The sequence below is a fragment of the Schistocerca piceifrons genome, chromosome 4 (genome assembly GCF_021461385.2).
Source record: "Schistocerca piceifrons isolate TAMUIC-IGC-003096 chromosome 4, iqSchPice1.1, whole genome shotgun sequence".
NCBI classification, from domain to species: Eukaryota; Metazoa; Arthropoda; class Insecta; order Orthoptera; family Acrididae; genus Schistocerca; species Schistocerca piceifrons.
Genome location: NC_060141.1, coordinates 839297120 through 839369208, shown reverse-complemented (window position 1 = coordinate 839369208; position 72089 = coordinate 839297120).

Genomic DNA, 72089 nt, shown 5'->3' with positions numbered 1-72089 from the left:
CCGATGCTTTACTTCAGGTGTACTGTATACCTTGGACCTTCTTATTGTCGATGAAACACAGAGTTTGCATCCGAATTTATTACACAAGGCACAATGCCGACTTAAGTAAAAGAAGACTGACACTCTCACTTTCTATGATTTGAACCTCTCCTGTGAGTCCAGTTTTAGATTCCGATGCTTCACTTAAGGTTTACTGTATCCTTTGGACTTTCGTATTGACGATGAAACACAGAAATTGCATCCGAATTTAATACAAAAGCACAATGCCGACTTAAGTACAAGAGGACTGACACTCTAACTTTCTAAGATTTCAACCTCTCTTGTGAGTCCGGTTTAAGATTCCGATGCTTCACTTCAGGTTTGCTGTATACCTTGGACCTTCTTATTGACGATGAAACACAGAAATTGCATCGGAATTAAATTCAAAAGCCACAATGCCGACTTAAGTACAAGAGGACTGACACTCTAACTTTCTATGATTTGAACCTCTCCTGTGAGTCCAGTTTTAGATTCCGATGCTTCTCGTCAGGTTTACTGTGTACCTTGGACCTTCTTGTTGACGATGAAGCACTGAAATTGCCTCGGAATTAAATTCAAAAGGCACAATGCCGAGTTAAGTACAACAGGACTGACACTCTAACCTTCTATGAATTGAACCTCTCCTGTGAGTCCAGTTTTAGATTCCGATGCTTCACTTCAGGTTTACTGTATCCCTTAGACCTTCTTAATAGACGGTGAAACACAGAGTTTGCATCCGAATTTATTCCACAAGGCACAATGCCGACTTATGTAAAAGAAGACTGACACTCTCACTTTCTATGATTTGAACCTCTCCTGTGAGTCCAGTTTAAGATTCCGATGCTTCACTTCAGGTTTACCGTATCCTTTGGACTTTCGTATTGACCATGAAACACAGTAATTTCATCCGAATTCAATACAAAAGGCACAATGCCGACTTAAGTACAAGAGGACTGGCACTCCCACTTTCTATGATTTGAACCTCTCCTATGAGTCCAGTTTTAGATTCCGATGCTTCACTTCAGGTTTACTATATCCCTTGGACCTTCTTATTGACGTTGAAGCACAGAAATTGCATCCGAATTTAATAGAAAAGGCACAATGCCGACTCAAGTACAAAAGGACTGACACTCTCACTTTTTATGATTTGAACCACTCCTGTGAGTTGAGTGTTAGATTCCGATGCTTCACTTCAGGTTTACTGTATCACTTTGACCTTCTTATTGACGATGAAACACAGAAATTGCATCCGAATTTGATACAAAAGGCACAATGCCGACTTAAGTACAAGAGGACTGACACTCTTACTTTCTATGATTTAAACCTCTCCTGTGAGTTGAGTGTTAGATTCCGATGCTTCATTTCTGGTTTACTGTATACCTTGCACCTTCTTATTGACTTGAAACACAGAAATTGCATCAGAAATTAGTACAAATGGCACAATGCCGACTTGAGTATAATAGGACTAACATTTTTACTTTCTATGATTTGAACCTCTCCTGTGAGTCCAGTTTTAGATTCTGATTCATCACTTCAGGTTTACAGTATCCCTTGGACCTTCTTATTGACGTTGAGACACAGAAATTGCATCCGAATTTAATACATAAGCACAATGCCGACTTAAGTACAAGAGGACTGACACTCTAACTTTCTAAGATTTCAACCTCTCTTGTGAGTCCGGTTTAAGATTCCGATGCTTCACTTCAGGTTTGCTGTATACCTTGGACCTTCTTATTGACGATGAAACACAGAAATTGCATCGGAATTAAATTCAAAAGCCACAATGCCGACTTGAGTACAAGAGGACTGACACTCTAACTTTCTATGATTTGAACCTCTCCTGTGAGTCCAGTTTTAGATTCCGATGCATCTCGTCAGGTTTACTGTGTACCTTGGACCTTCTTGTTGACGATGAAGCACAGAAATTGCATCGGAATTAAATTCAAAAGGCACAATGCCGAGATAAGTACAACAGGACTGACACTCTAACCTTCTATGAATTGAACCTCTCCTGAGAGTCCAGTTTTAGATTCCGATGCTTCACTTCAGGTTTACTGTATCCCTTAGACCTTCTTAATAGACGGTGAAACACAGAGTTTGCATCCGAGTTTATTCCACAAGGCACAATGCCGACTTATGTAAAAGAAGATTGACACTCTCTTTTTCTATGATTTGAACCTCTCCTGTGAGTCCAGTTTAAGATTCCGATGCTTCACTTCAGGTTTACTGTATCCTTTGGACTTTCGTATTGACGATGAAACACAGTAATTGCATCCGAATTCAATACAAAAGGCACAATGCCGACTTAAGTACAAGACGACTGACACTCCCACTTTCTATGATTTGAACCTCTCCTATGAGTCCAGTTTTAGATTCCGTTGCTTCACTTCAGATTTACTGTATGCCTTGGACCTTCTTATTGACGATGAAACAGAGAAATTGCATCCGAATTTAATACAATAGGCGCAATGCCGACAGAAGTATAAATAGACTGACACTCTCACTTTCTATGATTTGAACCTCTCCTGTGAGTCCAGTTTAAGATTGCGATGCTTCACTCCAGGTTTACTGTATACCTTGCACCTTCTTATTGACGACGAAACACAGAAATTGCATCAGAAATTAATACAAATGGCACAATGCCGACTTGAGTATAATAGGACTGACATTTTAACTTTCTATGATTTGAACCTCTCCTGTGAGTCCAGTTTTAGATTCCGATTCTTCACTTCAGGTTTACAGTATCCCTTGGACCTTCTTATTGACGTTGAGACACAGAAATAGCATCCGAAAATAATACAAATGGCTCAATGCCGACTTAATTACAAGAGGACTGACACTCTCACTTTCTATGATTTGTACCTCTCCTGTAAGCCCATTTTTAAATTCCGATGCTTCACTTCAGGATTACTGTATTACTTGCACCTTCTTATTGACGATGAAACAGAAATTGTATCCGAATATAATACAAAAATCACAATGGCCTCTTAAGTACAAGAGGACTGACACTCTCACTTTCTATGATGTGAACCTTTCCTGTGAGTCCAGTTTTAGATTCCGATGCTTCACTTCAGGTTTACTGTTTACCTTGGACCTTCTTATTGACGATGAAACACAGAGTTTGCATCCGAATTTATTACACAAGGCACAATGCCGACTTAAGTAAAAGAAGACTGACACTCTCACTTTCTATGATTTGAACCTCTCCTGTGACTCCAGTTTTAGATTCCGATGCTTCACTTCAGGTTTACTGTATCCCTTGGACCTTCTTATTGACGATGAAACACAGAAATTGCATCCGAATTTAATACAAAAATCACAATGGCGACTTAAGTACAATAGGACTGACACTCTCACTTTCTATGATTTGAACCTCTCCTGTGAGTCCAGTTTTAGATTCCGATGCTTCACTTCAGGTTTACCGTATACCTTGCACCTTCTCATTGACGATGAAGCACAGATATTGCATCGGAATTAAATTGAAAAGCCACTATGCTGACTTTAGTAAAAGAAGACTGACACTCTCACTTTCTATGATTTGAACCTCTTCTGTGAGTCCAGTTTTAGGTTCCGATGCTTCACTTCAGGTTTACTGCATCCCTTGGACCTTCTTATTGACGATGAAACGCAGAAATTGCATCTGAATTCAATAGAACAGGCACAATGCCGACTTAAGTACAAGAGGATTGATACTCTAACTTTCTATGATTTAAACCTCTCCTGTGAGTCCAGTTTCTGATTCCGATGCTTCTCTTCAGGATTACTGTGTACCTTGGACCTTCGTATTGACGATGAAGCACTGAAATTGCATCGGAAATAAATTCAAAAGGCACAATGACGAGTTAAGTTCAACAGGACTGAGACTCAAACCTTCAATGAATTGAACCTCTCCTGTGAGTCCAGTTTTAGATTCCGATGCTTCACTTCAGGTTTACTGTATCCCTTGGACCTTCTTAATAGACGGTGAAACCCAGAGTTTGCATCCGAATTTATTACACAAGGCACAATGCCGTCTTATGTAAAAGAAGACTGACACTCTCACTTCCTATGATTTGAACCTCTCCTGTGAGTCCAGTTTAAGATTCCGATGCTTCACTTCAGGTTTACCGTATCCTTTGGACTTTCGTATTGACGATGAAACACAGTAATTGCATCCGAATTTATACAAAAGGCACTATGCCGACTTAAGTACAAGAGGACTGACACTCCCACTTTCTATGATTTGAACCTCTCCTATGAGTCCAGTTTTAGATTCCGATGCTTCACTTCAGGTTTACTATATCCCATGGACCTTCTTATTGACGATGAAACACAGAAATTGCATCAGAAATTAATACAAATGGCACAATGCCGACTTGAGTATAATAGGACTGACATTCAAACTTTCTATGACTTGAACCTCTCCTGTGAGTCCAGTTTTAGATTCCGATTCTTCACTTCAGGTTTTCAGTATCCCTTGGACCTTCTTATTGACGTTGAGACGTTGCATCCGAATATAATACAAATGGCTCAATGCCGACTTAATTACAAGAGGACTGACACTCTCACTTTCTATGATTTGTACCTCTCCTGTGAGTCCAGTTTTAGATTCCGATGCTTCACTTCAGGATTACTGTATACCTTGCACCTTCTTATTGACGATGAAACAGAAATTGTATCCGAATATAATACAAAAATCACAATGGCCTCTTAAGTACAAGAGGACTGACACTCTCACTTTCTATGATTTGAACCTCTCCTGTGAGTCCAGTTTAAAATTCCGATGCTTCACTTCAGGTTTACCGTATCCTTTGGACTTTCGTATTGACGATGAAACACAGTAATTGCATCCGAATTTAATACAAAAGGCACTATGCCGACTTAAGTACAAGAGGACTGACACTCCCACTTTCTATGATTTGAACCTCTCCTATGAGTCCAGTTTTAGATTCCGATGCTTCACTTCAGGTTTACTATATCCCTTGGACCTTCTTAATAGACGGTGAAACCCAGAGTTTGCATCCGAATTTATTACACAAGGCACAATGCCGTCTTATGTAAAAGAAGACTGACACTCTCACTTCCTATGATTTGAACCTCTCCTGTGAGTCCAGTTTAAGATTCCGATGCTTCACTTCAGGTTTACCGTATTCTTTGGACTTTCGTATTGACGATGAAACACAGTAATTGCATCCGAATTTAATACAAAAGGCACTATGCCGACTTAAGTACAAGAGGACTGACACTCCCACTTTCTATGATTTGAACCTCTCCTATGAGTCCAGTTTTAGATTCCGATGCTTCACTTCAGGTTTACTATATCCCTTGGACCTTCTTATTGACGATGAAGCACAGAAATTGCATCGGAATTAAATTGAAAAGGCACAATGCCGAGTTAAGTACAAGTGGATTGACACTCTAACCTTGTATGATTTGAACCTCTGCTGTAAATCCAGTTTTAGATTCCGATGCTTCACTTCAGGTGTACTGTATACCTTGGACCTTCTTATTGACGATGAAACACAGAGTTTGCATCCGAATTTATTACACAAGGCACAATGCCGACTTAAGTAAAAGAAGACTGACACTCTCACTTTCTATGATTTGTACCTCTCCTGTAAGCCCATTTTTAGATTCCGATGCTTCACTTCAGGATTACTGTATTACTTGCACCTTCTTATTGACGATGAAACAGAAATTGTATCCGAATATAATACAAAAATCACAATGGCCTCTTAAGTACAAGAGGACTGACACTCTCACTTTCTATGATGTGAACCTTTCCTGTGAGTCCAGTTTTACATTCCGATGCTTCACTTCAGGTTTACTGTTTACCTTGGACCTTCTTATTGACGATGAAACACAGAGTTTGCATCCGAATTTATTACACAAGGCACAATGCCGACTTAAGTAAAAGAAGACTGACACTCTCACTTTCTATAATTTGAACCTCTCCTGTGACTCCAGTTTTAGATTCCGATGCTTCACTTCAGGTTTACTGTATCCCTTGGACCTTCTTATTGACGATGAAACACAGAAATTGCATCCGAATTTGATACAAAACTCACAATGGCGACTTAAGTACAATAGGACTGACACTCTCACTTTCTATGATTTGAACCTCTCCTGTGAGTCCAGTTTTAGATTCCGATGCTTCACTTCAGGTTTACCGTATACCTTGCACCTTCTCATTGACGATGAAGCACAGATACTGCATCGGAATTAAATTGAAAAGCCACTATGCTGACTTTAGTAAAAGAAGACTGACACTCTCACTTTCTATGATTTGAACCTCTCCTGTGAGTCCAGATTTAGATTCCGATGCTTCACTTAAGGTTTACTGCATCCTTTGGACTTTCGTATTGACGATGAAACACAGAAATTGCATCCGAATTTAATACAAAAGGTACAATGCCGACTTGAGTACAAGAGGACTGACACTCTCACTTTCTATGATTTGAACCTCTTCTGTGAGTCAAGTTTTAGGTTCCGATGCTTCACTTCAGGTTTACTGCATCCCTTGGACCTTTTTATTGACGATGAAACGCAGAAATTGCATCTGAATTCAATAGAACAGGCACAATGCCGGCTTAAGTACAAGAGGATTGATACTCTAACTTTCTATGATTTAAACCTCTCCTGTGAGTCCAGTTTCTGATTCCGATGCTTCTCTTCAGGATTACTGTGTACCTTGGACCTTCGTATTGACGATGAAGCACTGAAATTGCATCGGAAATAAATTCAAAAGGCACAATGCCGAGTTAAGTTCAACAGGACTGAGACTCAAACCTTCAATGAATTGAACCTCTCCTGTGAGTCCAGTTTTAGATTCCGATGCTTCACTTCAAGTTTACTGTATCCCTTGGACCTTCTTAATAGACGGTGAAACCCAGAGTTTGCATCCGAATTTATTACACAAGGCACAATGCCGTCTTATGTAAAAGAAGACTGACACTCTCACTTCCTATGATTTGAACCTCTCCTGTGAGTCCAGTTTAAGATTCCGATGCTTCACTTCAGGTTTACCGTATCCTTTGGACTTTCGTATTGACGATGAAACACAGTAATTGCATCCGAATTTAATACAAAAGGCACTATGCCGACTTAAGTACAAGAGGACTGACACTCCCACTTTCTATGATTTGAACCTCTCCTATGAGTCCAGTTTTAGATTCCGATGCTTCACTTCAGGTTTACTATATCCCATGGACCTTCTTATTGACGATGAAACACAGAAATTGCATCAGAAATTAATACAAATGGCACAATGCCGACTTGAGTATAATAGGACTGACATTCAAACTTTCTATGACTTGAACCTCTCCTGTGAGTCCAGTTTTAGATTCCGATTCTTCACTTCAGGTTTTCAGTATCCCTTGGACCTTCTTATTGACGTTGAGACGTTGCATCCGAATATAATACAAATGGCTCAATGCCGACTTAATTACAAGAGGACTGACACTCTCACTTTCTATGATTTGTACCTCTCCTGTGAGTCCAGTTTTAGATTCCGATGCTTCACTTCAGGATTACTGTATACCTTGCACCTTCTTATTGACGATGAAACAGAAATTGTATCCGAATATAATACAAAAATCACAATGGCCTCTTAAGTACAAGAGGACTGACACTCTCACTTTCTATGATTTGAACCTCTCCTGTGAGTCCAGTTTAAAATTCCGATGCTTCACTTCAGGTTTACCGTATCCTTTGGACTTTCGTATTGACGATGAAACACAGTAATTGCATCCGAATTTAATACAAAAGGCACTATGCCGACTTAAGTACAAGAGGACTGACACTCCCACTTTCTATGATTTGAACCTCTCCTATGAGTCCAGTTTTAGATTCCGATGCTTCACTTCAGGTTTACTATATCCCTTGGACCTTCTTAATAGACGGTGAAACCCAGAGTTTGCATCCGAATTTATTACACAAGGCACAATGCCGTCTTATGTAAAAGAAGACTGACACTCTCACTTCCTATGATTTGAACCTCTCCTGTGAGTCCAGTTTAAGATTCCGATGCTTCACTTCAGGTTTACCGTATTCTTTGGACTTTCGTATTGACGATGAAACACAGTAATTGCATCCGAATTTAATACAAAAGGCACTATGCCGACTTAAGTACAAGAGGACTGACACTCCCACTTTCTATGATTTGAACCTCTCCTATGAGTCCAGTTTTAGATTCCGATGCTTCACTTCAGGTTTACTATATCCCTTGGACCTTCTTATTGACGATGAAGCACAGAAATTGCATCGGAATTAAATTGAAAAGGCACAATGCCGAGTTAAGTACAAGTGGATTGACACTCTAACCTTGTATGATTTGAACCTCTGCTGTAAATCCAGTTTTAGATTCCGATGCTTCACTTCAGGTGTACTGTATACCTTGGACCTTCTTATTGACGATGAAACACAGAGTTTGCATCCGAATTTATTACACAAGGCACAATGCCGACTTAAGTAAAAGAAGACTGACACTCTCACTTTCTATGATTTGTACCTCTCCTGTAAGCCCATTTTTAGATTCCGATGCTTCACTTCAGGATTACTGTATTACTTGCACCTTCTTATTGACGATGAAACAGAAATTGTATCCGAATATAATACAAAAATCACAATGGCCTCTTAAGTACAAGAGGACTGACACTCTCACTTTCTATGATGTGAACCTTTCCTGTGAGTCCAGTTTTACATTCCGATGCTTCACTTCAGGTTTACTGTTTACCTTGGACCTTCTTATTGACGATGAAACACAGAGTTTGCATCCGAATTTATTACACAAGGCACAATGCCGACTTAAGTAAAAGAAGACTGACACTCTCACTTTCTATAATTTGAACCTCTCCTGTGACTCCAGTTTTAGATTCCGATGCTTCACTTCAGGTTTACTGTATCCCTTGGACCTTCTTATTGACGATGAAACACAGAAATTGCATCCGAATTTGATACAAAACTCACAATGGCGACTTAAGTACAATAGGACTGACACTCTCACTTTCTATGATTTGAACCTCTCCTGTGAGTCCAGTTTTAGATTCCGATGCTTCACTTCAGGTTTACCGTATACCTTGCACCTTCTCATTGACGATGAAGCACAGATACTGCATCGGAATTAAATTGAAAAGCCACTATGCTGACTTTAGTAAAAGAAGACTGACACTCTCACTTTCTATGATTTGAACCTCTCCTGTGAGTCCAGATTTAGATTCCGATGCTTCACTTAAGGTTTACTGCATCCTTTGGACTTTCGTATTGACGATGAAACACAGAAATTGCATCCGAATTTAATACAAAAGGTACAATGCCGACTTGAGTACAAGAGGACTGACACTCTCACTTTCTATGATTTGAACCTCTTCTGTGAGTCAAGTTTTAGGTTCCGATGCTTCACTTCAGGTTTACTGCATCCCTTGGACCTTTTTATTGACGATGAAACGCAGAAATTGCATCTGAATTCAATAGAACAGGCACAATGCCGGCTTAAGTACAAGAGGATTGATACTCTAACTTTCTATGATTTAAACCTCTCCTGTGAGTCCAGTTTCTGATTCCGATGCTTCTCTTCAGGATTACTGTGTACCTTGGACCTTCGTATTGACGATGAAGCACTGAAATTGCATCGGAAATAAATTCAAAAGGCACAATGCCGAGTTAAGTTCAACAGGACTGAGACTCAAACCTTCAATGAATTGAACCTCTCCTGTGAGTCCAGTTTTAGATTCCGATGCTTCACTTCAAGTTTACTGTATCCCTTGGACCTTCTTAATAGACGGTGAAACCCAGAGTTTGCATCCGAATTTATTACACAAGGCACAATGCCGTCTTATGTAAAAGAAGACTGACACTCTCACTTCCTATGATTTGAACCTCTCCTGTGAGTCCAGTTTAAGATTCCGATGCTTCACTTCAGGTTTACCGTATCCTTTGGACTTTCGTATTGACGATGAAACACAGTAATTGCATCCGAATTTAATACAAAAGGCACTATGCCGACTTAAGTACAAGAGGACTGACACTCCCACTTTCTATGATTTGAACCTCTCCTATGAGTCCAGTTTTAGATTCCGATGCTTCACTTCAGGTTTACTATATCCCTTGGACCTTCTTATTGACGATGAAACACAGAAATTGCATCAGAAATTAATACAAATGGCACAATGCCGACTTGAGTATAATAGGACTGACATTCAAACTTTCTATGACTTGAACCTCTCCTGTGAGTCCAGTTTTAGATTCCGATTCTTCACTTCAGGTTTTCAGTATCCCTTGGACCTTCTTATTGACGTTGAGACGTTGCATCCGAATATAATACAAATGGCTCAATGCCGACTTAATTACAAGAGGACTGACACTCTCACTTTCTATGATTTGTACCTCTCCTGTGAGTCCAGTTTTAGATTCCGATGCTTCACTTCAGGATTACTGTATACCTTGCACCTTCTTATTGACGATGAAACAGAAATTGTATCCGAATATAATACAAAAATCACAATGGCCTCTTAAGTACAAGAGGACTGACACTCTCACTTTCTATGATTTGAACCTCTCCTGTGAGTCCAGTTTAAAATTCCGATGCTTCACTTCAGGTTTACCGTATCCTTTGGACTTTCGTATTGACGATGAAACACAGTAATTGCATCCGAATTTAATACAAAAGGCACTATGCCGACTTAAGTACAAGAGGACTGACACTCTAACTTTCTATGATTTGAACCTCTCCTATGAGTCCAGTTTCAGATTCCGATGCTTCACTTCAGGTTTACTATATCCCTTGGACCTTCTTAATAGACGGTGAAACCCAGAGTTTGCATCCGAATTTATTACACAAGGCACAATGCCGTCTTATGTAAAAGAAGACTGACACTCTCACTTCCTATGATTTGAACCTCTCCTGTGAGTCCAGTTTAAGATTCCGATTCTTCACTTCAGGTTTACCGTATTCTTTGGACTTTCGTATTGACGATGAAACACAGTAATTGCATCCGAATTTAATACAAAAGGCGCTATGCCGACTTAAGTACAAGATGACTGACACTCCCACTTTCTATGATTTGAACCTCTCCTATGAGTCCAGTTTTAGATTCCGATGCTTCACTTCAGGTTTACTATATCCCTTGGACCTTCTTATTGACGATGAAGCACAGAAATTGCATCGGAATTAAATTGAAAAGGCACAATGCCGAGTTAAGTACAAGTGGACTGACACTCTAACCTTGTATGATTTGAACCTCTGCTGTAAATCCAGTTTTAGATTCCGATGCTTCACTTCAGGTGTACTGTATACCTTGGACCTTCTTATTGACGATGAAACACAGAGTTTGCATCCGAATTTATTACACAAGGCACAATGCCGACTTAAGTAAAAGAAGACTGACACTCTCACTTTCTATGATTTGAACCTCTCCTGTGAGTCCAATTTTAGATTCCGATGCTTCACTTAAGGTTTACTGTATCCTTTGGACTTTCGTATTGACGATGAAACACAGAAATTGCATCCGAATTTAATACAAAAGCACAATGCCGACTTAAGTACAAGAGGACTGACACTCTAACTTTCTATGATTTGAACCTCTCCTGTGAGTCCAGTTTTAGATTCCGATGCTTCTCGTCAGGTTTACTGTATCCCTTAGACCTTCTTAATAGACGGTGAAACACAGAGTTTGCATCCGAATTTATTCCACAAGGCACAATGCCGACTTATGTAAAAGAAGACTGACACTCTCACTTTCCATGATTTGAACCTCTCCTGTGAGTCCAGTTTAAGATTCCGATGCTTCACTTCAGGTTTACCGTATCCTTTGGACTTTCGTATTGACGATGAAACACAGTAATTGCATCCGAATTTAATACAAAAGGCACAATGCCGACTTAAGTACAAGAGGACTGACACTCCAACTTTCTATGATTTGAACCTCTCCTATGAGTCCAGTTTTAGATTCCGATGCTTCACTTCAGGTTCACTATATCCCTTGGACCTTCTTATTGACGTTGAAGCACAGAAATTACATCCGAATTTAATAGAAAAGGCACAATGTCGACTCAAGTACAAGAGGACTGACACTCTCACTTTTTATGATTTGAACCACTCCTATGAGTTGAGTGTTAGATACCGATGCTTCACTTCAGGTTGACTGTATCACTTTGGCCTTCTTATTGACGATGAAACACAGAAATTGCATCCGAATTTAATACAAAGATCACAATGGTGACTTAGGTACAAGAGGACTGACACTCTCACTTTCTATGATTTGAACCTCTCCTGTGAGTCCAGTTTTAGATTCCGATGCTTCACTTCCGGTTTACTGTATACCTTGCACCTACTTATTGACGATGAATCACAGAAATTGCATCGGAATTAAATTGAAAAGGCACAATGCCGAGTTAAGTACAAATGGACTGACACTCTAACCTTGTATGATTTGAACCTCTGCTGTAAATCCAGTTTTAGATTCCGATGCTTCACTTCAGGTGTACTGTATACCTTCGACCTTCTTATTGACGATGAATCACAGAAATTGCATCGGAATTAAATTGAAAAGGCACAATGCCGAGTTAAGTACAAGTGGACTGACACTCTGACCTTGTATGGTTTGAACCTCTGCTGTAAATCCAGTTTTAGATTCCGATGCTTCACTTCAGGGGTACTGTATACCTTGGACCTTCTTATTGACGATGAAACACAGAGTTTACATCCGAATTTATTACACAAGGCACAATGCCGACTTAAGTAAAAGAAGACTGACACTCTCACTTTCTATGATTTGAACCTCTCCTGTGAGTCCAGTTTTAGATTCCGATGCTTCACTTAAGGTTTACTGTATCCTTTGGACTTTCGTATTGACGATGAAACACAGAAATTGCATCCAAATTTTATACAAAAGGCACAATGCCGACTTAAGTACAAGAGGACTGACACTCTAACTTTCTAAGATTTCAACCTCTCCTGTGAGTCCAGTTTAAGGTTCCGATGCTTCACTTCAGGTTTACTGTATACCTTGGACCTTCTTATTGACGATGAAACACAGTTATTGCATCGGAATGAAATTCAATAGCCACAATGCCGACTAAAGTACAAGACGACTGACACTCTCACTTGCTATGATTTGAACCTCTCCTGTGAGTCCAGTTTTTGATTCCGATGCTTCACTTCAGGTTTGCAGAATCGCTTGGACCTTCTTATTGACGATGAAACACAGAAATTGCATCGGAACTAAATTCAAAAGCCACAATGCCGACTTAAGTACAAGAGGACTGACACTCTAACTTTCTATGATTTGAACCTCTCCTGTGAGTCCAGTTTTAGATTCCGATGCTTCTCTTCAGGTTTACTGTGTACCTTGGACCTTCTTGTTGACGATGAAGCACTGAAATTGCATCGGAATTAAATTCAAAAGGCACAATGCCGAGTTAAGTACAACAGGACTGACAATCTAACGTTCTATGAATTGAACCTCTCCTGTGAGTCCAGTTTTAGATTCCGATGCATCACTTCAGGTTTACTGTATCCCTTAGACCTTCTTAATAGACGGTGAAACACAGAGTTTGCATCCGAATTTATTACACTAGGCAGAATGCCGACTTATGTAAAGGAAGACTGACAGTCTCACTTTCTATGAGTTGAACCTCTCCTGTGAGTCCAATTTTAGATTCCGATGCTACACTTCAGGTTTACTGTATCCCTTGGACCTTCTCATTGACGATGAAACACAGAATTTTCATCCGAATTAAATACAAAAGGCACAATGGCGACTTAAGTACAATAGGACTGACACTCTAACCTTCTATGATTTGAACCTCTCCTGTGAGTCCAGTTTTAGATTCCGATGCTTCACTTCAGATTTACTGTATGCCTTGGACCTCCTTATTGGCGATGAAACACAGAAATTGCGTCCGAATTTAATACAAAAATCACAATGGCGACTTAAGTACAATAGGACTGGCACACTCACTTTCTATGATTTGAACCTCTCCTGTGAGTCTAGTTTTAGGTTCCGATGCTTCACTTCAGGTTTACTGCATCCCGTGGACCTTCTTATTGACGATGAAACACAGAAATTGCATCTGAATTCATTAGAACAGGCACAATGCCGACTTAAGTACAAGAGGATTGATACTCTAACTTTCTATGATTTGAACCTCTCCTGTGAGTTGAGTGTTAGATTCCAATGCTTCACCTCTGGTTTACTGCATTCGTTGCACCTTCTTGTTGACGATGAAACAGAAATTGCATCGGAATTTATTACAAATGGCACAATGCCGACTTAAGTACAAGAGGACTGACACTCTCACTTTCTATGACTTGAACCTCTCCTGTGAGTCCAGTTTTAGATTCCGATGCTTCACTTCAGGTTTGCTGTATCCCTTGGACCTTCTTATTGACGATGAAACACAGAATTTGCATCCGAATTTAATACAAAAGGCACAATGCCGACTTAAGTACAAGAGGACTGACACTCTCACTTTCTATGATTTGAACCTCTCCTGTGAGTCCAGTTTAAGATTCCGATGCTTCACTTCAGGTTTACCGTATCCTTTGGACTTTCGTATTGACGATGAAACACAGAAATTGCATCCGAATTTAATACAAAAGGCACAATGCCGACTTAAGTACAAGAGGACTGACAACATCACTTTCTATGATTTAAACCTCTCCTGTGAGTTGAGTGTTAGATTCCAATGCTTCACTTCTGGTTTACTGTATACCTTGCACGTTCTTATTGACGATGAAACACAGAAATTGCATCGGGATTTAATACAAAAGGCACAATGCCGACTTAAGTACAAGAGGACTGACACTCTCACTTTCTATGATTTGAACCTCTCCTGTGAGTCCAGTTTTCGATTCCGATGCTTCACTTCAGGTTTACTGTATCCCTTGGACCTTCTTATTGACGATGAAACACAGAAATTGCATCCGAATTGAATACAAAAGGCACACTGCCGACTTCAGTACAAGAGGACTGACATTCTAATATTCTATGATTTGAACCTCTCCTGTGAGTCCGGTTTAAGATTCCGATGCTTCACTTCAGGTTTACTGTATACCTTGGACCTTCTAATTGCCGATGAAACACAGAAATTGCATCGGAAATAAATTCAAAAGCCACAATGCCGACTTAAGTACAAGAGGACTGACACTCTAACTTCCTATGATTTGAACCTCTCCTGTGAGTCCAGTTTTAGATTCCGATGCTTCTCTTCAGGTTTACTGTGTACCTTGGACCTTCTTGTTTACGATGAAGCACTGAAATTGCATCGGAATTAAATTCATAATGCACAATGCCGAGTTAAGTACAACAGGACTGACACTCTAACCTTCTATGAATTGAACCTCTCCTGTGAGTCCAGTTTTAGATACCGATGCTTCACTTCAGGTTTACTGTATCCCTTAGACCTTCTTAATAGACGGTGAAACACAGAGTTTGCATCCGAATTAATTACACTAGGCAGAATGCCGACTTATGTAAAGGAAGACTGACACTCTCACTTTCTATGAGTTGAACCTCTCCTGTGAGTCCAATTTTAGATTCCGATGCTACACTTCAGGTTTACTGTATACCTTGGACCTTCTCATTGACGATGAAACACAGAATTTGCATCCGAATTTAATACAAAAGGCACAATGCCGACTTAAGTACAAGAGGACTGACACTCTCACTTTCTATGATTTGAACCACTCCTGTGAGTCCAGTTTTAGATTCCGAAGTTTCACTTCAGATTTACTGTATGCCTTGGACCTTCTTCTTGACGATGATACAGAGAAATTGCATCCGAATTTAATACAATAGGCGCAATGCCGACTGAAGTAAAAAAGGACTGAAACTCTCACTTTCTATGATTTGAACCTCTCCTGTGAGTCCAGTTTAAGTTTGCGATGCTTCACTCCAGGTTTACTGTATACCTTGCACCTTCTTATTGACGATGAAACACAGAAATTGCATCAGAAATTAATACAAATGGCACAATGCCGACTTGAGTATAATAGGACTGACATTTTAACTTTCTATAATTTGAACCTCTCCTGTGAGTCCAGTTTTAGATTCCGATTCTTCACTTCAGGTTTGCAGTATCCCTTGGACCTTCCAATTGACGTTGAGACTCAGAAATTGCATCCGAATTTAATACAAATGGCTCAATGCCGACTTAATTACAAGAGGACTGACACTCTCACTTTCTATGATTTGTACCTCTCCTGTAAGTCCAGTTTTAGATTACGATGCTTCACTTCAGGGTTACTGTATAACTTGCACCTTCTTATTGACGATGAAACAGAAATTGTATCCGAATATAATACAAAAATCACAATGGCCTCTTAAGTACAAGAGGACTGACACTCTCACTTTCTATGATTTGAACCTCTCCTGTGAGTCCAGTTTTAGATTCCGATGCTTCACTTCAGGTTTACTGTTTACCTTGGACCTTCTTATTGACGATGAAACACAGAGTTTGCATCCGAATTTATTACACAAGGCACAATGCCGACTTAAGTAAAAGAAAACTGACACTCACACTTTCTATGATTTGAACCTCTCCTGTGAGTCCAGTTTTAGATTCCGATGCTTCACTTCAGGTTTACTGTATCCCTTGGACCTTCTTATTGACGATGAAACACAGAAATTGCATCCGAATTTAATACAAATATCACAATGGCGACTTAAGTACAATAGGACTGACACTCTCACTTTCTATGATTTGAACCTCTCCTATGAGTCCAGTTTTAGATTCCGATGCTTCACTTCAGGTTTACTGTATACCTTGCACCTTCTTATTGACGATGAAGCACAGAAATTGCATCGGAATTAAATTGAAAAGGCACTATGCCGACTTAAGTAAAAGAAGATGACACTCTCACTTTCTATGATTTGAACCTCTCCTGTGAGTCCAGTTTTAGATTCCGATGCTTCACTTAAGGTTTACTGTATCCTTTGGACTTTCGTATTGACGATGAAACACAGAAATTGCATCCGAATTTAATACAAAAGACACAATGCCGACTTGAGTACAAGAGGACTGACACTCTCACTTTCTATGATTTGAACCTCTCCTGTGAGTCCAGTTTTAGGGTCCGATGCTTCACTTCAAGTTTACTATATCCCTTGGACCTTCTTATTGACGATGAAACACAGAAATTGCATCTGAATTCAATAGAACAGGCACAATGCCGACTTAAGTACAAGAGGACTGACACTCTAACTTTGTAAGATTTCAACCTCTCCTGTGAGTCCGGTTTAAGATTCCGATGCTTCACTTCAGGTTTATTGTATACCTTGGACCTTCTTATTGACGATGAAACAGAGAAATTGCATCGGAATTAAATTCAATAGCCACAATGCCGACTTAACTACAAGATGACTGACACTCTAACTTTTTATGATTTGAACCTCTCCTGTGAGTCCAGTTTTAGATTCCGATGCTTCACTTCAGATTTACTGTATGCCTTGGACCATCTTATTGACGATGAAACTGAGAAATTGCATCCGAATTTAATACAATAGGCGCAATGCCGACTGAAGTAAAAAAGGACTGACACTCTCACTTTCTATGATTTGAACCACTCCTGTGAGTCCAGTTTAAGATTGCAATGCTTCACTCCAGGTTCACTGTATATCTTGCACCTTCTTATTGACGATGAAACACAGAAATTGCATCAGAAATTAATACAAATGGCACAATGCCGACTTGAGTATAATAGGACTGACATTTTAACTTTCTATGATTTGAACCTCTCCTGTGAGTCCAGTTTTAGATTCCGATTCTTCACTTCAGGTTTACAGTATCCCTTGGACCTTCTTATTGACGTTGAGACACAGAAATTGCATCCGAATATAATACAAATGGCTCAATGCCGACTTAATTACAAGAGGAATGACACTCTCACTTTCTATGACTTGTACCTCTCCTGTAAGTCCAGTTTTAGATTCCGATGCTTCACTTCAGGATTACTGTATAACTTGCACCTTCTTATTGACGATGAAACAGAAATAGTATCCGAATATAATACAAAAATCACAATGGCGACTTAAGTACAATAGGACTGACACTCTCACTTTCTATGATTTGAACCTCTCCTGTGAGTCCAGTTTTAGATTCCGATGCTTCACTTCAGGTTTACTGTATACCTTGCACCTTCTTTTGACGATGAAGCACAGAAATTGCATCGGAATTAAATTGAAAAGGCACTATGCCGACTTAAGTAAAAGAAGACTGACACTCTCACTTTCTATGATTTGACCTCTCCTGTGAGTCCAGTTTTAGATTCCGATGCTTCACTTAAGGTTTACTGTATCCTTTGGACATTCGTATTGACGATGAAACACAGAAATTGCATCCGAATTTAATACAAATGGCACAATGCCGACTTGAGTACAAGAGGACTGACACTCTCACTTTCTATGATTTGAACCTCTCCTGTGAGTCCAGTTTTAGGTTCCGATGCCTCACTTCAGGTTTACTGCATCCCTTGGACCTTCTTACTGACGATGAAACACAGAAATTGCATCTGAATTCAATAGAACAGGCACAATGCCGACTTAAGTACAAGAGGACTGACACTCTAACTTTCTAAGATTTCAACCTCTCCTGTGAGTCCGGTTTAAGATTCCGATGCTTCACTTCAGGTTTACTGTATACCTAGGACCTTCTTATTGACGATGAAACACAGAAATTGCATCGGAATCAAATTCAATAGCCACAATGCCGACTTATGTACAAGAGGACTGACACTCTAACTTTCTATGATTTGAACCTCTCCTGTGAGTCCAGTTTTAGATTCTGATGCTTCACTTCAGGTTTCCTGTATCCCATGGACCTTCTTATTGACGATGAAACACAGAATTTGCATCCGAATTTAATACAAAAGGCACAATGCCGACTTAATTACAAGAGGACTGACACTCTCACTTTCTCTGATTTGAACCTCTCCTGTGAGTCCAGTTTAAGATTCCGATGCTTCACTTCAGGTTTACTGTATCCCTTGGACCGTCTTATTGACGATGAAACACAGAAATTGCATCCGAATTTAATACAAAAGCACAATGCCGACTTAAGTACAAGAGGACTGACACTCTCACTTTCTATGATTTGAACCTCTCCTGTGAGTCCAGTTTTCGATTCCGATGCTTCACTTCAGGTTTACAGAATCCCTTGGACCTTCTTATTGACGATGAAACACAGAAATTGCATCAGAATTGAATACAAAAGGCACACTGCCGACTTCAGTACAAGAGGACGGACATTCTAATTTTCTATGATTTGAACCTCTCCTGTGAGTCCGGTTTAAGATTCCGATGCTTCACTTCAGGATTACTGTATACCTTGGACCTTCTTATTAACGATGAAACACAGAAATTGCATCGGCATTAAATTCAAAAGCCACAATGCCGACTTAAGTACAAGAGGACTGACACACTAACTTTCTATGATTTGAACCTCTCCTGTGAGTCCAGTTTTAGATTCCGATGCATCTCTTTAGGTTTACTGTGTACCTTGGACCTTCTTGTTGACTATGAAGCACTGAAATTGCATCGGAATTAAATTAAAAATGCACAATGCCGAGTTAAGTACAACAGGACTGACACTCTAACCTTCTATGAATTGAACCTCTCCTGTGAGTCCAGTTTTAGATTCCGATGCTTCACTTCAGGTTTACTGTATCCCCTAGACCTTCTTAATAGACGGTGAAACACAGAGTTTGCATCCGAATTTATTACACTAGGCAGAATGCCGACTTATGTAAAGGAAGACTGGCACTCCCACTTTCTATGAGTTGAACCTCTCCTGTGAGTCCAATTTTAGATTCCGATGCTACACTTCAGGTTTACTGTATCCCTTGGACATTCTCATTGACGATGAAACACAGAATTTGCATCCGAATTTAATACAAAAGGCACAATGCCGACTTAAGTAAAAGAGGACTGACACTCTCACTTTCTATGATTTGAACCTCTCCTGTGAGTCCAGTTTTAGATTCCGATGCTTCACTTCAGATTTACTGTATGCCTTGGACCTTCTTATTGACGATGAAACAGAGAAATTGCATCCGAATTTAATACAATAGGCGCAATGCCGACTGAAGTAAAAAAGGACTGACACTCTCACTTTCTATGATTTGAACCTCTCCTGTGAGTCCAGTTTAAGTTTGCGATGCTTCACTCCAGGTTTACTGTATACCTTGCACCTTCTTATTGACGAAGAAACACAGAAATTGCATTAGAAATTAATACAAATGGCACAATGCCGACTTGAGTATCATAGGACTGACATTTTAACTTTCTATGTAATGAACCTCTCCTGTGAGTCCAGTTTTAGATTCCGATTCTTCACTTCAGGTTTACAGTATCCCTTGGACCTTCTTATTGACGTTGAGACACAGAAATTGCATCCGAATATAATACAAATGGCTCAATGCCGACTTAATTACAAGAGGACTGACACTCTCACTTTCTATGATTTGTACCTCTCCTGTAAGCCCAGTTGTAGATTCCGATGCTTCACTTCAGGTTTACTGTATACCTTGCACCTTCTTATTGACGATGAAGCACAGAAACTGCATCGGAATTAAATTGAAAAGGCACTATGCCGACTTAAGTAAAAGAAGACTGACACTCTCACTTTCTATGATTTGAACCTCCCCTGTGAGTCCAGTTTTAGATTCCGAAGCTTCACTTAAGGTTTACTGTATCCTTTGGACTTTCGTATCGACGATGAAACACAGAAATTGCATACGAATTTAATACAAAAGGCACAATGCCGCCTTGAGTACAAGAGGACTGACACTCTCACTTTCTATGATTTGAACCTCTCCTGTGAGTCCAGTTTTAGGTTCCGATGCTTCACTTCAGGTTTACTGCATCCCTTGGACCTTCTTATTGACGATGAAACACAGAAATTGCATCTGAATTCAATGGAACAGGCACAATGCCGACTTAAGTACAAGAGGACTGACACTCTAACTTTCTAAGATTTCAACCTCTACTGTGAGTCCGGTTTAAGATTCCGATGCTTCACTTCAGGTTTACTGTATACCTTGGACCTTCTTATTGACGACGAAACACAGAAATTGCATCGGAATTAAATTCAATAGCCACAATGCCGACTTAAGTACAAGAGGACTGACACTCTAACTTTCTATGATTTGAACCTCTCCTGTGAGTCCAGTTTTTAATTCCGATGTTTCTCTTCAGGATTACTGTGTACCTTGGACCTTCTTATTGACGATGAAGCACTGAAATTGCATCGGAATTAAATTCAAAAGGCACAATGCCGAGTTAAGTTCAACAGGACTGACACTCTCACTTTCTATGATTTGTACCTCTCCTGTGAGTCCAGTTTAAGATTCCGATGCTTCACTTCAGGTTTACTGTATCCCTTGGACCTTCTTATTGACGATGAAACACAGAATTTGCATCCGAATTTAATACAAAAGGCACAATGCCGACTTAAGTACAAGAGGACTGACACTGTCACTTTCTATGATTTGAACCTCTCCTGTGAGTCCAGTTTAAGATTCCGATGCTTCACTTCAGGTTTACCGTATCCTTTGGACTTTCGTATTGACGATGAAACACAGAAATTGCATCCGAATTTAATACAAAAGGCACAATGCCGACTTAAGTACAAGACGACTGACACTCTCACTTTCTATGATTTATACCCCTCCTGTGAGTTGAGTGTTAGATTCCGATGCTTCACTTCTGGTTTACTGTATACCTTGTACGTTCTTATTGACGATGAAACACAGAAATTGCATCGGACTTTATAACAAATGGCACAATGCCGACTTAAGTACAAGAGGACTGACACTCTCACTTTCGATGATTTGAACCTCTCCTGAGAGTCCAGTTTTAGATTCCGATGCTTCACTTCAGATTTCCTGTATCCCATGGACCTTCTTATTGACGATGAAACACAGAATTTGCATCCGAATTTAATACAAAAGGCACAATGCCGACTTAAGTACAAGAGGACTGACACTCTCACTTTCTATGATTTGAACCTCTCCTGTGAGTCCAGTTTAAGATTTCGATGCTTTACATCAGGATTACCGTATCCTTTGGACTTTCGTATTTACGATGAAACACAGAAATTGCATCCAAATTTAATACAAAGATCACAATAGCGACTTAAGTACAAGAGGACTGACACTCTCACTTTCTATGATTTGAACCTCTCCTGTGAGTCCAGTTTTAGATTCCAGTGCTTCACTTGAGGTTTACTGTATACCTTGCACCTTCTTATTGACGATGAAGCACAGAAATTGCATCGGAATTAAATTGAAAAGGCACAATGCCGAGTTAAGTACAAGTGGACTGACACTCTAACCTATGATTTGAACCTCTCCTGTAAATCCAGTTTTAGATTCCGATGCTTCACTTCAGGTGTACTGTATACCTTGGACCTTCTTATTGACGATGAAACACAGTAATTGCATCTGAATTCAATAGAACAGGCACAATGCCGACTTAAGTACAAGAGGACTCACACTTTCACTTTCTATGATTTGAACCTCTCCTGTGAGTCAGTTTTAGATTCCGATGCTTCTCTTCAGGTTTACTGTGTACCTTGGACCTTCTTATTGACGATGAAACACAGAAATTGCTTCCGAATTAAATTCAAAAGGCACAATACTGAGTTAAGTACAAGAGTACTGACACTAACTTTCAATGATTTCATCCTCTCCTGTGAGTCCAGTTTTAGATTCCGATGCTTCACTTCAGGTTTACAGTATCCCTTGGACCTTCTTATTGACGTTGAGACACAGAAATTGCATCCGAATATAATACAAATGGCTCAATGCCGACTTAATTACAAGAGGAATGACACTCTCACTTTCTATGACTTGTACCTCTCCTGTCAGTCCAGTTTTAGATTCCGATGCTTCACTTCAGGATTACTGTATAACTTGCACCTTCTTATTGACGATGAAACAGAAATAGTATCCGAATATAATACAAAAATCACAATGGCGACTTAAGTACAATAGGACTGACACTCTCACTTTCTATGATTTGAACCTCTCCTGTGAGTCCAGTTTTAGATTCCGATGCTTCACTTCAGGTTTACTGTATACCTTGCACCTTCTTTTGACGATGAAGCACAGAAATTGCATCGGAATTAAATTGAATAGGCACTATGCCGACTTAAGTAAAAGAAGACTGACACTCTCACTTTCTATGATTTGACCTCTCCTGTGAGTCCAGTTTTAGATTCCGATGCTTCACTTAAGGTTTACTGTATCCTTTGGACATTCGTATTGACGATGAAACACAGAAATTGCATCCGAATTTAATACAAATGGCACAATGCCGACTTGAGTACAAGAGGACTGACACTCTCACTTTCTATGATTTGAACCTCTCCTGTGAGTCCCGTTTTAGGTTCCGATGCTTCACTTCAGGTTTACTGCATCCCTTGGACCTTCTTACTGACGATGAAACACAGAAATTGCATCTGAATTCAATAGAACAGGCACAATGCCGACTTAAGTACAAGAGGACTGACACTCTAACTTTCTAAGATTTCAACCTCTCCTGTGAGTCCGGTTTAAGATTCCGATGCTTCACTTCAGGTTTACTGTATACCTAGGACCTTCTTATTGACGATGAAACACAGAAATTGCATCGGAATCAAATTCAATAGACACAATGCCGACTTAAGTACAAGAGGACTGACACTCTAACTTTCTATGATTTGAACCTCTCCTGTGAGTCCAGTTTTAGATTCTGATGCTTCACTTCAGGTTTCCTGTATCCCATGGACCTTCTTATTGACGATGAAACACAGAATTTGCATCCGAATTTAATACAAAAGGCACAATGCCGACTTAATTACAAGAGGACTGACACTCTCACTTTCTGTGATTTGAGCCTCTCCTGTGAGTCCAGTTTAAGATTCCGATGCTTCACTTCAGGTTTACTGTATCCCTTGGACCGTCTTATTGACGATGAAACACAGAAATTGCATCCGAATTTAATACAAAAGCACAATGCCGACTTAAGTACAAGAGGACTGACACTCTCACTTTCTATGATTTGAACCTCTCCTGTGAGTCCAGTTTTCGATTCCGATGCTTCACTTCAGGTTTACAGAATCCCTTGGACCTTCTTATTGACGATGAAACACAGAAATTGCATCAGAATTGAATACAAAAGGCACACTGCCGACTTCAGTACAAGAGGACTGACATTCTAATTTTCTATGATTTGAACCTCTCCTGTGAGTCCGGTTTAAGATTCCGATGCTTCACTTCAGGATTACTGTATACCTTGGACCTTCTTATTAACGATGAAACACAGAAATTGCATCGGCATTAAATTCAAAAGCCACAATGCCGACTTAAGTACAAGAGGACTGACACACTAACTTTCTATGATTTGAACCTCTCCTGTGAGTCCAGTTTTAGATACCGATGCATCTCTTTAGGTTTACTGTGTACCTTGGACCTTCTTGTTGACTATGAAGCACTGAAATTGCATCGGAATTAAATTAAAAATGCACAATGCCGAGTTAAGTACAACAGGACTGACACTCTAACCTTCTATGAATTGAACCTCTCCTGTGAGTCCAGTTTTAGATTCCGATGCTTCACTTCAGGTTTACTGTATCCCCTAGACCTTCTTAATAGACGGTGAAACACAGAGTTTGCATCCGAATTTATTACACAAGGCAGAATGCCGACTTATGTAAAGGAAGACTGGCACTCTCACTTTCTATGAGTTGAACCTCTCCTGTGAGTCCAATTTTAGATTCCGATGCTACACTTCAGGTTTACTGTATCCCTTGGACATTCTCATTGACGATGAAACACAGAATTTGCATCCGAATTTAATACAAAAGGCACAATGCCGACTTAAGTAAAAGAGGACTGACACTCTCAATTTCTATGATTTGAACCTCTCCTGTGAGTCCAGTTTTAGATTCCGATGCTTCACTTCAGATTTACTGTATGCCTTGGACCTTCTTATTGACGATGAAACAGAGAAATTGCATCCGAATTTAATACAATAGGCGCAATGCCGACTGAAGTAAAAAAGGACTGACACTCTCACTTTCTATGATTTGAACCTCTCCTGTGAGTCCAGTTTAAGTTTGCGATGCTTCGCTCCAGGTTTACTGTATACCTTGCACCTTCTTATTGACGAAGAAACACAGAAATTGCATTAGAAATTAATACAAATGGCACAATGCCGACTTGAGTATCATAGGACTGACATTTTAACTTTCTATGATTTGAACCTCTCCTGTGAGTCCAGTTTTAGATTCCGATTCTTCACTTCAGGTTTACAGTATCCCTTGGACCTTCTTATTGACGTTGAGACACAGAAATTGCATCCGAATATAATACAAATGGCTCAATGCCGACTTAATTACAAGAGGACTGACACTCTCACTTTCTATGATTTGTACCTCTCCTGTACGCCCAGTTGTAGATTCCGATGCTTCACTTCAGGTTTTATGTATACCTTGCACCTTCTTATTGACGATGAAGCACAGAAACTGCATCGGAATTAAATTGAAAAGGCACTATGCCGACTTAAGTAAAAGAAGACTGACACTCTCACTTTCTATGATTTGAACCTCCCCTGTGAGTCCAGTTTTAGATTCCGATGCTTCACTTAAGGTTTACTGTATCCTTTGGACTTTCGTATCGACGATGAAACACAGAAATTGCATACGAATTTAATACAAAAGGCACAATGCCGCCTTGAGTACAAGAGGACTGACACTCTCACTTTCTATGATTTGAACCTCTCCTGTGAGTCCAGTTTTAGGTTCCGATGCTTCACTTCAGGTTTACTGCATCCCTTATACCTTCTTATTGACGATGAAACACAGAAATTGCATCTGAATTCAATAGAACAGGCACAATGCCGACTTAAGTACAAGAGGACTGACACTCTAACTTTCTAAGATTTCAACCTCTACTGTGAGTCCGGTTTAAGATTCCGATGCTTCACTTCAGGTTTACTGTATACCTTGGACCTTCTTATTGACGACGAAACACAGAAATTGCATCGGAATTAAATTCAATAGCCACAATGCCGACTTAAGTACAAGAGGACTGACACTCTAACTTTCTATGATTTGAACCTCTCCTGTGAGTCCAGTTTTTAATTCCGATGTTTCTCTTCAGGATTACTGTGTACCTTGGACCTTCTTATTGACGATGAAGCACTGAAATTGCATCGGAATTAAATTCAAAAGGCACAATGCCGAGTTAAGTTCAACAGGACTGACACTCTCACTTTCTATGATTTGTACCTCTCCTGTGAGTCCAGTTTAAGATTCCGATGCTTCACTTCAGGTTTACTGTATCCCTTGGACCTTCTTATTGACGATGAAACACAGAATTTGCATCCGAATTTAATACAAAAGGCACAATGCCGACTTAAGTACAAGAGGACTGACACTGTCACTTTCTATGATTTGAACCTCTCCTGTGAGTCCAGTTTAAGATTCCGATGCTTCACTTCAGGTTTACCGTATCCTTTGGACTTTCGTATTGACGATGAAACACAGAAATTGCATCCGAATTTAATACAAAAGGCACAATGCCGACTTAAGTACAAGACGACTGACACTCTCACTTTCTATGATTTATACCCCTCCTGTGAGTTGAGTGTTAGATTCCGATGCTTCACTTCTGGTTTACTGTATACCTTGTACGTTCTTATTGACGATGAAACACAGAAATTGCATCGGACTTTATAACAAATGGCACAATGCCGACTTAAGTACAAGAGGACTGACACTCTCACTTTCTATGATTTGAACCTCTCCTGAGAGTCCAGTTTTAGATTCCGATGCTTCACTTCAGATTTCCTGTATCCCATGGACCTTCTTATTGACGATGAAACACAGAATTTGCATCCGAATTTAATACAAAAGGCACAATGCCGACTTAAGTACAAGAGGACTGACACTCTCACTTTCTATGATTTGAACCTCTCCTGTGAGTCCAGTTTAAGATTTCGATGCTTTACATCAGGATTACCGTATCCTTTGGACTTTCGTATTTACGATGAAACACAGAAATTGCATCCAAATTTAATACAAAAATCACAATGGCGACTTAAGTACAGGAGGACAGACACTCTCACTTTCTATGATTTGAACCTCTCCTGTGAGTCCAGTTTTAGATTCCGGTGCTTCACTTGAGGTTTACTGTATACCTTGCACCTTCTTATTGACGATGAAGCACAGAAATTGCATCGGAATTAAATTGAAAAGGCACAATGCCGAGTTAAGTACAAGTGGACTGACACTCTAACCTATGATTTGAACCTCTCCTGTAAATCCAGTTTTAGATTCCGATGCTTCACTTCAGGTGTACTGTATACCTTGGACCTTCTTATTGACGATGAAACACAGTAATTGCATCTGAATTCAATAGAACAGGCACAATGCCGACTTAAGTACAAGAGGACTCACACTTTCACTTTCTATGATTTGAACCTCTCCTGTGAGTCCAGTTTTAGATTCCGATGCTTCTCTTCAGGTTTACTGTGTACCTTGGACCTTCTTATTGACGATGAAACACAGAAATTGCTTCCGAATTAAATTCAAAAGGCACAATACTGAGTTAAGCACAAGAGTACTGACACTAACTTTCAATGATTTCATCCTCTCCTGTGAGTCCAGTTTTAGATTCCGATGCTTCACGTCAGGTTTACAGTATCCCTTGGACCTTCTTATTGACGATGAAACACAGAAATTGCATCTGAATTCAATAGAACAGGCCCCATGCCTACTTAAGTACAAGAGGACTGACACTCTAACTTTCTAAGATTTCAACCTCTCCTGTGAGTCCAGTTTAAGATTCCGATGCTTCACTTCAGGTTTACTGTATACCTTGGACCTTCTTATTGACGATGAAACACAGTAATTGCATCGGAATTAAATTCAATAGCCACAATGCCGACTTAAGTACAAGAGGACTGACACTCTCACCTTCTATGATTTGAACCTCTCCTGTGAGTTAAGTTTTAGATTCCGATGCTTCTCTTCAGGTTTACTGTGTACCTTGGACCTTCTTGTTGACGATAAAGCACTGAAATTGCATCGGAATTAAATTCAAAATGCGCAATGCCGAGTTAAGTACAAGAGGACTGACACTCTAACCTTCTATGAATTGAACCTCTCCTGTGAGTCCAGTTTTAGATTCCGATACTTCACTTCAGGTTTACTGTATCCCTTAGACCTTCTTAATAGACAATGAAACACAGAAATTGCATCCGAATTTAATACAAAAGCACAATGCCGACTTAAGTACAAGATGACTGACACTCTCACTTTCTATGATTTGAACCTCTCCTGTGAGTCCAGTTTTCGATTCCGATGCTTCACTTCAGGTTTACAGAATCCCTTGGACCTTCTTATTGACGATGAAACACAGAAATTGCATCCGAATTGAATACAAAAGGCACACTGCCGACTTCAGTACAAGAGGACTGACATTCTAATTTTCTATGATTTGAACCTCTCCTGTGAGTCCGGTTTAAGATTCCGATGCTTCACTTCAGGTTTATTGTATACCTTGGACCTTCTTATTAACGATGAAACACAGAAATTGCATCGGCATTAAATTCAAAAGCCACAATGCCGACTTACGTACAAGAGGACTGACACTCTAACTTTCTATGATTTGAACCTCTCCTGTGAGTCCAGTTTTAGATTCCGATGCATCTCTTCAGGTTTACTGTGTACCTTGGACCTTCTTGTTGACGATGAAGCACTGAAATTGCATCGGAATTAAATTCAAAAGGCACAATGCCGAGTTAAGTACAACAGGACTGACACTCTAACCTTCTATGAATTGAACCTCTCCTGTGAGTCCAGTTTTAGATTCCGATGCTTCACTTCAGATTTACTGTATCCCCTAGACCTTCTTAATAGACGGTGAAACACAGAGTTTGCATCCGAATTTATTACACTAGGCAGAATGCCGACTTATGTAAAGGAAGACTGGCACTCTCACTTTCTATGAGTTGAACCTCTCCTGTGAGTCCAATTTTAGATTCCGATGCTACACTTCAGGTTTACTGTATCCCTTGGACCTTCTCATTGACGATGAAACACAGAATTTGCATCCGAATTTAATACAAAAGGCACAATGACGACTTAAGTACAAGTGGACTGACACTCTCACTTTCTATGATTTGAACCTCTCCTGTGAGTCCAGTTTTAGATTCCGATGCTTCAATTCAGATTTACTGTATGCCTTGGACCTTCTTATTGACGATGAAACAGAGAAATTGCATCCGAATTTAATACAATAGGCGCAATGCCGACTGAAGTAAAAAAGGACTGACACTCTCACTTTCTATGATTTGAACCTCTCCTGTGAGTCCAGTTTAAGTTTGCGATGCTTCACTCCAGGTTTACTGTATACCTTGCACCTTCTTATTGACGAAGAAACACAGAAATTGCATTAGAAATTAATACAAATGGCACAATGCCGACTTGAGTATCATAGGACTGACATTTTAACTTTTTATGATTTGAACCTCTCCTGTGAGTCCAGTTTTAGATTCCGATTCTTCACTTCAGGTTTACAGTATCCCTTGGACCTTCTTATTGACGTTGAGACACAGAAATTGCATCCGAATATAATACAAATGGCTCAATGCCGACTTAATTACAAGAGGACTGACACTCTCACTTTCTATGATTTGTACCTCTCCTGTAAGCCCAGTTATAGATTCCGATGCTTCACTTCAGGATTTCTGTATAACTTGCACCTTCTAATTGACGATGAAACAGAAATTGTATCCGAATATAATACAAAAATCACAATGGCCTCTTAAGTACAAGAGGACTGACACTCTCACTTTCTATGATTTGAACCTCTCCTGTGAGTCCAGTTTTAGATTCCGATGTTTCACTTCAGGTTTACTGTATCCCTTGGACCTTCTTATTGACGATGAAACACAGAAATTGCATCCGAATTTAATACAAAAATCACAATGGCGACTTAAGTACGATAGGACTGACACTTTCACTTTCTATGATTTGAACCTCTCCTGTAAGTCCAGTTTTAGATTCCGATGCTTCACTTCAGGTTTACTGTATACCTTGCACCTTCTTATTGACGATGAAGCACAGAAACTGCATCGGAATTAAATTGAAAAGGCACTATGCCGACTTAAGTAAAAGAAGACTGACACTCTCACATTCAATGATTTGAACCTCCCCTGTGAGTCCAGTTTTAGATTCCGATGCTTCACTTAAGGCTTACTGTATCCTTTGAACTTTCGTATCGACGATGAAACACAGAAATTGCATACGAATTTAATACAAATGGCACAATGCCGCCTTGAGTACAAGAGGACTGACACTCTCACTTTCTATGATTTGAACCTCTCCTGTGAGTCCAGTTTTAGGTTCCGATGCTTCACTTCAGGTTTACTGCATCCCTTGGACCTTCTTATTGACGATGAAACACAGAAATTGCATCTGAATTCAATAGAACAGGCACAATGCCAACTTAAGTACAAGAGGACTGACACTCTAACTTTCTATGATTTCAACCTCTACTGTGAGTCCGGTTTAAGATTCCGATGCTTCACTTCAGGTTTACTGTATACCTTGGACCTTCTTATTGACGACGAAACACAGAAATTGCATCGGAATTAAATTCAATAGCCACAATGCCGACATACGTACAAGAGGACTGACACTCTAACTTTCTATGTTTTGAACCTCTCCTGTGAGTCCAGTTTTTAATTCCGATGTTTCTCTTCAGGATTACTGTGTACCTTGGACCTTCTTATTGACGATGAAGCACTGAAATTGCATCGGAATTAAATTCAAAAGGCACAATGCCGAGTTAAGTTCAACAGGACTGACACTCTCACTTTCTATGATTTGTACCTCTCCTGTGAGTCCAGTTTAAGATTCCGATGCTTCACTTCAGGTTTACTGTATCCCTTGGACCTTCTTATTGACGATGAAACACAGAATTTGCATCCGAATTTAATACAAATGGCACAATGTCGACTTAAGTACAAGAGGACTGACACTGTCACTTTCTATGATTTGAACCTCTCCTGTGAGTCCAGTTTAAGATTCCGATGCTTCACTTCAGGTTTACCGTATCCTTTGGACTTTCGTATTGACGATGAAACACAGAAATTGCATCCGAATTTAATACAAAAGGCACAATGCCGACTTAAGTACAAGACGACTGACACTCTCACTTTCTCTGATTTATACCCCTCCTGTGAGTTGAGTGTTAGATTCCGATGCTTCACTTCTGGTTTACTGTATACCTTGTACGTTCTTATTGACGATGAAACACAGAAATTGCATCGGACTTTATAACAAATGGCACAATGCCGACTTAAGTACAAGAGGACTGACACTCTCACTTTCGATGATTTGAACCTCTCCTGAGAGTCCAGTTTTAGATTCCGATGCTTCACTTCAGATTTCCTGTATCCCATGGACCTTCTTATTGACGATGAAACACAGAATTTGCATCCGAATTTAATACAAAAGGCACAATGCCGACTTAAGTACAAGAGGACTGACACTCTCACTTTCTATGATTTTAACCTCTCCTGTGAGTCCAGTTTAAGATTTCGATGCTTTACTTCAGGTTTACCGTATCCTTTGGACTTTCGTATTTACGATGAAACACAGAAATTGCATCCAAATTTAATACAAAAATCACAATGGCGACTTACGTACAAGAGGACTGACACTCTCACTTTCTATGATTTGAACCTCTCCTGTGAGTCCAGTTTTAGATTCCGGTGCCTCACTTGAGGTTTACTGTATACCTTGCACCTTCTTATTGACGATGAAGCACAGAAATTGCATCGGAATTAAATTGAAAAGGCACAATGCCGAGTTAAGTACAAGTGGACTGACACTCTAACCTATGATTTGAACCTCTCCTGTAAATCCAGTTTTAGATTCCGATTCTTCACTTCAGGTGTACTGTATACCTTGGACCATCTTATTGACGATGAAAGACAGTAATTGCACCTGAATTCAATAGAACAGGCACAATGCCGACTTAAGTACAAGAGGACTCACACTTTCACTTTCTATGATTTGAACCTCTCCTGTGAGTCCAGTTTTAGATTCCGATGCTTCACTTAAGGTTTACTGTATCCTTTGGACTTTCGTATTTACGATGAAACACAGAAATTGCATCCAAATTTAATACAAAAGGCACAATGCAGACTTAAGTACAAGAAGACTGACACTCTCACTTTCTATGATTTGAACCTCTCCTGTGAGTCCAGTTTTAGATTCCGATGCTTCACTTCAGGTTTACTGTATCCCTTGGACCTTCTTATTGACGATGAACCACAGAAATTGCATCTGAATTCAATAGAACAGGCACAATGACGACTTAAGTACAAGAGGACTCACACTTTCACTTTCTATGATTTGAACCTCTCCTGTGAGTCCAGTTTTAGATTCCGATGCTTCTCTTCAGGTTTACTGTGTACCTTGGACCTTCTTATTGACGATGAAACACAGAAATTGCATCCGAATTAAATTCAAAAGGCACAATACTGAGTTAAGTACAAGAGTACTGACACTAACTTTCAATGATTTCATCCTCTCCTGTGAGTCCAGTTTTAGATTCCGATGCTTCACGTCAGGTTTACAGTATCCCTTGGACCTTCTTATTGACGATGAAACACAGAAATTGCATCTGAATTCAATAGAACAGGCCCCATGCCTACTTAAGTACAAGAGGACTGACACTCTAACTTTCTAAGATTTCAACCTCTCCTGTGAGTCCAGTTTAAGATTCCGATGCTTCACTTCAGGTTTACTGTATACCTTGGACCTTCTTATTGACGATGAAACACAGTAATTGCATCGGAATTAAATTCAAAATGCACAATGCCGAGTTAAGTACAAGAGGACTGACACTCTAACCTTCTATGAATTGAACCTCTCCTGTGAGTCCAGTTTTAGATTCCGATACTTCATTTCAGGTTTACTGTATCCCTTAGACCTTCTTAATAGACAATGAAACACAGAAATTGCATCCGAATTTAATACAAAAGCACAATGCCGACTTAAGTACAAGAGGACTGACACTCTCACTTTCTATGATTTGAACCTCTCCTGTGAGTCCAGTTTTCGATTCCGATGCTTCACTTCAGGTTTACAGAATCCCTTGGACCTTCTTATTGACGATGAAACACAGAAATTGCATCCGAATTGAATACAAAAGGCACACTGCCGACTTCAGTACAAGAGGACTGACATTCTAATTTTCTATGATTTGAACCTCTCCTGTGAGTCCGGTTTAAGATTCCGATGCTTCACTTCAGGTTTACTGTATACCTTGGACCTTCTTATTAACGATGAAACACAGAAATTGCATCGGCATTAAATTCAAAAGCCACAATGCCGACTTACGTACAAGAGGACTGACACTCTAACTTTCTATGATGTGAACCTCTCCTGTGAGTCCAGTTTTAGATTCCGATGCATCTCTTCAGGTTTACTGTGTACCTTGGACCTTCTTGTTGACGATGAAGCACTGAAATTGCATCGGAATTAAATTCAAAAGGCACAATGCCGAGTTAAGTACAACAGGACTGACACTCTAACCCTCTATGAATTGAACCTCTCCTGTGAGTCCAGTTTTAGATTCCGATGCTTCACTTCAGGTTTACTGTATCCCCTAGACCTTCTTAATAGACGGTGAAACACAGAGTTTGCATCCGAATTTATTACACTAGGCAGAATGCCGACTTATGTAAAGGAAGACTGGCACTCTCACTTTCTATGAGTTGAACCTCTCCTGTGAGTCCAATTTTAGATTCCGATGCTACACTTCAGGTTTACTGTATCCCTTGGACCTTCTCATTGACGATGAAACACAGAATTTGCATCCGAATTTAATACAAAAGGCACAATGACGACTTAAGTACAAGTGGACTGACACTCTCACTTTCTATGATTTGAACCTCTCCTGTGAGTCCAGTTTTAGATTCCGATGCTTCAATTCAGATTTACTGTAGGCCTTGGACCTTCTTATTGACGATGAAACAGAGAAATTGCATCCGAATTTAATACAATAGGCGCAATGCCGACTGAAGTAAAAAAGGACTGACACTCTCACTTTCTATGATTTGAACCTCTCCTGTGAGTCCAGTTTAAGTTTGCGATGCTTCACTCCAGGTTTACTGTATACCTTGCACCTTCTTATTGACGAAGAAACACAGAAATTGCATTAGAAATTAATACAAATGGCACAATGCCGACTTGAGTATCATAGGACTGACATTTTAACTTTTTATGATTTGAACCTCTCCTGTGAGTCCAGTTTTAGATTCCGATTCTTCACTTCAGGTTTACAGTATCCCTTGGACCTTCTTATTGACGTTGAGACACAGAAATTGCATCCGAATATAATACAAATGGCTCAATGCCGACTTAATTACAAGAGGACTGACACTCTCACTTTCTATGATTTGTACCTCTCCTGTAAGCCCAGTTATAGATTCCGATGCTTCACTTCAGGATTTCTGTATAACTTGCACCTTCTAATTGACGATGAAACAGAAATTGTATCCGAATATAATACAAAAATCACAATGGCCTCTTAAGTACAAGAGGACTGACACTCTCACTTTCTATGATTTGAACCTCTCCTGTGAGTCCAGTTTTAGATTCCGATGTTTCACTTCAGGTTTACTGTATCCCTTGGACCTTCTTATTGACGATGAAACACAGAAATTGCATCCGAATTTAATACAAAAATCACAATGGCGACTTAAGTACGATAGGACTGACACTCTCACTTTCTATGATTTGAACCTCTCCTGTAAGTCCAGTTTTAGATTCCGATGCTTCACTTCAGGTTTACTGTATACCTTGCACCTTCTTATTGACGATGAAGCACAGAAACTGCATCGGAATTAAATTGAAAAGGCACTATGCCGACTTAAGTAAAAGAAGACTGACACTCTCACTTTCAATGATTTGAACCTCCCCTGTGAGTCCAGTTTTAGATTCCGATGCTTCACTTAAGGTTTACTGTATCCTTTGGACTTTCGTATCGACGATGAAACGCAGAAATTGCATACGAATTTAATACAAAAGGCACAATGCCGCCTTGAGTACAAGAGGACTGACACTCTCACTTTCTATGATTTGAACCTCTCCCGTGAGTCCAGTTTTAGGTTCCGATGCTTCACTTCAGGTTTACTGCTTCCCTTGGACCTTCTTATTGACGATGAAACACAGAAATTGCATCTGAATTCAATACAACAGGCACAATGCCGACTTAAGTACAAGAGGACTGACACTCTAACTTTCTATGATTTGAACCTCTCCTGTGAGTCCAGTTTTTAATTCCGATGTTTCTCTTCAGGATTACTGTGTACCTTGGACCTTCTTATTGACGATGAAGCACTGAAATTGCATCGGAATTAAATTCAAAAGGCACAATGCCGAGTTAAGTTCAACAGGACTGACACTTTCACTTTCTATGATTTGTACCTCTCCTGTGAGTCCAGTTTAAGATTCCGATGCTTCACTTCAGGTTTACTGTATCCCTTGGACCTTCTTATTGACGATGAAACACAGAATTTGCATCCGAATTTAATACAAAAGGCACAATGCCGACTTAAGTACAAGAGGACTGACACTGTCACTTTCTATGATTTGAACCTCTCCTGTGAGTCCAGTTTAAGATTCCGATGCTTCACTTCAGGTTTACCGTATCCTTTGGACTTTCGTATTGACGATGAAACACAGAAATTGCATCCGAATTTAATACAAAAGGCACAATGCCGACTTAAGTACAAGACGACTGACACTCTCACTTTCTATGATTTATACCCCTCCTGTGAGTTGAGTGTTAGATTCCGATGCTTCACTTCTGGTTTACTGTATACCTTGTACGTTCTTATTGACGATGAAACACAGAAATTGCGTCGGACTTTATAACAAATGGCACAATGCCGACTTAAGTACAAGAGGACTGACACTCTCACTTTCGATGATTTGAACCTCTCCTGAGAGTCCAGTTTTAGATTCCGATGCTTCACTTCAGATTTCCTGTATCCCATGGACCTTCTTATTGACGATGAAACACAGAATTTGCATCCGAATATAATACAAAAGGCACAATGCCGACTTAAGTACAAGAGGACTGACACTCTCACTTTCTATGATTTGAACCTCTCCTGTGAGTCCAGTTTAAGATTTCGATGCTTTACTTCAGGTTTACCGTATCCTTTGGACTTTCGTATTTACGATGAAACACAGAAATTGCATCCAAATTTAATACAAAAATCACAATGGCGACTTAAGTACAAGAGGACTGACACTCTCACTTTCTATGATTTGAACCTCTCCTGTTAGTCCAGTTTTAGATTCCGGTGCTTCACTTGAGGTTTACTGTATACCTTGCACCTTCTTATTGACGATGAAGCACAGAAATTGCATCGGAATTAAATTGAAAAGGCACAATGCCGAGTTAAGTACAAGTGGACTGACACTCTAACCTATGATTTGAACCTCTCCTGTAAATCCAGTTTTAGATTCCGATGCTTCACTTCAGGTGTACTGTATACCTTGGACCTTCTTATTGACGATGAAACACAGTAATTGCATCTGAATTCAATAGAACAGGCACAATGCCGACTTAAGTACAAGTACTACTTTCACTTTCTATGATTTGAACCTCTCCTGTGAGTCCAGTTTTAGATTCCGATGCTTCACTTAAGGTTTACTGTATCCTTTGGACTTTCGTATTTACGATGAAACACAGAAATTGCATCCAAATTTAATACAAAAGGCACAATGCAGACTTAAGTACAAGAAGACTGACACTCTCACTTTCTATGATTTGAACCTCTCCTGTGAGTCCAGTTTTAGATTCCGATGCTTCTCTTCAGGTTTACTGTGTACCTTGGACCTTCTTATTGACGATGAAACACAGAAATTGCAACCGAATTAAATTCAAAAGGCACAATACTGAGTTAAGTACAAGAGTACTGACACTAACTTTCAATGATTTCATCCTCTCCTGTGAGTCCAGTTTTAGATTCCGATGCTTCACGTCAGGTTTACAGTATCCCTTGGACCTTCTTATTGACGATGAAACACAGAAATTGCATCTGAATTCAATAGAACAGGCCCCATGCCTACTTAAGTACAAGAGGACTGACACTCTAACTTTCTAAGATTTCAACCTCTCCTGTGAGTCCAGTTTAAGATTCCGATGCTTCACTTCAGGTTTACTGTATACCTTGGACCTTCTTATTGACGATGAAACACAGTAATTGCATCGGAATAAAATTCAATAGCCACAATGCCGACTTAAGTACAAGAGGACTGACACTCTCACCTTCTATGATTTGAACCTCTCCTGTGAGTCCAGTTTCCGATTCCGATGCTTCACTTCAGGTTTACAGAATCCCTTGAACCTTCTTATTGACGATGACACACAGAAATTGCATCCGAATTGAATACAAAAGGCACACTGCCGACTTCAGTACAAGAGGACTGACACTCTCACTTTCTATGATTTGAACCTCTCCTGTGAGTTAAGTTTTAGATTCCGATGCTTCTCTTCAGGTTTACTGTGTACCTTGGACCTTCTTGTTGACGATAAAGCACTGAAATTGCATCGGAATTAAATTCAAAATGCACAATGCCGAGTTAAGTACAAGAGGACTGACACTCTAACCTTCTATGAATTGAACCTCTCCTGTGAGTCCAGTTTTAGATTCCGATACTTCACTTCAGGTTTACTGTATCCCTTAGACCTTCTTAATAGACGGTGAAACACAGAAATTGCATCCGAATTTAATACAAAAGCACAATGCCGACTTAAGTACAAGAGGACTGACACTCTCACTTTCTATGATTTGAACCTCTCCTGTGAGTCCAGTTTTCGATTCCGATGCTTCACTTCAGGTTTACAGAATCCCTTGGACCTTCTTATTGACGATGAAACACAGAAATTGCATCCGAATTGAATACTAAAGGCATACTGCCGACTTCAGTACAAGAGGACTGACATTCTAATTTTCTATGATTTGAACCTCTCCTGTGAGTCCGGTTTAAGATTCCGATGCTTCACTTCAGGTTTACTGTATACCTTGGACCTTCTTATTAACGATGAAACACAGAAATTGCATCGGCATTAAATTCAAAAGCCACAATGCCGACTTACGTACAAGAGGACTGACACTCTAACTTTCTATGATTTGAACCTCTCCTGTGAGTCCAGTTTTAGATTCCGATGCTTCACTTCAGGTTTTCTGTATCCCCTAGACCTTCTTAATAGACGGTGAAACACAGAGTTTGCATCCGAATTTATTACACTAGGCAGAATGCCGACTTATGTAAAGGAAGACTGGCACTCTCACTTTCTATGAGTTGAACCTCTCCTGTGAGTCCAATTTTAGATTCCGATGCTACACTTCAGATTTACTGTATGCCTTGGACCTTCTTATTGACGATGAAACAGAGAAATTGCATCCGAATTTAATACAATAGGCGCAATGCCGACTTAAGTACAAGACGACTGACACTCTCACTTTCTATGATTTGAACCTCTCCTGTGAGTCCAGTTTTCGATTCCGATGCTTCACTTCAGGTTTACAGAATCCCTTGGACCTTCTTATTGACGATGAAACACAGAAATTGCATCCGAATTGAATACTAAAGGCATACTGCCGACTTCAGTACAAGAGGACTGACATTCTAATTTTCTATGATTTGAACCTCTCCTGTGAGTCCGGTTTAAGATTCCGATGCTTCACTTCAGGTTTACTGTATCCCTTGGACCTTCTCATTGACGATGAAACACAGAATTTGCATCCGAATTTAATACAAAAGGCACAATGCCGACTTAAGTACAAGTGGACCGACACTCTCACTTTCTATGATTTGAACCTCTCCTGTGAGTCCAGTTTTAGATTCCGATGCTTCACTTCAGATTTACTGTATGCCTTGGACCTTCTTATTGACGATGAAACAGAGAAATTGCATCCGAATTTAATACAATAGGCGCAATGCCGACTGAAGTAAAAAAGGACTGACACTCTCACTTTCTATGATTTGAACCTCTCCTGTGAGTCCAGTTTAAGTTTGCGATGCTTCACTCCAGGTTTACTGTATACCTTGCACCTTCTTATTGACGAAGAAACACAGAAATTGCATTAGAAATTAATACAAATGGCACAATGCCGACTTGAGTATCATAGGACTGACATTTTAACTTTCTATGATTTGAACCTCTCCTGTGAGTCCATTTTTAGATTCCGATTCTTCACTTCAGGTTTACAGTATCCCTTGGACCTTCTTATTGACGTTGAGACACAGAAATTGCATCCGAATATAATACAAATGGCTCAATGCCGACTTAATTACAAGAGGACTGACACTCTCACTTTCTATGATTTGTACCTCTCCTGTAAGCCCAGTTGTAGATTCCGATGCTTCACTTCGGGATTACTGTATAACTTGCACCTTCTAATTGACGATGAAACAGAAATTGTATCCGAATATATTACAAAAATCACAATGGCCTCTTAAGTACAAGAGGACTGACACTCTCACTTTCTATGATTTGAACCTCTCCTGTGAGTCCAGTTTTAGATTCCGATGTTTCACTTCAGGTTTACTGTATCCCTTGGACCTTCTTATTGACGATGAAACACAGAAATTGCATCCGAATTTAATACAAAAATCACAATGGCGACTTAAGTACGATAGGACTGACACTCTCACTTTCTATGATTTGAACCTCACCTGTAAGTCCAGTTTTAGATTCCGATGCTTCACTTCAGGTTTACTGTATACCTTGCACCTTCTTATTGACGATGAAGCACAGAAACTGCATCGGAATTAAATTGAAAAGGCACTATGCCGACTTAAGTAAAAGAAGACTGACACTCTCACTTTCTATGATTTGAACCTCTCCTGTGAGTCCAGTTTTAGATTCCGATGCTTCACTTAAGGTTTACTGTATCCTTTGGACTTTCGTATCGACGATGAAACACAGAAATTGCATACGAATTTAATACAAAAGGCACAATGCCGCCTTGAGTACAAGAGGACTGACACTCTCACTTTCTATGATTTGAACCTCTCCGTTGAGTCCAGTTTTAGGTTCCGATGCTTCACTTCAGGTTTACTGCATCCCTTGGACCTTCTTATTGACGATGAAACACAGAAATTGCATCTGAATTCAATTGAACAGGCACAATGCCGACTTAAGTACAAGAGGACTGACACTCTAACTTTCTAAGATTTCAACCTCTACTGTGAGTCCGGTTTAAGATTCCGATGCTTCACTTCAGGTTTACTGTATACCTTGGACCTTCTTATTGACGACGAAACACAGAAATTGCATCGGAATTAAATTCAATAGCCACAATGCCGACTTAAGTACAAGAGGACTGACACTCTAACTTTCTATGATTTGAACCTCTCCTGTGAGTCCAGTTTTTAATTCCGATGTTTCTCTTCAGGATTACTGTGTACCTTGGACCTTCTTATTGACGATGAAACACAGAAATTGCATCCGAATTGAATACTAAAGGCATACTGCCGACTTCAGTACAAGAGGACTGACATTCTAATTTTCTATGATTTGAACCTCTCCTGTGAGTCCGGTTTAAGATTCCGATGCTTCACTTCAGGTTTACTGTATACCTTGGACCTTCTTATTAACGATGAAACACAGAAATTGCATCGGCATTAAATTCAAAAGCCACAATGCCGACTTACGTACAAGAGGACTGACACTCTAACTTTCTATGATTTGAACCTCTCCTGTGAGTCCAGTTTTAGATTCCGATGCTTCACTTCAGGTTTTCTGTATCCCCTAGACCTTCTTAATAGACGGTGAAACACAGAGTTTGCATCCGAATTTATTACACTAGGCAGAATGCCGACTTATGTAAAGGAAGACTGGCACTCTCACTTTCTATGAGTTGAACCTCTCCTGTGAGTCCAATTTTAGATTCCGATGCTACACTTCAGATTTACTGTATGCCTTGGACCTTCTTATTGACGATGAAACAGAGAAATTGCATCCGAATTTAATACAATAGGCGCAATGCCGACTTAAGTACAAGACGACTGACACTCTCACTTTCTATGATTTGAACCTCTCCTGTGAGTCCAGTTTTCGATTCCGATGCTTCACTTCAGGTTTACAGAATCCCTTGGACCTTCTTATTGACGATGAAACACAGAAATTGCATCCGAATTGAATACTAAAGGCATACTGCCGACTTCAGTACAAGAGGACTGACATTCTAATTTTCTATGATTTGAACCTCTCCTGTGAGTCCGGTTTAAGATTCCGATGCTTCACTTCAGGTTTACTGTATCCCTTGGACCTTCTCATTGACGATGAAACACAGAATTTGCATCCGAATTTAATACAAAAGGCACAATGCCGACTTAAGTACAAGTGGACCGACACTCTCACTTTCTATGATTTGAACCTCTCCTGTGAGTCCAGTTTTAGATTCCGATGCTTCACTTCAGATTTACTGTATGCCTTGGACCTTCTTATTGACGATGAAACAGAGAAATTGCATCCGAATTTAATACAATAGGCGCAATGCCGACTGAAGTAAAAAAGGACTGACACTCTCACTTTCTATGATTTGAACCTCTCCTGTGAGTCCAGTTTAAGTTTGCGATGCTTCACTCCAGGTTTACTGTATACCTTGCACCTTCTTATTGACGAAGAAACACAGAAATTGCATTAGAAATTAATACAAATGGCACAATGCCGACTTGAGTATCATAGGACTGACATTTTAACTTTCTATGATTTGAACCTCTCCTGTGAGTCCATTTTTAGATTCCGATTCTTCACTTCAGGTTTACAGTATCCCTTGGACCTTCTTATTGACGTTGAGACACAGAAATTGCATCCGAATATAATACAAATGGCTCAATGCCGACTTAATTACAAGAGGACTGACACTCTCACTTTCTATGATTTGTACCTCTCCTGTAAGCCCAGTTGTAGATTCCGATGCTTCACTTCGGGATTACTGTATAACTTGCACCTTCTAATTGACGATGAAACAGAAATTGTATCCGAATATATTACAAAAATCACAATGGCCTCTTAAGTACAAGAGGACTGACACTCTCACTTTCTATGATTTGAACCTCTCCTGTGAGTCCAGTTTTAGATTCCGATGTTTCACTTCAGGTTTACTGTATCCCTTGGACCTTCTTATTGACGATGAAACACAGAAATTGCATCCGAATTTAATACAAAAATCACAATGGCGACTTAAGTACGATAGGACTGACACTCTCACTTTCTATGATTTGAACCTCACCTGTAAGTCCAGTTTTAGATTCCGATGCTTCACTTCAGGTTTACTGTATACCTTGCACCTTCTTATTGACGATGAAGCACAGAAACTGCATCGGAATTAAATTGAAAAGGCACTATGCCGACTTAAGTAAAAGAAGACTGACACTCTCACTTTCTATGATTTGAACCTCTCCTGTGAGTCCAGTTTTAGATTCCGATGCTTCACTTAAGGTTTACTGTATCCTTTGGACTTTCGTATCGACGATGAAACACAGAAATTGCATACGAATTTAATACAAAAGGCACAATGCCGCCTTGAGTACAAGAGGACTGACACTCTCACTTTCTATGATTTGAACCTCTCCGTTGAGTCCAGTTTTAGGTTCCGATGCTTCACTTCAGGTTTACTGCATCCCTTGGACCTTCTTATTGACGATGAAACACAGAAATTGCATCTGAATTCAATTGAACAGGCACAATGCCGACTTAAGTACAAGAGGACTGACACTCTAACTTTCTAAGATTTCAACCTCTACTGTGAGTCCGGTTTAAGATTCCGATGCTTCACTTCAGGTTTACTGTATACCTTGGACCTTCTTATTGACGACGAAACACAGAAATTGCATCGGAATTAAATTCAATAGCCACAATGCCGGCTTAAGTACAAGAGGACTGACACTCTAACTTTCTATGATTTGAACCTCTCCTGTGAGTCCAGTTTTTAATTCCGATGTTTCTCTTCAGGATTACTGTGTACCTTGGACCTTCTTATTGACGATGAAGCACTGAAATTGCATCGGAATTAAATTCAAAAGGCACAATGCCGAGTTAAGTTCAACAGGACTGACACTCTCACTTTCTATGATTTGTACCTCTCCTGTGAGTCCAGTTTAAGATTCCGATGCTTCACTTCAGGTTTACTGTATCCCTTGGACCTTCTTATTGACGATGAAACACAGAATTTGCATCCGAATTTAATACAAAAGGCACAATGCCGACTTAAGTACAAGAGGACTGTCACTGTCACTTTCTATGATTTGAACCTCTCCTGTGAGTCCAGTTTAAGATTCCGATGCTTCACTTCAGGTTTACTGTATCCTTTGGACTTTCGTATTGACGATGAAACACAGAAATTGCATCCGAATTTAATACAAAAGGCACAATGCCGACTTAAGTACAAGAGGACTGACACTCTCACTTTCTATGATTTCAACCTCTCCTGTGAGTCCAGTTTTAGATTCCGGTGCTTCACTTGAGGTTTACTGTATACCATGCACCTTCTTGTTGACGATGAAGCACAGAAATTGCATCGGAATTAAATTGAAAAGGCACAATGCCGAGTTAAGTACAAGTGGACTGACACTCTAACCTATGATTTGAACCTCTCCTGTAAATCCAGTTTTAGATTCCGATGCTTCACTTCAGGTGTACTGTATACCTTGGACCTTCTTATTGACGATGAAACACAGTAATTGCATCTGAATTCAATAGAACAGGCACAATGCCGACTTAAGTACAAGAGGACTCACACTTTCACTTTCTATGATTTGAACCTCTCCTGTGAGTCCAGTTTTAGATTCCGATGCTTCACTTAAGGTTTACTGTATCCTTTGGACTTTCGTATTTACGATGAAACACAGAAATTGCATCCAAATTTAATACAAAAGGCACAATGCAGACTTAAGTACAAGAAGACTGACACTCTCACTTTCTATGATTTGAACCTCTCCTGTGAGTCCAGTTTTGGATTCCGATGCTTCACTTCAGGTTTACTGTATCCCTTGGACCTTCTTATTGACGATGAAACACAGAAATTGCATCTGAATTCAATAGAACAGGCACAATGACGACTTAAGTACAAGAGGACTCACACTTTCACTTTCTATGATTTGAACCTCTCCTGTGAGTCCAGTTTTAGATTCCGATGCTTCTCTTCAGGTTTACTGTGTACCTTGGACCTTCTTATTGACGATGAAACACAGAAATTGCATCCGAATTAAATTCAAAAGGCACAATACTGAGTTAAGTACAAGAGTACTGACACTAACTTTCAATGATTTCATCCTCTCCTGTGAGTACAGTTTTAGATTCCGATGCTTCACGTCAGGTTTACAGTATCCCTTGGACCTTCTTATTGACGATGAAACACAGAAATTGCATCTGAATTCAATAGAACAGGCCCCATGCCTACTTAAGTACAAGAGGACTGACACTCTAACTTTCTAAGATTTCAACCTCTCCTGTGAGTCCAGTTTAAGATTCCGATGCTTCACTTCAGGTTTACTGTATACCTTGGACATTCTTATTGACGATGAAACACAGTAAGTGCATCGGAATTAAATTCAATAGCCACAATGCCGACTTAAGTGCAAGAGGACTGACACTCTCACCTTCTATGATTTGAACCTCACCTGTGAGTCCAGTTTTCGATTCCGATGCTTCACTTCAGGTTTACAGAATCCCATGGACCTTCTTATTGGCGATGACACACAGAAATTGCATCCGAATTGAATACAAAAGGCACACTGCCGACTTCAGTACAAGAGGACTGACACTCTCACTTTCTATGATTTGAACCTCTCCTGTGAGTTAAGTTTTAGATTCCGATGCTTCTCTTCAGGTTTACTGTGTACCTTGGACCTTCTTGTTGACGATAAAGCACTGAAATTGCATCGGAATTAAATTCAAAAGGCACAATGCCGAGTTAAGTACAACAGGACTGACACTCTAACCTTCTATGAATTGAACCTCTCCTGTGAGTCCAGTTTTAGATTCCGATACTTCAATTCAGGTTTACTGTATCCCTTAGACCTTCTTAATAGACGGTGAAACACAGAGTTTGCATCCGAATTTATTACACTAGGCAGAATGCCGACTTATATAAAGGAAGACTGACACTCTCACTTTCTATGAGTTGAACCTCTCCTGTGAGTCCGATTTTAGATTCCGATGCTACACTCCAGGTTTACTGTATCCCTTGGACCTTCTCATTGACGATGAAACACAGAATTTGCATCCGAATTTAATACAAAAGGCACAATGCCGACTTAAGTACAAGAGGACTGACACTCTCACTTTCTATGATTTGAACCTCTCCTGTGAGTCCCGTTTTAGATTCCGATGCTTCACTTCAGATTTACTGAATCCCTTGGACCTTCTTATTGACGATGAAACAGAGAAATTGCATTCGAATTTAATACAATAGGCTCAATGCCGACTGAAGTAAAAAAGGACTGACACTCTCACTTTCTATGATTTGAACCTCTCCTGTGAGTCCAGTTTAAGATTCCGATGCTTCACTCCAGGTTTACTGTATACCTTGCACCTTCTTATTGACGATTAAACACAGAAATTGCATCAGAAATTAATACAAATGGCACAATGCCGACTTGAGTATAATAGGACTGACATTTTAACTTTCTATGATTTGAACCTCTCCTGTGAGTCCAGTTTTAGATTCCGATTCTTCACTTCAGGTTTACAGTATCCCTTGGACCTTCTTATTGACGTTGAGACACAGAAATTGCATCCGAATATAATACAAATGGCTCAATGCCGACATAATTACAAGAGGACTGACCCTCTCACTTTCTATGATTTGTACCTCTCCTGTAAGTCCAGTATTAGATTCCGATGCTTCACTTCAGGATTACTGTATAACTTGCACCTTCTTATTGACGATGAAACAGGAATTGTATCCGAATATAATACAAAAATCACAATGGCCTCTTAAGTACAAGAGGCCTGACACTCTCACTTTCTATGATTTGAACCTCTCCTGTGAGTCCAGTTTTAGATTCCGATGCTTCACTTCAGGTTTACTGTTTACCTTGGACCTTCTTATTGACGGTGAAACACAGAGTTTGCATCCGAATTTATTACACAAGGCACAATGCCGACTTAAGAAAAATAAGACTGACGCTCTCACTTTCTATGATTTGAACCTCTCCTGTGAGTCCAATTTTAGATTCCGATGCTTCACCTAAGGTTCACTGTATCCCATGGACTTTCGTATTGACGATGAAACACAGAAATTGCATCCGAATTTAATACAAAAGGCACAATGCCGACTTAAGTACAAGAGGACTGACACTCTCACTTTCTATGATTTGAACCTCTCCTGTGAGTCCAGTTTTAGATTCCGATGCTTCACTTCAGGTTTACTGCATCCCTTGGACCTTCTTATTGAGGATGAAACACAGAAATTGCATCGGAATTAAATTCAATAGCCACAATGCCGACTTAAGTACAAGAGGACTGACACTCTAACTTTCTATGAATTTAACCTCTCCTGTGAGTCCAGTTTTTGATTCCGATGCTTCTCTTCGGGATTACTGTGTACCTTGGACCTTCTTATTGACGATGAAGCACTGTAATTGCATCGGAATTAAATTCAAAAGGCACAATGCCCAGTTAAGTTTAACAGGACTGACACTCTAACCTTCTAAGAATTGAACTTCTCCTGTGAGTCCATTTTTAGATTCCGATGCTTCGCTTCAGGTTTACTGTATCCCTTAGACCTTCTTAATAGATGGTGAGACCCAGAGTTTGCATCCGAATTTATTACACAAGGCACAATGCCGTCTTATGTAAAAGAGGACTGACACTCTCACTTTCTATGATATGAACCTCTCCTGTGAGTTGTGTGTTAGATTCCGATGCTTCACTTGAGGTTTACTGTATCACTTGGACCTTCTTATTGACGATGAAACACAGAAATTGCATCCGAATTTAATACAAAAGGCACAATGCCGACTTAAGTACAAGAGGACTGACACTACCACTTTCTATGATTTAAACCTCTCCTGTGAGTTGAGTGTTAGATTCCAATGCTTCACCTCTGGTTTTCTGCATTCCTTCCACCTTCTTATTGACGATGAAACACAGAATTTGCATCCGAATTTAATACAAAAGGCACAATGCCGACTTAAGTACAAGAGGACTGACACTCTCACTTTCTATGATTTGAACCTCTCCTGTGAGTCCAGTTTAAGATTCCGATGCTTCACTTCAGGTTTACCGTATCCTTTGGACTTTCGTATTGACGATGAAACACAGAAATTGCATCCAAATTTAATACAAAAGGCACAATGCAGACTTAAGTACAAGACGACTGACACTCTTACTTTCTATGATTTATACCTCTCCTGTGAGTTGAGTGTTGGATTCCGATGCTTCACTTCTGGTTTACTGTATACCTTGCACGTTCTTATTGACGATGAAACACGGAAATTGCATCGGATTTTATTACAAATGGCACAATGCCGACTGACACTCTCACTTTCGATGATTTGAACCTCTCCTGTGAGTCCAGTATTAGATTCCGATGCTTCACTTCAGGTTTACTGTATCCCTTGGACCTTCTTATTGATGATGAAACACAGAATTTGCATCCGAATTTAAACCAAAACGCACAATGCCGACTTAAGTACAAGAGGACTGACACTCTCACTTTCTATGATTTGAACCTCTCCTGTGAGTCCAGTTTTAGATTCCGATGCTTCACTTCAGATTTACTGTTTCCCTTGGACATTCTTATTGACGATGAAACAGAGAAATTGCATCCGAATTTAATACAAAAGGCGCAATGCCGACTTAAGTAAAAAAGGACAGACTCTCTCACTTTCTATGATTTGAACCTCTCCTGTGAGTCCAGTTTAAGATTACGATGCTTCACGCCAGGTTTACTGTATACCTTGCACCTTCTTATTGACGATGAAACACAGAAATTGCATCAGAAATAAATACAATTGGCACAATGCCGACTTGAGTACAATAGGACTGACATTTTAACTTTCTATGATTTTAACCTCTCCTGTGAGTCCAGTTTTAGATTCCGATGCTTCACTTCAGGTTTCCTGTATCCCATGGACCTTCTTATTGACGATGAAACACAGAATTTGCATCCGAATGTAATACAAAAGGCACAATGCCGACTTAAGTACAAGAGGACTGACACTCTCACTTTCTATGATTTGAACATCTCCTGTGAGTCCAGTTTTAGATTCCGATGCATCACTTAAGGTTTACTGTATCCTTTGGACTTTCGTATTTACGATGAAACACAGAAATTGCATCTGAATTCAATAGAACAGGCACAATGCCGACTTAAGTACAAGAGGACTCACACTTTCACTTTCTATGATTTGACCTCTCCTGTGAGTCCAGTTTTAGATTCCGATGCTTCTCTTCAGGTTTACTGTGTACCATGGACCTTCTTATTGACGATGAAACACAGAAATTGCATCCGAATTAAATTCAAAAGGCACAATGCTGAGTTAAGTACAAGAGTACTGACACTAACTTTCTATGATTTGATCCTCTCCTGTGAGTCCAGTTTTAGATTCCGATGCTTCACTTCAGGTTTACTGTATCCCTTGGACCTTCTTATTGACGATGAAACACAGAAATTGCATCTGAATTCAAGAGAACAGGCCCCATGCCTCCTTAAGTACAAGAGGTCTGACCCTCTCACTTTCTATGATTTGAACCTCTCCTGTGAGTGCAGTTTTAGATTCCGATGCTTCTCTTCAGGTTTACTGTGTACCTTGGACCTTCTTGTTGACGATGAAGCACTGAAATTGCATTGGAATTAAATTCAAACGGCACAATGCCGAGTTAAGTACAACAGGACTGACACTCTAACCTTCTATGAATTGAACCACTCCTGTGAGTCCAGTTTTAGATTCCGATGCTTCACTTCAGGTTTACTGTATCCCTTAGACCTTCTTAATAGACGGTGAAACACAGAGTTTGCATCCGAATTTATTACACAAGGCACAATGCCGACTTATGAAAAAGAAGACTGACACTCCCACTTTCTATGATTTGAACCTCTCCTGTGAGTCCAGTTTCAGATTCCGATGCTTCACTTCAGGTTTACTGTATCCTTTGGACTTTCGTATTTACGATGAAACACAGAAATTGCATCCAAATTTAATACAAAAGGCACAATGCAGACTTAAGTACAAGAAGACTGACACTCTCACTTTCTATGATTTGAACCTCTCCTGTGAGTCCAGTTTTAGATTCCGATGCTTCACTTCAGGTTTACTGTATCCCTTGGACCTTCTTATTGACGATGAAACACAGAAATTGCATCTGAATTCAATAGAACAGGCACAATGACGACTTAAGTACAAGAGGACTCACACCTTCACTTTCTATGATTTGAACCTCTCCTGTGAGTCCAGTTTTAGATTCCGATGCTTCTCTTCAGGTTTACTGTGTACCTTGGACCTTCTTATTGACGATGAAACACAGAAATTGCATCCGAATTAAATTCAAAAGGCACAATACTGAGTTAAGTACAAGAGTACTGACACTAACTTTCAATGATTTCATCCTCTCCTGTGAGTACAGTTTTAGATTCCGATGCTTCACGTCAGGTTTACAGTATCCCTTGGACCTTCTTATTGACGATGAAACACAGAAATTGCATCTGAATTCAATAGAACAGGCCCCATGCCTACTTAAGTACAAGAGGACTGACACTCTAACTTTCTATGATTTCAACCTCTCCTGTGAGTCCAGTTTAAGATTCCGATGCTTCACTTCAGGTTTACTGTATACCTTGGACCTTCTTATTGACGATGAAACACAGGAAGTGCATCGGAATTAAATTCAATAGCCACAATGCCGACTTAAGTACAAGAGGACTGACACTCTCACCTTCTATGATTTGAACCTCTCCTGTGAGTCCAGTTTTCGATTCCGATGCTTCACTTCAGGTTTACAGAATCCCATGCACCTTCTTATTGGCGATGACACACAGAAATTGCATCCGAATTGAATACAAAAGGCACACTGCCGACTTCAGTACAAGAGGACTGACACTCTCACTTTCTATGATTTGAACATCTCCTGTGAGTTAAGTTTTAGATTCCGATGCTTCTCTTCAGGTTTACTGTGTACCTTGGACCTTCTTGTTGACGATAAAGCACTGAAATTGCATCGGAATAAAATTCAAAAGGCACAATGCCGAGTTAAGTACAACAGGACTGACACTCTAACCTTCTATGAATTGAACCTCTCCTGTGAGTCCAGTTTTAGATTCCGATACTTCAATTCAGGTTTACTGTATCCCTTAGACCTTCTTAATAGACGGTGAAACACAGAGTTTGCATCCGAATTTATTACACTAGGCAGAATGCCGACTTATATAAAGGAAGACTGACACTCTCACTTTCTATGAGTTGAACCTCTCCTGTGAGTCCAATTTTAGATTCCGATGCTACACTCCAGGTTTACTGTATCCCTTGGACCTTCTCATTGACGATGAAACACAGAATTTGCATCCGAATTTAATACAAAAGGCACAATGCCGACTTAAGTACAAGAGGACTGACACTCTCACTTTCTATGATTTGAACCTCTCCTGTGAGTCCCGTTTTAGATTCCGATGCTTCACTTCAGATTTACTGAATCCCTTGGACCTTCTTATTGACGATGAAACAGAGAAATTGCATTCGAATTTAATACAATAGGCTCAATGCCGACTGAAGTAAAAAAGGACTGACACTCTCACTTTCTATGATTTGAACCTCTCCTGTGAGTCCAGTTTAAGATTCCGATGCTTCACTCCAGGTTTACTGTATACCTTGCACCTTCTTATTGACGATTAAACACAGAAATTGCATCAGAAATTAATACAAATGGCACAATGCCGACTTGAGTATAATAGGACTGACATTTTAACTTTCTATGATTTGAACCTCTCCTGTGAGTCCAGTTTTAGATTCCGATTCTTCACTTCAGGTTTACAGTATCCCTTGGACCTTCTTATTGACGTTGAGACACAGAAATTGCATCCGAATATAATACAAATGGCTCAATGCCGACATAATTACAAGAGGACTGACCCTCTCACTTTCTATGATTTGTATCTCTCCTGTAAGTCCAGTATTAGATTCCGATGCTTCACTTCAGGATTACTGTATAACTTGCACCTTCTTATTGACGATGAAACAGAAATTGTATCCGAATATAATACAAAAATCACAATGGCCTCTTAAGTACAAGAGGCCTGACACTCTCACTTTCTATGATTTGAACCTCTCCTGTGAGTCCAGTTTTAGATTCCGATGCTTCACTTCAGGTTTACTGTTTACCTTGGACCTTCTTATTGACGGTGAAACACAGAGTTTGCATCCGAATTTATTACACAAGGCACAATGCCGACTTAAGAAAAATAAGACTGACGCTCTCACTTTCTATGATTTGAACCTCTCCTGTGAGTCCAATTTTAGATTCCGATGCTTCACCTTAGGTTTACTGTATCCCATGGACTTTCGTATTGACGAAGAAACACAGAAATTGCATCCGAATTTAATACAAAAGGCACAATGACGACTTAAGTACAAGAGGACTGACACTCTCACTTTCTATGATTTGAACCTCTCCTGTGAGTCCAGTTTTAGATTCCGATGCTTCACTTCAGGTTTACTGCATCCCTTGGACCTTCTTATTGAGGATGAAACACAGAAATTGCATCGGAATTAAATTCAATAGCCACAATGCCGACTTAAGTAAAAGAGGACTGACACTCTAACTTTCTATGATTTGAACCTCTCCTGTGAGTCCAGTTTTTGATTCCGATGCTTCTCTTCGGGATTACTGTGTACCTTGGACCTTCTTATTGACGATGAAGCACTGTAATTGCATCGGAATTAAATTCAAAAGGCACAATGCCGAGTTAAGTTTAACAGGACTGACACTCTAACCTTCTATGAATTGAACTTCTCCTGTGAGTCCATTTTTAGATTCCGATGCTTCACTTCAGGTTTACTGTATCCCTTAGACCTTCTTAATAGATGGTGAGACCCAGAGTTTGCATCCGAATTTATTACACAAGGCACAATGCCGTCTTATGTAAAAGAGGACTGACACTCTCACTTTCTATGATTTGAACCTCACCTGTGAGTTGTGTGTTAGATTCCGATGCTTCACTTGAGGTTTACTGTATCACTTGGACCTTCTTATTGACGATGAAACACAGAAATTGCATCCGAATTTAATACAAAAGGCACAATGCCGACTTAAGTACAAGAGGACTGACACTACCACTTTCTATGATTTAAACCTCTCCTGTGAGTTGAGTGTTAGATTCCAATGCTTCACCTCTGGTTTACTGCATTCCTTGCACCTTCTTATTGACGATGAAACACAGAATTTGCATCCGAATTTAATACAAAAGGCACAATGCCGACTTAAGTACAAGAGGACTGACACTCTAACTTTCTATGATTTGAACCTCTCCTGTGAGTCCAGTTTAAGATTCCGATGCTTCACTTCAGGTTTACCGTATCCTTTGGACTTTCGTATTGACGATGAAACACAGAAATTGCATCCAAATTTAATACAAAAGGCACAATGCCGACTTAAGTACAAGACAACTGACACTCTTACTTTCTATGATTTATACCTCTCCTGTGAGTTGAGTGTTAGATTCCGATGCTTCACTTCTGGTTTACTGTATACCTTGCACGTTCTTATTGACGATGAAACACAGAAATTGCATCGGATTTTATTACAAATGGCACAATGCCGACTGACACTCTCACTTTCGATGATTTGAACCTCTCCTGTGAGTCCAGTTTTAGATTCCGATGCTTCACTTCAGGTTTACTGTATCCCTTGGACCTTCTTATTGATGATGAAACACAGAATTTGCATCCGAATTTAAACCAAAACGCACAATGCCGACTTAAGTACAAGAGGACTGACACTCTCACTTTCTATGATTTGAACCTCTCCTGTGAGTCCAGTTTTAGATTCCGATGTTTCACTTCAGATTTACTGTTTCCCTTGGACATTCTTATTGACGATGAAACAGAGAAATTGCATCCGAATTTAATACAAAAGGCGCAATGCCGACTTAAGTAAAAAAGGACAGACTCTCTCACTTTCTATGATTTGAACCTCTCCTGTGAGTCCAGTTTAAGATTACGATGCTTCACGCCAGGTTTACTGTATACCTTGCACCTTCTTATTGACGATGAAACACAGAAATTGCATCAGAAATAAATACAATTGGCACAATGCCGACTTGAGTACAATAGGACTGACATTTTAACTTTCTATGATTTTAACCTCTCCTGTGAGTCCAGTTTTAGATTCCGATGCTTCACTTCAGGTTTCCTGTATCCCATGGACCTTCTTATTGACGATGAAACACAGAATTTGCATCCGAATGTAATACAAAAGGCACAATGCCGACTTAAGTACAAGAGGACTGACACTCTCACTTTCTATGATTTGAACCTCTCCTGTGAGTCCAGTTTAAGATTCCGATGCAACACTTCAGGTTTACCGTATCCTTTGGACCATCTTATTGACGATGAAACATAGAAATTGCATCCGAATTTAATACAAAAGGCACAATGCCAACTTAAGTACAAGAGGACTGACACTCTCACTTTCTATGATTTGAACCTCTCCTGTGAGTCCAGTTTTAGATTCCGATGCATCACTTAAGGTTTACTGTATCCTTTGGACTTTCGTATTTACGATGAAACACAGAAATTGCATCTGAATTCAATAGAACAGGCACAATGCCGACTTAAGTACAAGAGGACTCACACTTTCACTTTCTATGATTAGAACCTCTCCTGTGAGTCCAGTTTTAGATTCCGATGCTTCTCTTCAGGTTTACTGTGTACCATGGACCTTCTTATTGACGATGAAACACAGAAATTGCATCCGAATTAAATTCAAAAGGCACAATGCTGAGTTAAGTACAAGAGTACTGACACTAACTTTCTATGATTTGATCCTCTCCTGTGAGTCCAGTTTTAGATTCCGATGCTTCACTTCAGGTTTACTGTATCCCTTGGACCATCTTATTGACGATGAAACACAGAAATTGCGTCCGAATTTAATACAAAAGGCACAATGCCAACTTAAGTACAAGAGGACTGACACTCTCACTTTCTACGATTTGAACCTCTCCTGTGAGTCCAGTTTTAGATTCCGATGCTTCTCTTCAGGTTTACTGTGTACCTTGGACCTTCTTTTTGACGATGAAGCACTGAAATTGCATTGGAATTAAATTCAAACGGCACAATGCCGAGTTAAGTACAACAGGACTGACACTCTAACCTTCTATGAATTGAACCTCTCCTGTGAGTCCAGGTTTAGATTCCGATGCTTCACTTCAGGTTTACTGTATCCCTTAGACCTTCTTAATAGACGGTGAAACACAGAGTTTGCATCCGAATTTATTACACAAGGCACAATGCCGTCTTATGTAAAAGAAGACTGACACTCTCACTTTCTGTGTTTTGAACCTCTCCTGTGAGTCCATTTTCAGATTCCGATGCTTCACTTCAGGTTTACCGTATCCTTTGGACTTTCGTATTGACGATGAAACACAGAAATTGCATCCGAATTCAATAGAACAGGCCCCATGCCTACTTAAGTACAAGAGGTCTGACACTCTCACTTTCTATGATTTGAACCTCTCCTGTGAGTCCAGTTTTAGATTCCGATGCTTCACTTCAGGATTACTGTATACCTTGCACCTTCATATTGACGATGAAACAGAAATTGTATCCGAATATAATACAAATTTCACAATGGCCTCTTAAGTACAAGAGGACTGACACTCTCACTTTCTATGATTTGAACCTCTCCTGTGAGTCCAGTTTTAGATTCTGATTCTTCACTTCAGGTTTACTGTTTACCTTCGACCTTCTTATTGACGATGAAACACAGAGTTTGCATCCGAATTTATTACACAAGGTACAATGCCGAATTAAGTAAAAGATGACTGACACTCTCACTTTCTATGATTTGAACCTCTCCTGCGAGTCCAGTTTTAGAATCCGATGCTTCACTTAAGGTTTACTGTATACCTTGCACCGTCTTATTGACGATGAATCAGAAATTGCATCGGAATGTAATACAAAAGGCACAATGCCGACTTAAGTACAAGAGGACTGACACTCTCACTTTCTATGATTTGAACCTCTCCTGTGAGTCCAGTTTTAGATTTCGATGCTTCACTTCAGGTTTACTGTATCCCTTGGACCTTCTTGTTGACGATGAAACACAGAAACTCTATCTGAATTCAATAGAACAGGCACAATGCCGACTTAAGTACAAGAGGACTGACACACTCACTTTCTATGATTTGGACCCCTCCTGTGAGTCCAGTTTAAAATTAAGATGCTTCACTTCAGGTTTACTGTATCCCTTGGACCGTCTTATTGACGATGAAACACAGAAATAGCATCCGAATTTAATACAAAAAACACAATGCCGACTTAAGTACAAGAGTACTGACACTCACACTTTCTATGATTTGAACCTCTCCTGTGAGTCCAGTTTTTCATTCCGATGCTTCTCTTCAGAATTACTGTGTACCTTGGACCTTCTTATTGACGATGAAGCACTGAAATTGCATCGGAATTAAATTCAAAAGGCACAATGCCGAGATAAGTACAACAGGACTGACACTCTAACCTTCTATGCATTGAACCTCTCCTGTGAGTCCAGTTTTACATTCCGATGCCTCACTTCAGGTTTACTGTATCCCTTGGACCTTCTTATTGACGATGAAACACAGAAATTGCATCTGAATTCAATAGAACAGGCACAATGCCGACTTAAGTACAAGAGGACTGACACTCTCACTTTCTATGATTTGAACCTCTCCTGTGAGTCCAGTTTAAGATTCCGATGCAACACTTCAGGTTTACCGTATCCTTTGGACCATCTTATTGACGATGAATCACAGAAATTGCATCCGAATTTAATACAAAAGGCACAATGCCAACTTAAGTACAAGACGACTGACACTCTCACTTTCTATGATTTGAACCTCTCCTGTGAGTCCAGTTTTAGATTCCGATGCTTCACTTAAGGTTTACTGTATCCTTTGGACTTTCGTATTTACGATGAAACACAGAAATTGCATCTGAATTCAATAGAACAGGCACAATGCCGACTTAAGTACAAGAGGACTCACACTTTCACTTTCTATGATTTGAACCTCTCCTGTGAGTCCAGTTTTAGATTCCGATGCTTCTCTTCAGGTTTACTGTGTACCATGGAAATTCTTACTGACGATGAAATACAGAAATTGCATCCGAATTAAATTCAAAAGGCACAATGCTGAGTTAAGTACAAGAGTACTGACACTAACTTTCTATGATTTGATCCTCTCCTGTGAGTCCAGTTTTAGATTCCGATGCTTCACTTCAGGTTTACTGTATCCCTTGGACCTTCTTATTGACGATGAAACACAGAAATTGCATCTAAATTCAATAGAACAGGCCCCATGCCTACTTAAGTACAAGAGGTCTGACACTCTCACTTTCTATGATTTGAACCGCTCCTGTGAGTCCAGTTTAAGATTCCGATGCTTAACTTCAGGTTTACTGTATCCTTTGGACCATCTTATTGACGATGAAACACAGCAATTGCATCCGAATTTAATACAAAAGGCACAATGCCAACTTAAGTACATGCGGACTGACACTCTCACTTTCTATGATTTGAACCTCTCCTGTGGGTCCAGTTTTCGATTCCGATGCTTCACTTCAGGTTTACAGAATCCCTTGGACCTCCTTATTGACGATGAATCACCGAGTTTGCATCCGAATGGAATACAAAAGGCACACTGCCGACTTCAGTACAAGAGGACTGTCATTCTAATTTTCTATGATTTGAACCTCTCCTGTGAGTCCGGTTTAAGATTCCGATGCTTCACTTCAGGTTTACTGTATACCTTCTACCTTCTTATTGACGATGAAACACAGGAATTGCATCGGAATTAAATTCAAAAGCCACAATGCCGACTTAAGGACAAGAGGACTGACACTCTAACTCTCTGTGATTTGAACCTCTCCTGTGAGTGCAGTTTTAGATTCCGATGCTTCTCTTCAGGTTTACTGTGTACCTTGGACCTTCTTGTTGACGATGAAGCACTGAAATTGCATTGGAATTAAATTCAAACGGCACAATGCCGAGTTAAGTACAACAGGACTGACACTCTAACCTTCTATGAATTGAACCTCTCCTGTGAGTCCAGGTTTAGATTCCGATGCTTCACTTCAGGTTTACTGTATCACTTAGACCTTCTTAATAGACGGTGAAACACAGAGTTTGCATCCAAATTTATTACACAAGGCACAATGCCGTCTTATGTAAAAGAAGACTGAAACTCTCACTTTCTATGATTTGAACCTCTCCTGTGAGTTGAGTGTTAGATTCCGATGCTTCACCTCTGGTTTACTGTATTCCTTGCACCTTCTTATTGACGATGAAACCGAAATTGCATCGGAATTTATTACAAATGGCACAATGCTGACTTATGTACAAGAGGACTGACACTCTCACTTTCGATGACTTAAACCTATCCTGTGAGTTCAGTTTTAGATTCCGATGCTTCACTTCAGGTTTACTGTATCCCTTGGACCTTCTTATTGACGATGAAACACAGAATTTGCATCCCAATTTAATACAAAAGGCACAATGCCGACTTAAGTACAAGACGACTGACACTCTCACTTTCGATGATTTATACCTCTCCTGTGAGTTGAGTGTTAGATTCCGATGCTTCACTTTTGGTTTACTGTATACCTTGCACGTTCTTATTGACGATGAAACACAGAAATTGCATCGGAATTTAAACCAAAATGCACATCGCCGACTTAAGTACAAGAGGACTGACACTCTCACTTTCTGTGATTTGAACCTCTCCTGTGAGTCCAGTTTTACATTCCGATGCTTCACTTCAGATTTACTGTATCCCTTGGACATTCTTATTGACGATGAAAGACAGAAATTGCATCAAAAACTAATACAAATGGCACAATGCCGACTTGAGTACAATAGGAATGACATTTTAACTTTCTATGATTTTAACCTCTCCTGTGAGTCCAGTTTTAGATTCCGATGCTTCACTTCAGGTTTCCTGTATCCCATGGACCTTCTTATTGACGATGAAACACAGAATTTGCATCCGAATTTAATACAAAAGGCACAAAATGCCGACTTAAGTACAAGAGGACTGACACTCTCACTTTCTATGATTTGAACCTCTCCTGTGAGCCCAGTTTAAGATTCCGATGTTTCACTTCAGGTTTACCGTATCCTTTGGACTTTCGTATTTACGATGAAACACAGAAATTGCATCGGAATGTAATACAAAAGGCACAATGCCGACTTAAGTACAAGAGGACTGACACTCTAACTTCCTATGATTTGAACCTCTCCTGTGAGTCTAGTTGTAGATTCCGATGCTTCACTTCGGGTTTACTGTATCCCTTGGACCTTCCTATTGACGATGAAACACAGAAATTGCATCCGAATTTAATACAAAAGGCACAATGCCGACTTAAGTACAAGAGGACTGACACTGTCACTTTCTATGATTTAAACCTCTCCTGTGAGTTGAGTGTTAGATTCCGATGCTTCACCTCTGGTTTACTGCATTCCTTGCACCTTCTTATTGACGATGAAAGAGAAATTGCATCGGATTTTATTACAAATGGCACAATGCCGACTTAAGTACAAGAGGACTGACACTCTCACTTTCGATGACTTGAACCTCTAATTTGAGTCCAGTTTTAGATTCCGATGCTTCACTTCAGGTTTACTGTATCCCTTGGACCTTCTTATTGACGATGAAACACAGAATTTGCATCCGAATTTAATACAAAAGTCACAATGCCTACTTAAGTACAAGAGGACTGACTCTCTCACTTTCTATGATTTGAACCTCTCCTGTGAGTCCAGATTAGGATTCCGATGCTTCACTTCAGGTTTACTGTATCACTTGGACCTTCTTATTGACGATGAAACACAGAAATTGCATCCGAATTTAATACAAAAGTCACAATGCCGACTTAAGTACAAGACGACTGACACTCTCACTTTCTATGATTTATACCTCTCCTGTGAGTTGAGTGTTAGATTCCGATGCTTCACTTCTGGTTTACTGTATACCTTGCACGTTCTTATTGACGATAATACACAGAAATTGCATCGGAATTTATTACAAATGGCACAATGCCGACCTAAGTACAAGAGGACAGACACTCTCACTTTCGATGATTTGAACCTCTCCTGTGAGTCCAGTTTTAGATTCCGATGCTTCACTTCAGGTTTACTGTATCCCTTGGACCTTCTTATTGACGATGAAACACAGAATTTGCATCCGAATTTAAACCAAAAGGCACAATGCCGACTTAAGTACAAGAGGACTGACACTCTCACTTTCTATGAATTGAACCTCTCCTGTGAGTCCAGTTTTAGATTCCGATGCTTCACTTAAGGTTTACTGTATCCTTTGGACTTTCGTATTGACAATGAAACACTGAAATTGCATCCAAATTTAATACAAAAGGCACAATGCCGACTTAAATACAAGAGGACTGACACTATCACTTTCTATGATTTAAACCTCTCCTGTGATTTGAGTGTTAGATTCCGATGCTTCACTTCTGGTTTACTGCATTCCTTGCACCTTCTTATTGACGATGAAACAGAAATTGCATCGGAATTTATTACAAATGGCACAATGCCGACTTAAGTACAAGAGGACTGACACTCTCACTTTCGATGACTTGAACCTCTCCTGTGAGTCCAGTTTTAGATTCCGATGCTTCACTTCAGGTTTACTGTATCCCTTGGACCTTCTTATGGACGATGAAACACAGAATTTGCATACGAATTTAATACAAAAGGCACAATGCCGACTTAAGTACAAGAGGACTGACACTCTAACTTTCTATGATTTGAACCTCTCCTGTGAGTCCAGTTTAAGATTCCGATGCTTCACTTTAGGTTTACCGTATCCTTTGCACTTTCGTTTTGACGATGAAACACAGAAATTGCATCCGAATTTAATACAAAAGGCACAATGCCGACTTAAGTACAAGAGGACAGACACTCTCACTTTCTATAATTTGAACCTCTCCTATGAGTCCAGTTTTGGATTCCGATGCTACACTTCAGGTTTACTGTATCCCTTGGACCTTCTTATTGACGATGAAACACAGAAATTGCATCCGAATTTAATACAAAAGTCATAATGCCGACTGAAGTACAAGACGACTGACACTCTCACTTTCTATGATTATACCTCTCCTGTGAGTTGAGTGTTAGATTCCGATGCTTCACTTCTGGTTTACTGTATACCTTGCACGTTCTTATTGACGATGAAACACAGAAAGTGCATCGGAATTTATTACAATTGGCACAATGCCGACTTAAGTACAAGAGGACTGACTCTCTCACTTTCTATGATTTGTACCTCTCCTGTGAGTCCAGTTTTAGATTCCGACGCTTCACTTCAGGTTTACTGTATACCTTGCACCTTCTTATTGACGATGACACACTGAAATTGCATCAGAAATTAATACAAATGGCACAATGCCGACTTGAGTACAATAGTACTGACATTTTAACTTTCTATGATTTTAACCTCTCCTGTGAGACCAGTTTTAGATTCCGATGCTTCACTTCAGGTTTCCTGTATCCCATGGTCCTTCTTATTGACGATGAAACACAGAATTTGCATCCGAATTTAATACAAAAGGCACAATGCCGACCTAAGTACAAGAGGACTGACACTCTCACTTTCTATGATTTGAACCTCTCCTTTGAGTCCAGTTTAAGATTCCGATGCTTCACTTCAGGTTTACCGTATCCTTTGGACTTTCGTATTGACGATGACACACAGAAATTGCTTCCGAATTTAATACAAAAATCACAATGGCGACTTAAGTACAAGAGGACTGACACTCTCACTTTCTATGATTTGAACATCTCCTGTGAGTCCAGTTTTAGATTCCGATGCTTCACTTCAGGTTTACTGTATCCCTTGGACCTTCTTATTGACGATGAAACACAGAAATTGCATCTGAATTCAATAGAACAGGCACAATGCCGACTTAAGTACAAGAGGACTCACACTTTCACTTTCTATGATTCGAACCTCTCCTGTGAGTCCAGTTTTGGATTCCGATGCTTCTCTTAGGGTTTACTGTGTACCTTGGACCTTATTATTGACGATGAAACACAGAAATTGCATCCGAATTAAATTCAAAAGGCACAATGCTGAGTTAAGTACAAGAGTACTGACACTAACTTTCTATGATTTGATCCTCTCCTGTGAGTCCAGTTTTAGATTCCGATGCTTCACTTCAGGTTTACTGTATCCCTTGGACCTTCTTATTGACGATGAAACACAGAAATTGCAACTGAATTCAATAGAACAGGCCCCATGCCAACTTAAGTACAAGAGGACTGACACTCCCACTTTCTATGATTTGAACCTCTCCTGTGAGTCCAGTTTAAGATTCCGATGCTTATCTTCAGGTTTACTGTATCCCTTGGACCATCTTATTGACGATGGAACACAGAAATTGCATCCGAATTTAATACAAAAGGCACAATGCCAACTTAAGTACAAGAGGACTGACACTCTCACTTTCTATGATTTGAACCTCTCCTGTGAGTCCAGTTTTCGATTCCGATGCTTCACTTCAGGTTTACAGAATCCCTTGGACCTTCTTATTGACGATGAAACACAGGAATTGCATCCGAATTTATTACACAAGGCACAATGCCGAATTAAGTAAAAGAAGACTGACACTCTCACTTTCTATGATTTGAACCTCTCCTGCGAGTCCAGTTTTAGAATCCGATGCTTCACTTAAGGTTTACTGTATACCTTGCACCGTCTTATTGACGATGAAACAGAGAAATTGCATCGGAATGTAATACAAAAGGCACAATGCCGACTTAAGTACAAGGGGACTGACACTCTAACTTTCTATGATTAGAACCTCTCCTGTGAGTCCAGTTTTAGATTCCGATGCTTCACTTCAGGTTTACTATATCCCTTGGACCTTCTTATTGACGATGAAACACAGAAATTGCATCCGAATTTAATACAAAAATCACAATGGCGACTTAAGTACAAGAGCACTGACACTCTCACTTTCTATGATTTGAACCTCTCCTGTGAGTCCAGTTTTAGATTCCGAAGCTTCACTTCAGGTTTACTGTATACCTTGCACCTTCTTATTGACGATGAAGCACAGAAATTGCATCGGAATTAAATTGAAAAGGCACAATGCCGAGTTAAGTACAAGTGGACTGACACTCTCACTTTCTATGATTTGAACCTCTCCTGTGAGTCCAGTTTAAGATTCCGATGCTTCACTTCAGGTTTACAGTATCCCTTGGAACGTCTTATTGACGATGAAACACAGAAATTGCATCCGAATTTAATACAAAAGGCACAATGCCGACTTAAGTACAAGAGGACTGCCACTCTAACTTTCTAAGATTTCAACCTCTCGTGTGAGTCCGGTTTAAGATTCCGATGCTTCACTTCAGGTTTACTGTATATCTTGGACCTTCTTATTGACGAAGAAACACAGAAATTGCATCGGAATTAAATTCAGTAGCCACAATGCCGACTTAAGTACAAGAGGACTGACACTCTAACATTCTATGATTTGAACCTCTCCTGTGAGTCCAGTTTTAGATTCCGATGCTTCTCTTCAGGATTACTGTGTACCTTGGACCTTCTTATTGACGATGAAGCACTGAAATAGCATCGGAATAAAATTCTAAGGGCACAATGCCGAGTTAAGTACAACAGGACTGACACTCTAACCTTCTATGAATTGAACCTCTCCTGTGAGTCCAGTTTTAGATTCCGATGCTTCACTTCAGGTTTACTGTATCCGTTGGACCTTCTTAATAGACGGTGAAACACAGAGTTTGCATCCGAATTTATTACACAAGGCAGAATGCCGTCTGATGTAAAAGAAGATTGAAACTCTCACTTTCTATGATTTGAACCTCTCCTGTGAGTTGAGTGTTAGATTCCGATGCTTCACTTCAGGTTTACTGTATCACTTGTACCTTCTTATTGACGATGAAACACAGAAATTGCATTTGAATTTAATACAAAAGGCACAATGCCGATTTAAGTACAAGAGGAGAGACACTATCTCTTTCTATGATTTAAACCTCTCCTGTGAGTTGAGTGTTAGATTCCGATACTTCACTTCTGGTTTACTGTATACCTTGCTCCTTCTTATTGACGATGAAACACAGATATTGCATCGGAATTTATTACAAATGGCACAAAGCCGACTTAAGTACAAGAGGACTGACACTCTCACTTTCGATGATGTGAACCTCTCCTGTGAGTCCAGTTTTAGATTCCGATGCTTCACTTCAGATTTACTGTATCCCTTGGACCTTCTTATTGACGATGAAACACAGAAATTGCATCCGAATTTTATACAAAAGCCGCAATGCCGACTGAAGTAAAAAAGGACTGACACTCTCACTTTCTATGATTTGAACCTCTAATGTGAGTCCAGTTTAAGATTCCGATGCTTCACTCCAGGTTTACAGTATACCTTGCACCTTCTTATTGACGATGAAACACAGAAATTGCATCAGAAATTAATACAAATGGCACAATGCCGACTCGAGTACAATAGGACTGACATTTTAACTTTCTATGATTATAACCTCTCCTGTGAGTCCAGTTTTAGAATCCGATGCTTCACTTCAGGTTTACTGTACCCCTTGGACTTTCTCTTTGACGATGAAACACAGAATTTGCATCCGAAATTAATACAAAAGGCACAATGCCGACTTAAGTACAAGAGGACTGACCCTCTCACTTTCTATGATTTGAAACTCTCCTGTGAGTCCTGTTTTAGATGCCGATGCTTCACTTCAGGTTTACTGTATACCTTGCACCTTTTTATTGACGATGAAATACAGAAATTGCATCGGAATTTAATACAGAAGGCACAATGCCGACATAAGTAAAAGAAGACTGACACTCTAACATTCTATGATTTGAACCTCTCCTGCGAGTCCAGTTTTCCAATCCGATGCTTCGCTTAAGGTTTACTGTATACCTTGCACCGTCTTATTGACGATGAAACAGAGAAATTGCATCGGAATGTAATACAAAAGGCACAATGCCGACTTAAGTACAAGAGGACTGACACTCTAACTTTCTATGACTTGAACCTCTCCTGTGAGTCCAGTTTTAGATTCCGATGCTTCACTTCAGGTTTACTGTATCCCTTGGACCTTCTTATTGACGATGAAACACAGAAATTGCATCCGAATTTAATACAAAAATCACAATGGCGACTTAAGTACAAGAGGACTGACACTTTCACTTTCTATGATTTGAACCTCTCCTGTGAGTCCAGTTTTAGATTCCGATGCTTCACTTCAGGTTTACTGTATACCTTGCACCTTCTTATTGACAATGAAACACAGAAATTGCATCTGAATTAAATTCAAAAGGGCACAATGCCGACTCAAGTACAAGAGGACTGACACTCTCACTTTCTATGATTTGAACCTCTCCTGTGAGTCCAGTTTTAGATTCCGATGCTTCCCTTTAGGTTCACTGTATACCTTGCACCTTCTTATTGACGATGAAATACAGAAATTGCATCGGAATTTAATACAGAAGGCACAATGCCGACTTAAGTAAAAGAGGACTGACACTCTAACATTCTATGATTTGAACCTCTCCTGCGAGTCCAGTTTTAGAATCCGATGCTTCGCTTAAGGTTTACTGTATACCTTGCACCGTCTTATTGACGATGAAACAGAGAAATTGCATCGGAATGTAATACAAAAGGCACAATGCCGACTTAAGTAAAAGAGGACTGACACTCTAACTTTCTGTGATTTGAACCTCTCCTGTGAGTCCAGTTTTAGATTCCGATGCTTCACTTCAGGTTTACTGTATACCTTGCACCTTCTTATTGACAATGAAACACAGAAATTGCATCTGAATTAAATTCAAAAGGCACAATGCCGACTTAAGTACAAGAGGACTGACACTCTCACTTTCTATGAATTGAACCTCTCCTGTGAGTCCAGTTTTAGATTCCGATGCTTCACTTCAGGTTTACTGTATACCTTGCACCTTCTTGTTGACGATGTAGCACAGAAATTGCATCGGAATTAAATTGAAAAGGCACAATGCCGAGTTAAGTACAAGTGGACTGACACTATAACCTTCTATGATTTGAACCTCTCCTGTAAATCCAGTTTTAGATTCTGATGCTTCTCTTCAGGCGTAATGTATACCTTGGACCTTCTTATTGACGATGAAACACAGAGTTTGCATCCGAATTTATTACACAAGGCACAATGCCGACTTAAGTAAAAGAAGACCGACACACTCACTTTCTATGATTTGAACCTCTCCTGTGATTCCAGTTTTAGATTCCGATGCTTCACTTAAGGTTTACTGTATCCTTTGGACTTTCGTATTGACGATGAAACACAGAAATTGCATCCGAATTTAATAGAAATGGCACAATGCCGACTTAAGTACAAAAGGACTGACACTCCCACTTTCTATGATTTGAACCTTTCCTGTGAGTTGAGTGTTAGATTCTGATGCTTCACTTCAGGTTTACTGTATCCCTTGGACTTTCATATTTCCGATGAAACACAGAAATTGCACTCGAATTTAATATAAAAGGCACAAAGCCGACTTAAGTACAAGGGTACTGACACTCTTACTTTCTATGATTTAAAAATCTCCTGTGAGTTGAGTGTTAGATTCCTATGCTTCACTTCTGGTTTACTGTATACCTTGCACCTTCTTATTGACGATGAAACACAGAAATTGCATCGGAATTTATTACAAATGGCACAATGCCGACTTAAGTACAAGAGGACTGACACTCTCACTTTCAATGATTTGAACCTCTCCTGTGAGTCCAGTTTTAGATTCCGATGCTTCACTTCAGGTTTACAGTATCCCTTGGACCTTCTTATTGACGATGAAACACAGAGTTCGGATCCGAATTTAATACAAAAGGCACAATGCCGACATAAGTACAAGAGGACTGACACTCTAACTTTCTATGATTTGAACCTCTCCTGTAAGTCCAGTTATAGATTCCGATGCTTCACTTCAGGTTTACTGTATCCCTTGGACCTTCTTATTGACGTTGAAACACAGAGTTTGCATCCGAATTTATTTCACAAGGCACAATGCCGACTTAAGTAAAAGAAGACTGACACTCTAACATTCTATGATTTGAACGTCTCCTGCGAGTCCAGTTTTAGATTCCGATGCTTCACTTCAGGTTTACTGTATACCTTGCACCTTCTTATTGACGATGAAACACAGAAATTGCATCGGAATTAAATTCAAAAGCCACAATGCCGTCTTAAGTACAAGAGGACTGACACCCCCACTTTCTATGATTTGAACTTCTCCTGTGAGTCCAGTTTTAGATTCCGATGCTTCACTTCCGGTTTACTGTATACCTTGCACCTCCTTATTGACGATGAAACACAGAAATGGCATCGGAATATAATACAAAAGGCGCAATACCGACTTAAGTAAAAGAGGACTGACACTCTAACTTTCTATGAATTGAACTTCTCCTGTGAGTCCAGTTTTTGATTCCGATGCTTCACTTCAGGTTTACTGTATTCCTAGGACGTACTTATTGACGATGAAACACAGAAATTGCATCCGAATTTAATACAAAAGGCACAATTCCGACTTAAGTACAAGAGGACTGACACTCTCACCTTCTATGATTTAAAAATCTCCTCTGAGTTGAGTGTAAGATTCCGATGCTTCAATTCTGCTTTACTGTATACCTTGCACTTTCTTAATGACGATGAAACACAGAAATTGCATCGGAATTTATTACAAATAGCACAATGCCGACTTAAATACAAGAGGACTGACACTCTCACTTTCGATGATTTGAACCTCTCCTGTGTGTCCAGTTTTAGATTCCGATGCTTCACTTCAGGTTTACTGTATACCTTGCACCTTCTTATTGACGATGAAACACAGAAATTGCATCGGAATTTAATACAAAAGGGACAATGCCGACTTAAGTAAAAGAGGACTGACACTCTAACTTTCTATGATTTGTACCTCTCCTGTGAGTCCAGATTTAGATTCCGATGCCTCACTTCAGGTTTACTGTATCCCTTGGACTTTCTTATTGACGATGAAACACAGAATTTGCATCCGAATGTAATACAAAAGGCACAATGCCAACTTAAGTACAAGAGGACTGACACTCTCACTCTCTATGATTTAAAAATCTCCTCTGAGTTGAGTGTTAGATTCCGATGCTTCACTTCTGGTTTACTGTATACCTTGCACTTTCTTATTAACGATGAAACACAGAAATTGCATCGGAATTTATTACAAATGGCACAATGCCGACTTAAATACACGAGGACAGACACAATCACTTTCTATGATTTGAACCTCTCCTGCGAGTCCAGTTTTAGATTTCGAAGCTTCACTTCAGGTTTACTGTATCCCTTGGACCTTCGTATTCACGATCAAATACAGAAATTGCATCCGAATTTAATACAAAAGTCACAATGCCGACTTAAGTGCAAGAGGACTGACACTCTAACTTTCTATGATTTTAACCTCACCTGTGAGTCCAGATTTAGATTCCGATTCTTCACTTCAGGTTTACAGTATCCCTTGGACCTTCGTATTGACGACGAGACACAGAAATAGCATCCGAATTTAATACAAAAGTTACAATACCGACTTATGTACAAGAGGACTGACCCTCTAACTTTCTTTGATTTGAACATCTCCTGTGAGTACAGTTTTAGATTCCGATGCTACACTTCAGGTTTACTGTATCCCATGGATCTTCTTATTCACGATGAGACACAGAAATTGCATCCGAATTTAATACAGAAGGCACAATGCCGACTTAAGTAAATGAGGAATGACACTCTAACATTCTACGATTTGAACCTCTCCTGCGAGTCCAGTTTTAGATTCCGATGCTTCACTTCAGGTTTACTGTATACCTTGCACCTTCTTATTGACGCTGAAACACAGAAATTGCATCGGAATTAAATTCAAAAGTCACAATGCCGACTTACGTACAAGAGGACTGACACTCTCACTTTCTATGATTTGTACCTCTCCTGTGAGTCAAGTTTTAGATTCCGATGCTTCACTTCCGGTTTTCTGCATACTTTGAACCTTCTCATTGAAGATGAAACACAGAAATAGCATTGGAATTTAATACAAAAGGCACAATGCCGACTTAAGTAAAAGTGGGCTGACACTCTCACTTTCTACAATTTGAACCTCTCCTGTGAGTCCAGTTTTAGATTCCAATGCTTCACTTCCGGTTTACTGTATACCTCGGACCTTCTTATTGACGATGAAACACAGAAATTGCATCCGAATTTTATACAAAAGGCACAATGGCGACTTAAGTACATGAGGGCTGACACTCTAACTTTCTATGTTTTGAACCTCTCCTGTGAGTCCAGTTTTAGATTCCGGTGCTTCACTTCAGGTTTACTGTATACCTTGGACCATCTTATTGACGATGAAACACAGAGTTTCCAAACGAATTTAATACAAAAGCACAATGCCGACTTAAGTACAAGAGGAGTGACAGTCTCACTTTCTATCATTTCAACCTCTCCTGCGAGTCCAGTTTTAGATTCCGATGCTTCACTTCAGGTTTACTGTATACCTTGCACCTTATTATTGACGATGAAACACAGAAATTGCATTGGAATTAAATTCAAAAGCCACAATGCAGACTTAAGTACAAGAGGACTGACACTCTCACTTTCTACAATTTGAACCTCTCCTGTGAGTCCAGTTTTAGATTCCAATGCTTCACTACCGGTTTACTGTATACCTTGCACCTTCTTATTGACGATGATACACAGAAATTGCATCGGAATTTAATACAAAAGGCACATTGCCGACTTAAGTAAAAGAGGACTGACACTCTAACTTTCTATGATTTGAACCTCTCCTGTGAGTCCAGTTTTAGATTCCGATGCTTCACTTCAGGTTTACTGTATCCTTTGGACCTTCGTATTGACGATGAAACACAGAAATTGCATCGGAATTAAATACAAAAGACACAGTGCCGATTTACGTACAAGAGGACTGACACTCGCACTTTCGATGAATTGTACCACTCCTGTGAGTCCAGTTTTAGATTCCGATGCTTCACTTCAGGTTAACTGTATAACTTGGACCTTCTTATTGACGATGAAACACAGAAATTGCATTCGAATTTAATAGAAAAGGCACAATGCCGACTTAAGTACAAGAGGACTGACACTCTCACTTTCTATTATTTGAACCTCTCCTGTGAGTTGAGTGGTAGATTCTGATGCTTCACTTCAGGTTTACTGTATACCTAGCACCTTCTTATTGACGATGAAACACAGAAATTGCATCCGAATTTAATACAAAAGGCACAATGCCGACTTAAGAACAAGAGGACTGACACTCTCATTTTCGATGATGTGAACCTCACCTGTGAGTCCAGTTTTAGATTCCGAAGCTTCACTTCAGGTTTACTGTATCCCTTGGACCTTCGTATTCACGATCAAACACAGAAATTGCATCCGAATTTAATACAAAAGTCGCAATGCCGACTTATGTGCAAGAGGACTGACACTCTAACTTTCTATGATTTGAACCTCTCCTGTAAGTCCAGTTATAGATTCCGATGCTTCACTTCAGGTTTACTGTATACCTCGGACCTTCTTATTGACGATGAAACACAGAAATTGCATCCGATTTTAATACAAAAGGCACGATGGCGACTTAAGTACGAGAGGAGTGACAGTCTCACTTTCTATGATTTCAACCTCTCCTGTGAGTCCAGTTTTAGGATCCAATGCTTCACTTCAGGTTTACTGTATTCCTTGGACCTTCTTATTGTCGATGAAACACAGAAATTGCATCGGAATTAAATACAAAAGACACAGTGCCGACTTGAGTAAAAGAGGTCTGACACTCTCACTTTCTATCATTTGAACCTCTCCTGTGAGTCCAGTTTTAGATTCTGATGCTTCACTTCAGGTTTACTGTATCCTTTGGACCTTCGTGTTGACGATGAAACACAGAAATTGCATCTGAATTAAATACAAAATGCACAATGGCGACTCAAGTACAAGAGGGCTGACACTCTAACTTTCTATGATTTGAACCTCTCCTGTGAGTCGAGTTTTAGATTCCGGTGCTTCACTTCAGGTTTACTGTATACCTTGGACCTTCTTAATGACGATGAAACACAGAGTTTGCAACCGAATTTAATACAAAAGGCACAATGCCGACTTAAGTACAAGAGGAGTGACGATCTCACTTTCTATGATTTCAACCTCTCATGTGAGTTTAGTTTTAGATTCCGATGCTTCACTTCAGGTTTACTGTATACCTTGGACCTTCTTATTGACGATGAAACACAGAAACTGCATCTGAATTTAATACACAAGGCACAATGCCGACTTAAGTAAACCAGGACTGTCACTCTCACTTTCTTTCATTTGAACCTCTCCTGTGAGTCCAGTTTCGGATTCCGATGTTTCACTTCAGGTTTACTGTATCCTTTGGACTTTCGTATTGACGATGAAACACAGAAATTTCATCCGATTTTAATATAAAAGAAACAATGCCGACCTAAGTACTAGAGGACTGACACTCTCACTTTCTATGAATTGTACTTCTCCTGTGAGTCCAGTTTTAGATTCCGATGTTTCACATCAGGTTTACTGTATCCCTTGGACCTTCTTATTGACGATGAAACACAGAAATTGCATTCGAATTTAATAGAAAAGGCACAATGCCGACTTAAGTACAAGAGGACTGACACTCTCACTTTCTATGATTTGAACCTCTCCTGTGAGTCCAGTTTTAGATTCCGATGCTTCACTTCAGGTTTACTGTATACCTCGGACCTTCCTATTGACGATGAAACACAGAAATTGCATCCGAATTAAATACAAAAGGCACAATGGCGACTTAAGTACAAGAGGGCTGACACTCTAACTTTCTATGATTTGAACCGCTCCTGTGAGTCCGGTTTTGGATTCCGGTGCTTCACTTCAGGTTTACTGTATACCTTGGACCTTCGTATTGACGATGATACACAGAGTTTGCAACCGAATTTAATACAAAAGGCACAATTCCGACTTAAGTACAAGAGGAGTGACAGTCTCACTTTCTGTGATTTCAACCTCTCCTGTGAGTCCAGTTTTAGATTCCGATGCTTCACTTCAGGTTTACTGTATACCTTGGACCTTATTGACGATGAAACACAGAAATTGCATCCGAATTTAATACAAAAGGCACAATGCCAACTTAAGAACAAGAGGACTGACACTCTCACTTTCTATGAATTGTACCTCTCCTGTGAGTCCAGTTTTAGATTCCGATGCTTCACTTCAAGTTTACTGTATCCCTTGGACCTTCTTATTGACGATGAAACACAGAAATTGCATTCTTATTTAATTGAAAAGGCACAATGCCGGCTTAAGTACAAGAGGACTGACACTCTCACTTTCTATGATTTGAACCTCTCCTGTGAGTTGAGTGTTAGATTCCGATGCTTCACTTCAGGTTTACTGTATACCTAGCACCTTCTTATTGACGATGAAACACAGAAATTGCATCCGAATTTAATACAAATGGCACAATGCCGACTTAAGAACAAGAGGACTGACACTCTCATTTTCGATGATTTGAACCTCTCCTGTGAGTCCAGTTTCAGATTCCGAAGCTTCACTTCAGGTTTACTGTATCCCTTGGACCTTCTTATTGACGATCAAACACAGAAATTGCATCTGAATATGATTCCAAAGTCAAATTGCCAACTTAAGTACAAGAGGACTGACACTCTAACTTTCTATGATTTGAACCTCTCCTGTGAGTCCAGTTTTACATTCCGATGCTGCACTTCAGGTTTACTGTATACCTCGGACCTTCTTACTGACG